The sequence below is a fragment of the Phacochoerus africanus genome, chromosome X (assembly GCF_016906955.1).
Source record: "Phacochoerus africanus isolate WHEZ1 chromosome X, ROS_Pafr_v1, whole genome shotgun sequence".
Classification (NCBI taxonomy): domain Eukaryota; kingdom Metazoa; phylum Chordata; class Mammalia; order Artiodactyla; family Suidae; genus Phacochoerus; species Phacochoerus africanus.
In genome coordinates this window covers 1,540,638-1,612,461 of record NC_062560.1, presented here as the reverse complement: position 1 = coordinate 1,612,461, position 71,824 = coordinate 1,540,638, and the positions used below count along the sequence as shown (strand labels likewise).

The 71,824-nt window shown below is 46.4% G+C and overlaps 1 long non-coding RNA gene across 1 annotated transcript; it reads left to right on the top strand.

The window, feature by feature from the left end:
* The first annotated feature begins 22,080 nt into the window (after positions 1-22,080).
* LOC125118971 (uncharacterized) lies at positions 22,081-43,569 on the top strand. The gene is made up of 3 exons (XR_007132948.1): positions 22,081-22,138; positions 24,519-24,643; positions 43,292-43,569. It is a non-coding gene; the product is annotated as an uncharacterized LOC125118971 (long non-coding RNA).
* The last annotated feature ends 28,255 nt before the right edge of the window (positions 43,570-71,824 follow it).

Below are 71,824 nucleotides of genomic sequence, written 5' to 3'. Positions count from 1 at the left end.
TGGTTCAGAGTCTGATGCGTTTACGCCTCGCCAGATTGGGAACTCTTGTTGTTGTTGCTTTCTTTCAAAAACGGGAGGTTTTTGAAGTTCCTGTTGTGGTGCAGGGCAAACGAATCCGACTAGGAACCATGAGGTTGTGGGTTCCATCCCTGGCCTCGATCAATGGGTTAAGGATCCGTCGTTGTGGTGAGCTGTGGTGTGGGTCACAGATGTGGCTCGGATCTGGCATTGCTGTGGCCCTGGTGTAGGCTGGAAGCTATAGCTCCGATTAGACCCCTAGCCTGGGAACCTCCTTATGCTGCGGATGTGGCCCTAAAAAGACAAAAGACAAAGAACCCCCCCCCAAACAAACAAACAAAAAACAAAAAAAGGGAGGTTTTTTTGAGGGGAGTGGGGGTGGCCAGGTGTGGGGCAGGCTGCTCTTGGCATGAGGTGGTGAATATTCTGGAAAGTCCACTGCTCTGTTGGTGCTTCAGAGAATGGATTTTCCGGGCAGGTGCAGAGCAGGGAGACCCGCCCTAGGCTTCGGGAAAGCCTGGACCTGGGCTGGATGGGGACAGACGGGGTTCAAGAAAGAGAATCAGGAGTTGGTGAACGGGCGGCTGTGTTTGTTGAAGGGCTGGAGAAAAGGCGCTTTCAGCTGGTGGCCCGGGAGTCCCGGACCAGACGGGAAAGACGAGGGTAGAGAAGTTGGGGGGCATCTTGGTGTGCGACTTAAGTGCATTCAGCTGTGGACACTTCAAGGGCCATGCAGAGATTGCTGGCATCCCGTTGCCGAGATGGGCCCAGGCCATGGAAAAATGACCTCCCAATGACCCAGTCTCGGATCCCCCGCTCTTCCATCAGCTGCTCTTCCACGAGGCCGTTCAGGACGCACAGTGGGGCAGGGGCGGCTCCGCAGTCATGGGGGTTGGGAAGAGGCCATCTCCACAGGGCAGAGAATAAACTGGATCCCTAGCTCACACCATGCTCAACCATTACCTCAAAATGCAGTCAGGGCCTCAACCTCACATCTGAAACCCTAAAACACCTGGGGAAGAGTTGGTGACATAGGAGTCAGCAAAGATTCAGTGGCTCTGACAGCAAAAGCAAACAAACAAACAAAAAAACAAAACACAAAATCGATGGCACTGAAATAAAACGAAACTTCGGCACAGCAAATGAAACAATGGAGCAAAGAGACACTTTCTCCTTTCCTGCCCAATGGGAGAACATATCTGCAAACTATAGAGAATGAAAAAGCTGCTGTGTCTATCCAGGGTGTCTTGGGAGGTGGTACTTTATAACAGGAGTTCTGAATTGCCGGTTGATCCATATCAAACAATTTGTCTTAGTTATGCCAGTAAGTGAACTCACTGGTACTTCTTAGTGAAAGAGGCCAGCTGTCCTATGAAGGGATTTCTAGTTCCCTGTAGGATGAGGGCGGCACTAGGAAGTTTTCAGAGAGCTGGTGGGATTTCCCGAATTCCTTGGAGGACCCCTCTCGTCTGTGCACCTGTCTGGTAAACTCAGGTTCTGTGTTCCCTGCAGAATATGCTTGCGACCAGCCTCCTGGCTGCTCCGATTGCCCCCCTCCCCCCCCCAACAGCTTTGCAAATCGGATTGTGTTTCAGAGACTCATCTGAGGCTCCCAAGGCTGCTGCTTTTTTTTTTTTCTCCCAGCCCGCGGGTTTTTTTTTTCTTTTTTTATTGCTCAAATGAATTTAGCACATCTGTAGTTGTATAATGAACATAACAATCTGATTTAACAGGATTTCCATCCCACAGCCCAAGCACATCCCCCACCCCCCAAATGTCTCCTCTGGAGACCATAAGTTTTTCAATGTCTGTGAGTCAGCATCTGTTTTGCAAAGACGTGCATTCTGTCCTTTTTTCAGATTCCACATGTCAGTGAAAGCATTGAAAGTTGGTGTCTCATTGTATGGCTGACTTCACTCAGCATGATAGTTTCTAGGTCCATCCATCTTGCTAAGAATGCCGGTATTTCATTCTTTTTAATGGCTGAGTAATATTCCATTGTGTATAGGTACCACATCTTCTTGATCCACTCCTCTGTCGATGGACATTGAGGTTGTTTCCATGTCTTGGCTATTGCAAATAGTGCTGCAATGAACATTGGAGTACATGTGTCTTTGCGAGTCATGGTTTTCTCTGGAGAGATGCCCAGGAGTGGGATTGCTGGATCAAATGGGAGTTCTATGTTTAGTTTTCTGAGGCATCTCCATGCTGCTTTCCACAGTGGTTGCACCAGTGTACAGTCCCACCAGCAGTGTACTAGGGTTCTTTTTCTCCACACCCTCTCCAGCACTTATTGTTTGTAGACTTTTGGATGATGGCCATTCTGGCCAGTGTAAGGTGGTACCTCAGAGTGGTTTTGATTTCCATTTCTCTAATAATGAGTGATGTTGAACATTTTTTCATGTGTTTCTTGGCCATCCACATGTCTTCTTTGGAGAACTGTCTGTTTAGATCTTCTGCCCACTTTTTGATAGGCTTGTTTTTTTTTTTTTTTTTTTTTTTTTTTGGTATGGAGCTGCAGAAGTTGTTTATAAATTTTGGAGATTAATCCCTTGTCAGTCGATTCACTTGCAAAAATTTTCTCCCATTCTGTGGGTTGTCTTTTTGTGTTGTTTAGGGTTTCCTTTGCTGTGCAGAAACTTCTAAGTTTGATTAGGTCCCTGCCGGAGTCCAGCTTCAGCAGCCAGGGTATTCCCTCCGGGGATGGACAGTGTCGGCGAAGCACACGGAGACAGCCTCTTTGTCCCTTCTTTCAGGGCGCTGGACTGCTCAAATTTTATTAGCATAGGTAGCAGTTTATGTAGACAGCTTAATTGTAACTTACATCACAGTGCTTAGATCATATTCTCAAAGGTTAAATTTTAGACTACATGGTACAGCAGACATACAATGTGTTCTAAAAATTTTAATCAAAACGAACAGATACAATGCATCATGCAAAATTATAATGGCTACAAAATGTTATGTGGAAAAATCATTATATGAAAATAAGGCAATTTGGTATAAAAACGTCTTGTGGTTACTTTTAGCAAGCGCCGCCCGTTATTGTTTTAAGCTAAACTTTAACAGCTAGAAAGGTCACAAGCACAAGAATTTAACATTTACAAAAACTCATTTTTAGATTAAAGCTTGAGGTACTAACTTCAAAGCATTATGGTCAGGGGGACACTATGAGAAAATATTTTTTATATCAGAGCAACTTAATTTCATAACACTTAAAAGCTCCCTACAAAACTTATTAAAAGCAAGATTATATTTTTCCATCAAGAATGATGTATGTCTAACCTATTCTAACCTATTGTATACTCCACAATTACCTAACTCTAAAACCTATTTTTACTTGTAACAAAACCAATGAACACTTTGTTTTTGCTTGTATTAGATCTGAATAGGGGGAATTTCACCAAGGTGAAACTCTTATTATTTTATTACTGTTCCAATTTTTCTTGTTCCAATTTTATTGAATCACAAAACAATATAGAAAAATAACAAAGAATAACAAACAAATAACAGAAAAGGCTGAGTAATAGGTAAATAACAGGAAAGACTGAATTTTCCAAGAAGCAATTTTTATTCTTGCACTATTTTGCACAGCCTTCATTTTGTTATTGTTGCCATTGTTGTTGGGTTAGCAGGTGAGCCTCGTTATTTTTAGAACTTGCCCTCAGAACTGTGCCACCAGGTAAGCCCTTTTCCCTATTTCTAAACCTACCCTCAGAACTGTGCCAGCGGGTAGGTTTTTTTCCTTCGGTTAGGAACCTTGTCTTCGGAACTGTGCCATCAGGCTAGTTCCCTTCCTTGGCCTCCTGTATCTACTCGGCTCCCTGAAGGTCCCATTTGTTTATTTTTGTTTTTGTTGTCAATACTCTGAGAGGTGGATCTGAGAACATGTTGCTGTGGTTCATGTGAGAGAGTGTCTGGCCTATGTTTTCCTCTAGGAGTTTTATAGTGTCTGGTCTTCTATCTAGGTCTTTAATCCATTTTGAGTTTATTTTTGTGTATGGTGTAGGGAGTGTTCTAATTTCTTTCTTTTGCATGTGGCTGTCCAGTTTTCCCAGCACCACTTATTGAACAAGCTGTCCTCTCTCTACTGTATAGTCTTGCCTCCTTTGTCATAGATGAGTTGGCTGTAGGTGCATGGGTTTAATTCTGGGCTTTCTATCCTGTTCCACTGATCTATATTTCTGTCTTTGTGCCAGTACCATGCGGTTTTGATGACTGTTGCTTTGTAGTATAGTCTGAAGTCCAGGAGCCTGATTCCTCCTGGCTCATTTTTCTTTTTCAGGATGTCTTTGGCTATTCTGGGTCTGTTGTGCTTCCAAACTTTAAAATATTTTGTTGGAGTTCTGTGAAAAAATGTCCTTGGTAATTGGATAGGGATTTCATTGAATCTGTAGATTGCCTTGGGTAGTATAGTCATTTGGATAATATGGACTCTTCCAATCCACGAGCATGGTATGTCTTTCCATCTATTTGTGTCATCTTTGATTTCTTCCATCCGTGTCTTATAGTTTTCTGAGTACAGGTCTTTTGTCTCTCTGGGTAGGTTTACTCCTACGTATTTTATTCTTTTGGATGCAATGGTAAACAGGATTGCTTCCCTAATTTCTCTTTTTCCTCTTTCATTGTTAGTATATAGAAATGTGTTTGATTTCTCTGTATTAATTTTGTATCCTGCGACTTTACCAAATTCGTGGATGAGCTTTAACAGTTTTCTGGTAGAGTCCTTAGGGTTCTCTAGGTATAGTATCATGTCATCTGCAAATAGAGATAGTTTTACTTCTTCCTTTCCAATTTGGATTCCTTTTATCTCTTTTACTTCTCTGATTGCTGTGGCTAGGACTTCCCAAACTATGTTGTATAGTAGTGGCGAGAGTGGACATCCTTGTCTTGTTCCTAATCTCAGCAGGAATTCTTTCAGCTTTTCACCATTGAGAATGATGTTTGCTGTGGGTTTGTCATATATGGCCTTTATTACATTGAGTTATGTTCCCTCTATGACCACTTTCTGAAGGGTTTTGGTCAGAAATGGGTGTTGGATTTTGTCAAAGGCTTTTTCTGCATCTATTGAGAGGATCATATGGTTTTTATTCTTCAGTTTGTTAATGTGGTGTATTCCACTAACTGATTTGTGGATATTGAAGAACGCTTGCATCCCTGGGATAAATCCTACTTGATCATGACGTACAATCCTTTTCAGGTATTGTTGGATTTGGTTTCGAAGTATATTGTTGAGGATTTTTGCATCGATGTTCATCAGTGAAATTGGCCTGTAGTTTTCTTTTTTTGTGGTATCTTTCTCTGGTTTTGGTATCAGGGTGACAGTGGCCTGATAACAAATGAATTTGGGAGTATCCATTCCTCTGCAGTTTTTTTGAAATAGTTTCAGAAGGAGAGGTGTTAGCTCTTCTCTAAATTCTTGATAGAATTCACCTGTGAAACCATCTGTCCTGGACTTTTGTTTGTTGGAAGTTTGTTACTCACAGTTTCAATTTCAGTTCTTGCGATTGGCCCGATCTTCTTTTCTATTTCATCTTGATTTAGTCTTGGAAGATTGTACTATTCAAAGAATTTGTCCATTTATTCTAGGTTTTCTGTCTTATTCACGAATAGTTGCATATAGTAGTCTCTTATGATCCTTTGCATTTCTGGGATGTCTGTTGTAACTTATCCTTTTTCATTTCTAATTTTATTGATTTGAGTCCTCTCTCTTTTTTTCTTGATAAGTCTGGCTAGGGGTTTATCAATTTTGTTGATTTCTTCATAGAACCAGCTTTTTGTTTTATTGATCTTTTCTGTGATTTTCTTTGCTTCTATTTCATTGATTTCTGCTCCCATCTTTATGATTTCTTTCCTTCTACTAACATTAGGGCTTGTCTCTCAAGCTGCTTTAGCTGTAAAGTTAGCTTGTTTCTTTGAGCTTTTTCTTGTTTCCTGAGGTGGGCTTGTATTGCTATAAACTTTCCGCTTAGAACAGCTTTTGCTGCATCCCATAGATTATGGAGTGTTGTATCTTTGTTGTTATTTGCTTCTAGGTATTTTTAAATTTCCTCTTTGATTTCTTCAGTGATCCATTGGTTGTTGAGTAGCATGTTGTTTAGTCTCCATGTGTTTGTGTTTTTTGCAGATTTTTTCTTGTTGATTTCCAGTCATATAGCGTATAGCGTTGTGGTTGGAAAAGATGCTTGATATGATTTCAATTTTCTTTTTTTTTTCATTTCTTCCTTTTATTCTTGTGTTGTTTGTCAATTTTTTTTTTTAATTTTCCCACTGTACAGCAAGGGGGTCAGGTTATCCTTACATGTATACATTACAATTACATTTTCCCCCACCCTTTCTTCTGTTGCAACATGAGTATCTAGACAAAGTTCTCAATGCTATTCAGCAGGATCTCCTTGTAAATCTATTCTAAGTTGTGTCTGATAAGCCCAAGCTCCCGATCCCTCCCACTCCCTCCCCCTCCCATCAGGCAGCCACAAGTCTCTTCTCCAAGTCCATGATTTTCTTTTCTGAGGAGATGTTCATTTGTGCTGGATATTAGATTCCAGTTATGAGTGATATCATATGGTATTTGTCTTTCTGGCTCATTTCACTCAGTATGAGGTTCTCTAGCTCCATCCATGTTGCTGCAAATGGCATTATGTCATTCTTTTTTATGGCTGAGTAGTATTCCATTGTGTATATATACCACTTCTTCCGAATCCAATCCTCTGTGGATGGACATTTGGGTTGTTTCCATGTCCTGGCTATTGTGAATAGTGCTGCAATGAACATGCGGGTGCACGTGTCTCTTTTAAGTAGAGTTTTGTCCGGATAGATGCCCAAGAGTGGGATTGCGGGGTCATATGGAAGTTCTATGTATAGATTTCTAAGGTATGTCCAAACTGTTCTCCATAGTGGCTGTACCAGTTTCCATTCCCACCAACAGTGTAAGAGGGTTCCCTTTTCTCCAGCCCCTCCAGCACTTGTTATTTGTGGATTTATTAATGATGGCCATTCTGACTGGTGTGAGGTGGTATCTCATGGTAGTTTTGATTTGCATTTCTCTTATAATCAGCGATGTTGAGCATTTTTTCATGTGTTTTCTGGCCATCTGTATATCTTCTTTGGAGAAATGTCTATTCAGGTCTTTTGCCCATTTTTCCATTGATTGATTGGCTTTTTTGCTGCTGGGTTGTATAAGTTGTTTATATATTCTAGAGATTAAGCCCTTGTCGGTTGCATCATTTGAAAGTATTTTCTCCCATTCTGTAAGTGGTCTTTTTGTTTTCTTTTTGGTTTCCTTTGCTGTGCAAAAGCTTTTCAGTTTGATGAGGTCCCACTGGTTTATTTTTGCTCTAATTTCGATTGCTTTGGGAGACTGACCTGAGAAAATATTCATGGTGTTGATGTCAGAGAGTGTTTTGCCTATGTTTTCTTCTAGGAGTTGGATGGTGTCCTGTCGTATATTTAAGTCTTTCAGCCATTTGGAGTTTATTTTTGTGCATGGTGTGAGGGTGTGTTCTAGTTTCATTGCTTTGCATGCAGCTGTCCAGGTTTCCCAGCAATGCTTGCTGAATAGACTTTCTTTTTCCCATTTGATGTTCTTGCCTCCCTTGTCAAAGATTAATTGACCATAGGTGTCAGGGTTTATTTCCGGGTTCTCTATTCTGTTCCATTGGTCTGTCTGTCTGTTTTGATACCAGTACCACACTGTTTTGATGACTGTGGCTTTGTAGTATTTCTTGAAGTCTGGGAGAGTTATGCCTCCTGCTTGGTTTTTGTTTCTCAGGATTGCTTTGGTGATTCTGGGTCTTTTGTGGTTCCATATAAATGTTTGGATTGTTTGTTCTAGTTCTGTGAAAAATGTCCTGGGTCATTTGATAGGGATTGCATTGAATCTGTAGATTGCTTTGGGTAGTATGGCCATTTTTACAATATTGATTTTCCCAATCCAGGAACATGGAATATCTTTCCATTTCTTTACATCTTCTTTGATTTCTTTGATGAAAGTTTTATAGTTCTCGGCATATAGGTCCTTTACCTCCTTGGTCAGGTGTATTCCGAGGTATTTGATTTTGTGAGGTGCAATTTTAAAAGGTATCATATTTTTGTATTCCTTTTCTAATATTTCATTGCTGGTATACAGAAATGCAACTGACTTCTGAATGTTAATCTTATATCCTGCTACTTTGCTGAATTTATTAATCAGTTCAAGTAGTTTTGGGGTTGAGTCCTTAGGGTTTTCTATGTATAGTATCATGTCATCTGCATACAGTGACAGTTTTATCTCTTCTCCTCCTATATGGATGCCTTTTATTTCTTTTGTTTGTCTAATTGCTGTGGCTAGGACTTCCAAAACTATGTTGAAGAGCAGTGGTGAGAGTGGGCATCCCTGTCTTGTTCCCGATTTGAGTGAGAAGGCTTTCAGTTTTTCCCCATTGAGTATTATATTTGCTGTGGGTTTATGATAAATGGCTTTGATTATATTCAGGAATGTTCCCTCTATACCCACTTTGGCGAGGGTCTTGATCATGAATGGATGTTGGACTTTGTCAAATGCTTTTTCTGCGTCTATTGAGAGGATCCTATGATTTTTGACTTTTTTTTGTTAATGTGGTGTATGATGCTGATTGATTTGCGTATGTTGAACCATCCTTGTGAACCTGGGATGAACCCAGCCTGGTCATGGTGTCTAATTTTTTTGATATGTTGTTGGATTCGGTTGGCTAAGATTTTGTTGAGAATTTTTGCATCTATATTCATCAAAGATATTGGGCGATAGATTTCTTTTTTGGTGGTATCTCTGTGTGGTTTTAGAATGAGGGTGATGGTGGCATCATAGAATGTCTTTGGGAGTATTCCTTCTTCTTCCACCTTTTGAAAGAGTTTAAGGAGGATGGGCACCAATTCCTCTTTATATGTTTGATAAAATTCACCTGTGAAGCCATCTGGTCCTGGACTTTTATTTGTAGGGAGTGATTTTATGACCTCTTCAATTTCATTTCTGGTGATCGGTCTGTTCCATTGTTCTGTGTCTTCCTGATTCAGTTTTGGCAGGCTGTAAGATTCTAGAAAGTTGTCCATTTCTTCCAGATTGTCAAACTTGTTGCCATATAGTTGTTCATAGTATTCTTATGGTTTTTTGTATTTCTGCTGTATCCGTTGTGATTTCTCCTTTTTCATTTCTAATTTTGGTTATTTGGGTTCTTTCTCTCCTCTTTTTAGTGGTTTGTCAATTTTGTTTACCTTTTCAAAGAACCAGCTCTTGGTTTTATTAATTTTCTCTATTGTTTTTTGAGTCTCTATTTTATTGATTTCTTCTGTGATCTTTATAATTTCCTTCCTTCTGCTGACTTTAGGACTTTTTTGTTCTTCTTTTTCTAATTCATTTAGGTGGAGGGTTAAGTTGTCAATTTGGGATCTTTCTTCTTTTTTTGAGAAAGGCGTGTATTGCTATAAATTTCCCTCTGAGCACTGCTTTCGCAGCACCCCATGGATTTTGAGCGGTTGTATCTTCATTATCATTTGTTTCAAGGTAGCTTTTAATTTCCTTCTTGATTTCCTCATTGACCCATTGGTTTTTTAGTAGCATGTTGTTTAGTCTCCATGCAGTAGGTTTTTTCTCTTTCCTTTTCCCATGGTTGGTTTCTAATTTCATGGCATTGTGGTCAGAGAAGATACTTGAGGTAATTTCTATGCTCTTAAATTTCTTGAGGTTAGCTTTGTGTCCCAATATGTGGTTGATTCTTGAGAATGTTCCATGAGCATTTGAGAAGAATGTGCATTCTGATTTTTTTGGATGTAGTGTCCTGAAGATATCAATGAAGTCTAACTTTTCTATTGTTTCCTTTAGGCTCTCTGTTGCTTTATTGGTTTTCTGTCTAGAGGATCTGTCCATTGATGTGAGGGGGGTATTAAGGTTTCCTACTATGATTGTATTCTCATCAATATCTGCCTTTATGTCTGTTAATATTTGTTGTATGTATCTGGGTGCTCCTGTATTTGGGGCATATATGTTGACAATAGTAACATCCTCTCCTTGGATGTATCCCTTAATCATTAAGTAGTGTCCTTCGTTGTCTTTGTTTATGCCTTTTGTTTTAAAGTCTATTTTGTCTGATATGAGCGTTGCGACTCCTGCTTTTCTGTCATGTCTATTGGCGTGAAATATTTTTCCCCACCCTTTCACTTTCAATCTATATGTATCTTTTGTCCTAAGGTGAGTTTCTTGTAGGCAGCATATTGAAGGTTTTTGCCTTTTTATCCTCTCAGCCACTCTGTGTCTTTTGATTGGGGCATTCAGTCCATTGACATTTAAGGTGATAATTGATAGATGATTATTTATTGCCATTTGAACCTTGTGTTCCAGTTGATTCTCTGGTTCTCCATTCTTCCTTTCTTTTCTTTTTCTTTTTTTTTTTTGGTTGGATGGTGTCCTGTTATTATCTGCTTGAGTGTATTTTTTTTTCATTTTTTGCAAATGCAATATTTGGTTTTGGCTTGTAGTTGTCCTGTTTTTTAAGTATGCTAACCCCTTCCCATAATTGTGTGTTTTAGCCTGATGGTCCTGTAAGTTCAAACACTTCATTACTATATTACAATTAAGAAGAGAAACATACAAACAAATAGTTCTATTTATTTCCTAACATCCCTTGCCCACATTTTATGATTTTGATGACTCTTTTTTATTTTTTTCTTTTTAATTTTATTTTATTTGAAGCACGTTCATGATTAAATCTGTATGCTGGCTTATTTGAGTGACTGCTCTCTGATTGTGGTTTGCTCAGTCCTAGTTCTTCCTCTTCTTCTTTTTTCTCTTTTTTTCTTTTTCCTCCCTTTCTTTCCTTCCTTTCTTTTTGGTTTAGAGAAGCCCTTTCAATATTTCCTTTAACCTGGGTTTTGTGTTGCAGTATTCTTTAAGTTTTTGTTTGTTGGAAAAAATTTTCACTTCCCCTTCTCTTTTAAATGATATTTTTGCTGGATAGAGTATTCTAGGTGGCATATTTTTTCCTTTTAGCACTTTAAATATCTCTTGCCATTCCCTCCTGGCCTGTAGTGTTTCTGTAGAGAAGTCAGCTGATATTCTTATGGGGGTTCCCTTGTAGGTAACATTCTGTTTTTCTCTTGTTGCCTTTAGGATCCTCTCTTTATCACTAACTTCTGCCATTTTTATTATGATGTGTCTTGCTGTGGGTCTATTTGGGTTCAGTTTGTTTGGGGCCCTCTGTGCTTCTTGTATCTTGAACCCCGCATCCTTTAGATTTGGGACGTTTCCAGCGATAATTTCTTCAAATATATTTTCCATCCCCTTATCTTTTTCTCCTCCTTCTGGAATTCCTATTATGCGTAGATTGGCCCGCTTTATATTATCCCATAGGTCTCTTATATTGCTTTCCAGTTTTTTGATTCGGTTTTCTGTCTGTTGACCGGATTGAGTGATTTCCATTATTCTATCTTCCATATCACTGATTCGTTCTTCTGCATTATTCATTCTGGTTTTTACTGCCCTTAGTTCCGTTTGCATCTCTGCAAATGAATGTTCTAGTTTTTCTTGGCTCCTCCTTATATGTTCTAGTTCCATTCTGAGGGTATCTGCATTACTGTTCATATCTTGTCTTAATTCCTTCAGTATTTTCACTATTTCTCTTTTGAACTCCAGGTCTGTCAGACTGCAGAGATCTGTTTCATTGTTGACTGTTTTAGGTGAGTTCTCCTGTTGGTTTGACTGGGGGTGGTTTCTCAGCTTCTTCATCTTGCTTGTTGTTTTCTTTCTCCTGAGGGAGTTGTACTCTCCGTTATCGGGCAGTGTTTGCCTTGTCACTGCCGTGGAATATTTCCTGAGGGCTGGCGTTGTTGGTCAATCTTTTTTGAGGCAGTGTGGCTTTTCTGGAGTGTTGATGGGGCTAAGAGTGTTTCTTTGAAGCAAAGGAGGACTTCCTGAGGGCAGACAGGACTGGGAGGTCCACACCACGATGGTAGCAGATTTCACTTGGTCATGCAGCGCTTGCTCTGGTGTTCTTAGGCTGTGGGGTTCTTGCAGGGCGTTGGCGGTGTTGGGCAGCTGTTCCTCAGGAGTGCGGCACCCCCTGGGGGCTGGAGCAGCTGTCTGGGTCACTGAGAACCTAAGAGGCTCTTCCCTAGGGCAGCCCAACTCAGAAGGATGGCCTGCGAATGTAGGCAGATGTTTTCACAGTCTGGCCGAGCTTGTTGCAGCTTTTCTGGGCTGCAGGGGCTCTTCTAGGGGGCTGGTGGTGCTGAGCAGCTATTCCATGGGAGTGGGGCACCCCCTGGGGGCTTGGGCGGGTAGCAGGGCCGTTGGAAACCGAAGAGGCTCCTCCCCGGGGCAGTCTGACTCAGAAAGACCGTCTGAGATCTTTTCCTGACTCGGCCAGGCTTGTTGCAGCTTTTCTGGGCTGTAGGGGGTCCTGCCTGGAGCTGGCAGTCCTATGCAGCTGGTCCACTAGGTCTTGGCACCCCCTGCGGGCTTGGGCAGGTAGCAGGGCGGTTGGAAACCGAAGAGGCTCCTCTCTGGGGCAGCCCGACTCAGAAAAACCGCCTGAGATCTTTTCCCGGCTTGGCCAACCTTGTTGCAGCTTTTCTGGGCTGCAGGGGGTCCTGCCTGGAGCTGGCAGTCCTATGCAGCTGGTCCACTAGGGCACCCCCTGGAGGCTAGGGCGGGTAGCAGGGCCGTTGGAAATCGAAGAGGCTCCTCCCCAGGGCAGCCCGACTCAGAAAAACCGTCCGGGAATTAGGCAGATCTATTCACTGCCTGGCTAGGCTTGTTCTAGCTTTTCTGGGCTGCAGGCCTTTTCTCAGGGGCTTGTGGTGTTTGGTGCTACTCTGCGGAAGTGTAGCCCCTCCAAAGGGCAAGCAGGCCTGTGCAGGGACAGCCCCCGCGGTGGTAGGCTTCAGGCAGTTGTTGAGGCCAGCCCTCCTGGATGGCAGGCAGCCCCAGGTTAGGCGAGAGCGTAGGGGGTGGCGGGGGTGGGGGGAGGGGATGCACTGGGAAGCACAGCTTTCAGCTAGCTAGGGGGCCTGTAAGCTTGCTGTGGTGTGGGGGGTATTCTATGGGGACCCACCCCTTCTTCTCTCCCCTCCCCAGCACGGGTGCAGACCAGGCTCTTCTCCCAGGTTCCCTCTGATGCGGCTTTCCACTTCCCCGCCCCTAGAGTATTGCTCCCTTCCTCTGCTTTGTTTTCTAGTCTCCCAGGCAGTCTCTGCCCCGTCAAATGGTTTCTAGACCTCCCAAGCAGTTTCCACACTGCCCTGCCCCCCCCAGCTCAGGGACTAACCTCTGGAGCCGAGGTCTCGGTGCCCAGCCCCCACCCAGGCGTCCCCCGGCCCTTTCCCAGGGACTAACCTCTGGAGCCGAGGTCTCGGTGCCCAGCCCCCACCCAGGCGTCTCAATTTTTGGTGACTGTGCCCGTAGTTCAGATGGTCCGTTCTGTTCTTGATCGGCTTTTCCGTACTCCAACTTACTGCTACACTCTTCTCTGCATCTGGAGATTCCTCCGGTTCGTTTGATCTTTCCCCCGTGTAGGTGACTTTCCAGGGTGCGGGATCCCTTTCTCCTCCGCAGTTCCCTTTCGGGATCGCCCGTCCTGCTCGGATTCACCTTCTCTCACTCTCCTCTTTTCTCCCGTTCTGCCCCGTAATGTCACGAACTTCTTGCCGTTATTGGAGTTTAGGTTCTTCTGCCAGCGATTGGTTGCTGTTCTGTGCGAGTCATTTATTCTGTAGATGTGCTTTTTTTTTTGTTGTGTTTGTGGGAGAGGGCGAGCGTGTCCCCCTACTCCTCCGCCATCTTGTCCTCTCTTCCTTGTCCTGATTTCAATTTTCTTAAAGTTACTGAGGTTGGATTTGTAGCCCAGGATGTGATCCATCTTAGAGAGTGTTCCATGTGCACTTGAGAAGAGTGTGTATTCTGTTGCTTTTGGATGAAATGTCCTATAAATATCTATTAAGTCCATCTGGTTTAATGCTTCATTCAGGGCCTGTGTTTCTTTATTCATTTTCTGTCTGGTTGATCTGTCCATTGTTGTAAGTGGGGTGTTAAAGCCCCCCACTATGATTGTGTTATTGTCAATTTGTCCTTTAAAGTTGTTAGCAGTCGTCTTATATATTGTGCTGAACCCATGTTGGGTGCGTAAATATTTGAAATTGTTATATCTTCTTCTCCGATTGATCCTTTGATCATTATGTAATGACCTTCCTTGGCCCTTAAACTATTCTTCATTTTAAAGTCTATTTGGTCTGATATGAGTATTGCTACTCCAGCTTTCTTTTGATCCCTGTTTGCATGGAATATTTTTTTCCATCCTCTCACTTTCACTTTGTATGTGTCCCTAGAAGTGAAGTGGGTCTCTTGAAGACAGCATATGTATGGGTCTTGTTTTTGTATCCATTCAGCCAGTCTGGGTCTTTTGGTTGGGGCGTTTAGTCCATTCACATTGAAGGTAATTATTGATATGTATGTTTTTATTGCCATTTTATTAATTGCTTCAGATTTGTTTTTGTTGCTCTTTTTTCCTTCCTCCTTCTCTTGTTCTTTTTTGCCTAGAGAAGTTCCTTTAGTATTTGTTGTAAGGCTGGTTTAGTGTTGCTGAATTCTCTCAGCTTTTGCTTATCTGAGAAGGTTTTGATTTCTCCTTCAAATCTGAATGAGAGCCTTGCTGGGTAGAGTAATCTTGGAGGTTTTTTCCCTTTCATCACATTGCCACTCCCTTCTGGCCTGCAGAGTTTCTGCTGAAAAATCTGCTGATAACCATATTGGGGTTCCCTTGTATGTTATTTGTTTCTTTTCCCTAGCTGCTTTCAAGATTTTCTCTTTGTCTTTAATTTTGGTCAGTTTGATTAATATGTGTCTTGTGGTATTCCTCCTTGGGTTTATTTTATATGGTACTCGTTGTGCTTCCTGGATTTGAGTGGGTGGTTCCTTCCCCATGTGAGGGGAGATTTTGGCTATTATCTCTTGGAATATTTTTTGTCTCCTTCTCTCTCTCTTCTCCTTCTGGCACCCCTATAATACAGATGTTGGTGCGTTTCACATTGTCCCAGAGTTCTCTGAGACTCTCTTCATTTGTTTTCAATCTTTTTTCTCTTTTCTGTTCTGCATCCGTAATTTCCACTCATCTGTCCTCCACCTCACTTATTCGTTCTTCTGCCTCCTGTTTTCTGCTGTTAGCTGCTTCTAGTGAATTTTTTATTTCAATTATTGTATTTTGCATCTCTTCTTGTTTAAGTTTTATATCTTGTATCTCTTTGGTCAGTGTTTCCTGTAAGTTATCCACCTTTGCCTCCAGTTTATTTCCAATGTCTTGCATCATCTTCAGCATCAACAATCTAAAGTCTTTTTCCTGGGGTCTGAGAATCTCCTCCTCGCTTAGCTGATTTTCTGGTGTTTTTCCTTTCTCCCTCATCTGAGTTATATAGTTCTCTGTCTTTTAATTTTTATAGGTTTTTTGGTGTGGTGACCTTTTTATGGATAATAGAGTTGTAGCCTCTCTGACTTCTGATTTCTGCCCCCCATGTGCCTGAAGTTGGTATGGGGGCTTGCTGTAGGCTTCCTGATGGAAGGGGCTGATGCCTGCCCCCTGGTAGGTGGAGCTAATTCTAATCCCTCTGGTGGGTGGGGCTTAGTCTCTGGATGGGATTAGAGGCAGCTGTGTGCCTGAGGGGTCTGTAGGCAGCCTGGTTATTGAGAGGTGGGGTTGTGATCCCACCTGGATTGTTGTTTGTACTGGGGCTTCTCAGTGCTGACTGACAGGTGGGGCCAGATTTTCCCAAAATGGCCCCCTCCAGAGAAAGGCAGCTACTGAATATTCAGAGAGCTTTGCTTTCAATGCCCTTCCCTCACAACAAGCCACGTTCACCCCTGTTTCCCCAGGATGTCCTCCAAGAACTGCAGTCAGGTTTGACCCAGATTCCCATGGAGACTTTGCTTTGCCCTGGGACACAGTGCACGTGAAAGTCTGTGTGTGCCTTTTAAGAATGGGGTCTCTGTTTCCCCCAGTCCCATAGAGCTCCTGCACACTAGCCCCACTGGCCTTCAATGCCAGATGCTCCAGGGGCTCTTTCTCCCAGGGCCAGGTCCCCACACGTGAGAGTTTGATGTGGGGCTCAGAGCTCTCACTCCTGTAGGTAAGTCTCTGTGAACCAGTTAGTTTCCAGTCTGTGAGGCTTCCCACCCAGGAGGTATGGGGTTGTTTATATCACAAAATCATCCCTCCTACCTCTTGATGTGGCCTCCTCTTTGTCTTCTGGAGCAGGATATATTTTTTAAGGTTTCCGGTCCATTTGGGTGAAGATTGCTCAGCCTTTAGTTGTGAATTTTGTTGTTTTTAGGAGAGAGGTTGAGCTCCAGTCCTTCTATTCCGCCACCTTAATCCCATCTCTCTCCCAAGGCTTCTTGCATTGATTTCCTGTACATTCTCTGGACAAGTTTATACCCAGGCTGACGGCTGACTGGGGGGATCTTCCTGGAGGCAAAGTGTGCCCTGGTCCTGCTTGGACCTGAGCCTGTCAGAAGGACATCCACGCCCCCAGCTGCGTGGCTTCTGGCCTGGGTGTGCCCACCCCTGGGACAGACTGGGAGAGCTGGGAGTGGACTCCTCCTGGTTCCTGGGGGAGAGGAGGTCCCTGCCCAGGGCCACCGTTAGTCTGAACTCAGAGGCAAACAGGGAGATTGGGCCTTGGTTAATTTCCTGCCTGGATCTCATTGAGGCTGGAAGCCCCATGTTGGGGGTTTCTCCTCACCAGCCAGCCAGCCAGCCTGGCCTCTTCTGTCAGCTGGGCCTATGGAGGCAAAACTTCTCAGAATGTTCTATTGGTGGTATATTGCTTGGCAAGTAAAAATTGATTCTTTTTTTTTTTTGCTATTTCTTGGGCCGCTCCCCTCAGCATATGGAGGTTCCCAGGCTAGGGGTCCAATTGGCGCCGCAGCTGCTGGCCTGCACCACAGACACAGCAATGCCGGATCCAAGCCACATCTGTGACCTATTCCACAGCTTACGGCAATGCCAGATCCTTAACCCACTGAGCGTGGCCAGGGATTGAACCTGCAACCTCATGGTTCCAAATCAGATTCATTTCCCCTGTGCCAGATGGGAACTCCCACAAGTGATTCTTTCAAAAATTTTATTTAGGTTTAGTTGAAGTACAGTTGGTTGCATTAGTTTCATGTGGAAACAGTGATGCAATTTCTAATAGATTATATACTCCATTGAAAGTTTTTATGAAGTATTAGCTACATTTCCCTGTGTTGTACCTATATTCTTGTATTTATCTATTTATACTTAGGAGTTTATATCTCTTCCTCCCCTCCCCCATCTTGCCCCTCCCCCTTCCCTCTCCCCACTGGTCACCACTAGTTTGTTCTCTGTATCTGTGGGTCTGCATCTTTTTTGGTTATACCCACTAGTTTGATTTTTTATATTCCTCATGTAAGTGATATCCTAGGGTGTTTGTCTTTCACTTTCTGACTTCACTTAGTATGAGAATCGCTAGCTGCATCCATGTTGGTGCAAATGTATTTCATTCTTTTTCATGGCTGAGTAATATTCCACTGTGTATATGTACCACATCTTAATCCATTCATCTGTTGATGGACATTTAGGTTGTTTCCATGTCTTGGCTATTGTGAATAGTGCTGCAAGGGACACACGGGTGCATGTGTCTTTTTCAAGGAAAGTTTTGTCTGGATATGAGCCCATGGGTGGGATTTCTGGGTCATATGGTAGTTCTATATTTAGTTTTCTGAGGAACCTCCATACTGTTTTCCATAGTGGTTGTACCAATTGACATTCCCACCAACAGAGTAGGAGGGTTCCCTTTTCTCCACACCCTCTCCAGCACGTGTTATTTGTGGACTTACTAACGATGGCCACTCTGACTGGTGTGAGGTGGTCCCTCATATTAATGGTTTATTGTTGATGTTTTCACTTTTCTATTTTTTAATGTTTAATTGAGGATAGTTGATTTACCGTGTTGCGTTGGCTTAAAGTGTACAGCAGAGTGATCAGTGTATATATGTTATGTGTGTGTGTATGCACACACACAAACACACACACTTTTTCAGATTCTTTTCCCTTTTAGGTTATTGCAAGATATTCAGTATAGTTCCCTGTGCTACAGAGTAGGCACTTGTTGTTTATCTATATATAGCAGTGTGCATCTCTTAATCCAACACTTGTAACTTCTCCCCCTCCCTTTGGTAACCATAAGTCTGTTCTCTATGTCTGTGAGTCTGTTTCTGTTCTGTCGATAGGTTCATTTATGGCGTATTTTAAATTCCACATAGAAGTGATATCATATGGTGTTTGACTTCCTCTGTCTGACTTTGCTTAGTATGAGAACCTCGAGGTCCATCCATGTCGATGCAAATGGCATGATTTCATTCTTCCTTATGACTGAGTAATATTCCATGGTGCACCCCCCCCCTCCCCATATCTGAAAGAAGGTGAATTCTGCTAACAGCAAGAACAGACTTGGAAGAGAAGCTCAGCCTCCAGGGGAGAACACACCCATGGCTGATTCTCTGATTGCATCTTTTGGATCACACATGCCTGCAGCCCTGACCCACAGCCACCATGAAGTAAGGCATCTGTGTTGTTTTATGTTGCTAAGTTAGAGGAAATTGTTACCCAGCACGTGCTCACTGATAGGCAGCTAAGGACTGGCAGAGCCGAGTGGAGAAAGATGAAGGGTTGACCAAAAGCCCCTTTCATGGGTCCACCTTGGAGGGTGAAGCAGCTGGGAAGTGGATCCTCAGGCTGTACTTTTAACATACTCATTTCTTGGCAATTAGAAGGTAGAAATTAATGAGTAAAACAGCCGCTGAGCTGTTGAAAAGGCCCTGCTTCCATGCAGGAAAGCATGAGAGAAGGAAATACAGCCATGTCTGATTGTGGCTTTTACTCTGACTCACTCAGAATGTCGCTGCCATCTCTGAGCCCAGCCAGAGTGCCACCTGCCAGGTCCTTCAGGAGTGACCCACCAGGAGCCACGGCTTGTGGTTCACAGACACTCCTTCAACTCAGAACACATCGTCTCAGCGGGAAGTTAGAGCCCAGAAGAGAATCTGCAGGACTCTCTGCTCAGCCTGAGGGGAAATGGGAAGCGGTTTTCCCTCCGCCTGGAGAAGGAAACCCCAGTGTGTGCTTGTGAGCGTTTCTTCCTGCTGCCCAGTCCAGAGTCTGGGTGATGGACGCTGGATGATGGAGAAAGAACGGAGCAGGGAGAAAAGGGCAGACGTCTCGGCTGAGAGCATGACACTGGGTTGGAGGCGTTCAGGTCCGCGTAGAACCCAGAATGTGACCTGTGGGTCTTCGCTGATGCCACCGTTAAGGGGTCGTGGGGGAGGGGTAGCCAGTGTGTCTGGTGTCCTTGGAGGAAGGTCGCTTGGAGATGCAGAGGAGAAGACTGTGGGGACAGATGCAGACAGCGGGTCGTGCATCCGTGTGGCAGGGAATGCCAGGGATTGCTCAGATACCCCCAGAAACTCATAGAGAGGTTGGAAACATCCCTCTGCAGAGCTTCCAGAGGGAACCCGCCGTAATGACACCTTGACCCTGGGTCTCTAGTCTCCAGAAACTAGAGTCAGTTCCTGTCCTCGAAAGCCCCCCGGTTTGGTATATTGTTACAGCAGCCCTGAGGAAGTGAATCCAGTCCTTGACAACTGTTGAAAATATTGGGGGTGATCACCTCTGCTCAAGGGGGTTCCACCCCAGTGGCCAGGAGGTGAGACATCTGATATGCTCGCGTGGAGATCTGAGAACCCCCGGCATGCATGAGGATGAGTTGCCGATATAACAAGCTGGCAGGTGAGCACAGAAGAATAATTATTTCGCCCCCACCGTGTGGTGTACAGACCTCACGGGGCTGGAGCAAAGGGTGCATGGTTATGCCCCTCTGAGATCATGGGTCTGTCTCAGGGCAGGAGTATTTCACAGTGGAGGAATATTGAAGTTTCACACCATAGCCTGTCCACAAAGCAGGTGTTGCCCTTTTGGGTGAGGGAGAGTGGCCTCCTGAGTGGGTCCTGATGGTTGACTCGTATGTTGAAATATGGAAATTCAGGGAGCTCCCGTTGTGGCTTAGCGAGAACGAACCTGACTGGTATCCATGAGGACGCGTGTTTGATCCCTGACCCTGCTCAGTGGGTCGCAGGATCTGGCATTGCTGTGAGATGTGATGTAGGTTGCAGATGTGACTTGAGGACCTGGCATTGCTGTGACTGTGGTGTCCCCGCAGCGGTGGCTCTGATTCAGCTCCTGGGTTGGGAGATTCCATATGCTGCAGGTGCTTTTTTTGCTAAAAAAAAAAAAGCAAAAAGCCAAAAGCAGTATCGCAATTCAGATGCAGGTGGGTCCCACGGTGATCGCAGGTGCAGTTAGGCATCTTCAGCAATCTCCCGCCTTCCCACCTGGTGGGGTCTGCTGGCGATGAACCATTGTCCTGTCCCTTGACCTCTGTGACTGGCCATCGTCCTTACTTGTTTTCTGGGCATAAGAGGAGCATCAGCCCCCAAGGGTCCTACCAACACATGGTGTGACTTTTTAAAAATAGACTTAGACAGACTTACCTGGCACAGATGGTCCCAACCCCATGGGCCGATCAAAAGATGGTGAGAAGCCACGCATTGTTAACTATAAATCATCCGGGACTCCCCTTATCCATGGTGGAAGAACCCTTTGCAGGGAGACAAATAGGGTAGCTCCCCAGCAGAAAAGTAGCGGCTCTGCCTTTCGAAAAGGCAAAAACAACAAAAGTCCGCCACACTGTGTCTTAATCAGTTCAAAATGCCACAAGCAAATGCTGGAGGGTGGGGCCTTATACAGCAGGAATGTCTTCAGCCGCAGTTCTGGAAGCTGGAATCTGAGATCTTGCTGGGGCAGGCTCAGGTCCTGGTGAGGCTTCTTTCCTGGCTCACAGAGGGCTGCCTTCTCGCCGTGTCCTCACAGGCTGGAGAGAAAGAGATCTGGGGTCTCTTCCTCTTCTTGAAAAGGACCTAATCCCATCACGGGGCCCACCGGCAAGACCTCCTCTGACCCTAATCCCCTCCCCAAGCCGCCCCCTCCAAACACCGCCCCACGAGGGGTCAGGGCTTCAACCTGCGGATTTGGGGTGAGGACAGAACCCACTCCACACAACTCAGTCTCCCGGTCCTTGTAAATAGCATCATTCCGTTGCTCAAACCAAAACGGAAGCTTGACTTCCTCGTCCTGCACATTCACTGCCTTTTCCTGCTGTGCCCGGTCCCTCCAGGGCACGTAGTCCCATCTGTCCCGTTACCCCATGATGGCGGCCCCCCACCCAGATGCCGCCACCATCCCTGGCCTGGAGCACGTCCCCGTCTAAGCCCTGCCCTCTCTTTCCTTTCTCCAGCTCACTCTCCAAGGAGCATCCCCAACTGCACGGCCTCAGCTCCAGGCCACGGCCTCTGGGCAACTCCCCCTCCCCCACCGTCTCCCCCAAGAGACGCAGGCTCTGATCTCCCCCACGCTCCCCTCCCCACTCAGCTCAGGCACAGCAAGCTTCTCTGTCCCTTGACCCCACAGGTCTCATTGGCTTCTTTCCTTGAGGGGCTCGTTCTTTCTCGGAAGCCTCGAGATGCGCATCCCCTCCCCAGAGAGACGATCCGCGAGGGTTCCGCGTACAGGGACCTCTGTCGCCCTCGGTTTGCCTCCGCAAGACGCATCTCACGTGATTCGACCCTTCATTCCTTTTTTATTCACCGTTTATCCCTCCTCTTGCGACAGTGGTTCCGTGGGGGCAGCAGGCGTCTCCACTGGGAGACTCTCCACGCCGCTGGGACCTGCCTCCCAAGTGAGCAGATGCGCTCGATGGGGAGAGAGGATGGCTGTTCTCACTTGCCTCCCATCCCTAGAGCAGAATCTCCTCCCCGCACGATGGCTTCTGCCCTCTTCTCCACCCATGAGAACTTCCCATCCCCCAAGGCTGATCCCTAGGGCAGATTCTCCTTTAAATTTGGGGGAGTAGAGTTGACGTACAGAGTTGTGTGAGTTTCAGGTGTACAGCAAAGCGACTCCGTGATGCATAGACATCTACCCCTTCTTTTTCAGATTCTTCTCCCACGTAGGTGGTGACGCAGTCTCAGCGGATTTCCCTACGCCAGACGGTAGGGCCTTCTTACCCCTGCGTTTCGTGTGTAGTAACATGTATATGTCAGTCCTCCCACTGCAGCCACTGTGCAGAGCAGCGAATTCTCGTCAGGACAGTGACTTCTTCCGTCATGTCAAAACGCCAGTCAAGGGAGTTCCTGTCGTGGCTCAGTGGTTAATGAAGCCAACTGGCATCCATGAGGATGCGGGTTCGATCCCTGGCCTTGCTCAGTGGGTTAAGGATCTGGTGTTGCCATGAGCTGTGGTGTAGGTCACAGACATGGCTTGGATCCTGTGTTGCTGTGGCTGTGGTGTAGACCAGCAGCTGCAGCTCTGATTTGACCCCTATCCTGGGAACCTCCATATGCTGTGGGTGCGGCCCTAAAAAAGACAAAAGGAAAAAAAAACCTCTCCAATTAAGGAGTTCCCATTGTGGCTCAGGAGTAATGAGCCAGAATAGTATCCATGAGGATGCGGGTTCAATCCTTGGCCTCACTCCGTGGTTTAAAGGGTTGCTGTGAGCTGCAGTGTAGGTCACAGATGCAGCTCGGATCCTGCATTGCTGTGGCTGTGGCCAGTGGCTACAGCTCGGATTTGACCCCTAGCCTGGGGGGTGGGGGCTGTACTGAGGGTGTGGCCCTAAAAAAACAAAACCAAACAAAACCCTGATAGAGGGGTGCTAAGAGGGAGAAATCAGTGGCCTGCCTGCAAGACAGATCAGGTGGCACTCGTATACCACAAACACAGAAGGCGATTAGCTGGGCAAGTTGCTTATGATGAAACCACACACAACACAAACGAGAGTAATTGAAAAAGACAGAAAAGATTTTCTTTAGAAAAACATGATTTGAAAGATGTACAAGATTCAGAGGACGTTGGGGTGTTTGATCTGAAGAAATAAACAAGAGAAATGGTCTGTAAGAAATAGAAAAACATAACTGCTGACAGTCAAGTCCTGATGCAGTTCCTTGGCACTAGGAGAAATCACATTTGGGGAAAGTAGAACACTGACAAGGAAAAAATGTTCCCAGCATGCAGAGGAAAGTTTAAAATGCTTATGGGGCAAAACAAATCAGTTTAGAGACGTTGAGAAGAGTCACCAAAGCCAACTTGTGACAAATAGGATTTTCTGCAAAGGAGGGTGGGATCATGGGTCAGAAGCACTAGTTACAGGAAGGGCAGAGAGAGGTGTCAGCCAAGGGACTAGAAAAATGTCTGCATGCTGAGCTCTCAGTGAAGCTTTGGAAGAGAACCAGCTCCAGACATGTTCCAGTAGCATTGTCATACAAGACACTCAAAACTCAATGCATGCTCATGGAAAGAGAAAAATCACAGAAGGGCCAGTTCTGGTTTGGCTTCATCTCATCTCAGCCACAAGAAAGGATGCCATGGTATCAAACCGCCAAGCACTGGTGAGGGAAAAAAGAAATCATTATGAAAAATTCCGCAATTGGGAGTTCCTGTTGTGGCGCAGCGGAAACGAGTCTGACTAGCATCCATGGGGATGCAGGTTCGATCCCTGGCCTTGCTCAGTGGGTTGAGGCTCTGGTGTTGCTCTCAGCTGTGGTGTAGGTTGCAGATGCAGATCAGATATGGTGTTGCCGTGGCTGTGGTGTAGGCTGGCGGCTACAGCTGCGATTTGACCCCTAGCCTGGGAACCTCCATATGCTGCAGGAGTGGCCCCCCCCCCCAAAAAAAATTCCACAATTAAGCCATTGTAAAATTCTCTTCCCCCCAACACAGCGCTAAAGTAATTATCGATATCATTAATACAGTTGACTACATTCCACTCCGGACCCTGTGGGGGAGAGAAACTCCATTCTAAGGAAGCAAAGGAATCCTGCAGCCAAGTGGATTTGCCCCCTAAATGGCACATTTTTTGCGTCATGCAGATTATTTGCATCAGAGCAGTCAGGAAGTGTAAAGAGGGTTTGAGACTTAATCCACAGTTCAGAAAGACATCAAAAACCAGAGAGCAAAACAGATGATGGCTTTGGAAAGTTCTGCGAAAATTAGGGCACAGCCGGGTCATCCTTGTCTGCAAACCTATCAATCTGTGGAGCAGGGACAAAAGGTCTTTAGTAGGATTTTCTAACTATGACTAAATAATTTGCATATTCTTCTGTGAGGGAGGAAACCAAAATGAGCTGATGGTAATGTGTTTGATATTTTCCTCTGTAGATTAGCGCTCCTTAAAAAGGGGGATAAATCTTCCCATGTGAAAATTTGGAATTGAAAACCTTTTAAAGGATTAAAGTACTTGCTAAAATCGCCTCGACTGGCATGAGCTTTGAAGAAAAAAATTGCAATTGTTTGGGAAAGAGATCTACCCAATACAGGATATTTTTAGAGCCAGGCATCCATGAGCCTGCTGAAATGTCTTTTTCCTAATTGCAGAAATTCCAGCGAGTCCCTTGACTTTACGGAGCACCCTATTTAATATGTGGAAAACGGAAGTGGCTGGTCCGGGTCCCCAGGATCTAATTCCCTTGCCGTTTGTAGAATCGATGAATCCGTTCCTGGTGAGTGTACTTGTGTGTGTGTGCCTTCCATGAGATGCTTAGTAGAACGTAGTTCTTAACACTGACCTTGCCCTACACGTGTTGGGGGGATTAGGTAGGTATCTTCTGCCACATTGATTGTGTTGACTGCTGTCTGCAGTGGGTCTTCAGAGATGGAGATTCAGCTTAGGATTTCCATTAAGGCATGTGCTTGGGTCCGCCTGGGACAAGGAGGGAGCGGACGAGACAGCACGGCCACCTGTGGTCCCTTTGGCTCTGAGCCATAGCCGAGTTGAGAGCAGTTCATCCGGTCCATGGCATGGCACCTTTGCTGGGCGTGAATTACAAGGGAAAGTCAGACACAAAAGGAGAAGAGGATACAAGCAAATCGTGGACCAGAGTGTGTAGGATTTAAGCCCCGCTCCTAGCACAGCACACATCTCCACTCTCTCCATCTCCACAACAGCCTGCGAAGGAAGGTATGGACTCTTCTGGCCGATTCTCCTAAATGAGAAGTTTGAGGCAGGATGTTTGAGAATGCACCTCAAGATCCCACAATTAGCAAATGTGGAAGGTCTGGATGCAGGGCGTTGGGGAGGGAAATGACTTGTATTTAAGTGCTAGGGGGCTGATGATTAACTTCAAAATATGGTCACAACCTTTGGAAAACTCGTAAGGTCTAGAATTTTTTTTTTAAATTATTTATTATTATTTTTTTCCCACTGTACAGCAAGGGGGTCAGGTTATCCTTACATGTATACATTACAATTACATTTTTCCCCCAGCCTTTCTTGTGTTGCAACATGAGTATCCAGACATAGTTCTCAATGCTACTCAGTAGGATCTCCTTGTAAATCTATTCTAAGTTGTGTCTGATAAGCCCAAGCTCCCGATCCCTCCCACTCCCTCCCCCTCCCATCAGGCAGCCACAAGTCTCTTCTCCAAGTCCATGATTTTCTTTTCTGAGGAGATATTCATTTGTGCTGGATATTAGATTCCAGTTATAAGTGATATGTCCATCGACAGATGATTGGATTCGAAAGGTCTAGAATTTTTGAGGTGGAAGGGCAGCAGTTCCTTCTAGGACAGAAGTGCCCAGATCCTTGCTGGGGAGTCATCGGCTTCTCCTGTGTAGCCGCTGCCTTCTCACCTCCCTGATGGTGACTCTTGGGTCTTCCACTGAGTAGCCATTCCTGTGATGGCAGCAGAAGTTAGAGAAGGAGTAGGTGTAGTCTCACAGACTGTCTCCTCAACCAGCCTCCCCTAAATGCTTCTTCAGTGACCTCTGGTTTTTGGACTTCCAGGTTCATTTCTGCTTGGTCCACTTTTAGGAAGAACCCTGTTCAGATGAACCAGGGCCCCCAGCCCTCCATATACGCTCACCTCTGAATGTGGTCACCTCTGTATCTAATCACTTCCGTGCCTGTTCACCTCCACATCTGGTCACCTCTGAATCTGATCACTTGCATGTCTGATGACCTCCTTGTGTGGTCACCTCCATGTGTGGTCACCTCCATGTCTGATCACCTCCACATCTGGTCACCTCTGAATCTGATCACTTGCGTGTCTGATGACCTCCATGTGTGGTCACCTCCATGTCTGGTCATCTTCATGTCTAATCACCTTCAATTCTGGTCACCTCCACATCTATTCTTTCCCATGTCTGGTTGCCTCCATATCTGATCACTTCCATGTCTTATCATCTCCTTATCTGGTCAGCTCCATGTGTGATCACCTTCACATCTAATCCCCTCTAAATCTGATCACCTCCATGTCTGATCATCTCGTTATCCAGTCCCCTCCCTGTGTGATCACCTCCACAGCTGGTCACCTCCATGTCTAATCACTTTCATGTCTAGTCATCTCCATATGTGATCACCTCCATGTCTGGTCACCTCCTGTGTGATCACCTCCCCATCTGATCACCATCCTTTCTGGTCACCTCCATATCTGATCACTTCCACATCCACTCACCTCCATATCCGATTGGGTCCTCATTCTCCACCACCCGCAGGTGATGTCTCCTTGCTCTGCCTTCAGCAGGAGCTGGTAGGTCAGTTTAGCGGGAATCCTCTCACCCCTGATGTTCCTCTTAGTCGTCTTCTGTGCACAGATCCCACCTACTCCTTGGCAATAAACCCCCTCTTGGTCACCTCTTTGGAGTTGAGTCTGGCCCTGTATACGGGTTGCTTTTCCCATATTGCAATAGTCCCAAATGAAATCTGCTTTTACCACTTTAACTTTTTCCATACTCCTTTTTTTCTTTAACAGCAGTAGTAATAGTAGCAGTTGTTGTAGCAATAATTGGAATAGGCATAGTCAGGGGAGTAGCCGTAGTAACAACAGTGGAAATCGTTGTTGTGTAGCCGTTGCTCTGGCAGTCATTGTGGTACCAACGGTATTTATTACAGTACTAGTTGTAGACGTTGCAGTCAGAATACTTGTAAAACCAGTTGTGGTGGTAGTTGAAGTAGTACCAGCGGTTTTGGTAGGAGCAGTAGCCATCATCATGGTAGCCGTTTAGCAGCGGTAATAGCAGCAGGTGAGGTGACAGTCATTGCAGTAGAACTGGTTATAGTCATGGCAGTTGTACCATGGCAGAAGCTGCGATGGGGGTGCCCGTGCTGGTGGTCGTGATTATAACTGTAGTAAACGTGGTGGTGGTGTGATGGTGACAGTGGGACTAATCACTGGACTCAGTGTAGCACTAGCGATACTTGTAGGATACTAGTGATACTTTGTAGCAGATGTTGTGTAAGTGAGAGCTGTAGTGTTAACTGTAAGAGCTGTGGTGGTAGGAGTACTAATTGGTGTAATAACTGTAGTTGTGGCACTAGAGTAGACACAGTAGTGTTTGTCTTAGTAGCAGACTAAGTGCTGTAAGCGTCGAGTTAAGTAGTTCTTGTGGTGGGTCTAGTAGTTCTAATTATAATAATTGCAGTCGTAGCGCTAGTAGTCATTGTTGCAGTGTTTGTAGTAAGAGGAGTTGTGAGATAACTGCAGCACCACATGGAAAGGTTGTGGTGGGGGTGGCAGTAGAACTCATTGTAGTCGTAGCACTGGTATAATTGTAGAAGTTTGCGGTAGTCGTGGTTGCAGTTTTTGTAGCAGTGGCAGTTGTACTAGTTATGGCAGTCAAAGAAGTTGGGATAATGGGAGTTCCCATCGTGGCTCAGTGGAAACAAACCCGACTAGTAACCATGAGGATGCGGGTTCGATCCCTGGCCTCAGTCAGTGCGCTGAGGATCCAGCATTGCCGTGAGCTGTGGTGTAGGTCACAGATGCACCCTGGATCCCGTGTTGCTGTGGCTGTGGTGTAGGCCTGCAGATGCAGCTCCATTCAGCTCTTAGCCTGGAAACTTCCATATGATATGCCTCAGGCCTAAAAAAAAAAAAAAAAAAAAAGTTGTGATAGAAATAGTTGTAGCATAATGGTATTACAGCATAGCAATAATTGTAGCAGTCAGGATAGTAACAGTAGTTGGTGTAGTCGGAATGATCACAGTGGTACTAGTTATAGTAATAGTAGCTGTAGCAGTAATTGTAGTAGGAGTCACAGTGATTGCTGTGCTTATCAGGGTAATAGTAAGTGGCCATAGTACTAATTTCTGGAGTCAGTGGAGCAGAGTCACAACTGGAGCAGCAGCAGTGGTCGTGGTAGTGGCTGTGCATGCTACACTGTTGCAGTTGTGAGACCACTGTGGTGGTAAGAATCGTAATTATGGTAATTACACTAATACTCCCCAGCGTAGTCCTCGTGCTTGTGCAGTAGCTGCAGACCAGCACCTCTCCCAGCAGCCCGGCGTGGACACCGTGCCGAGGGCCATGATGCTGTTGGAACACCTCCATCCTCCCCCTGACTTGGGTGCAGCCTGTCACTTCCTCTGGGCAGCTGTCTCTGTCTGCCCACATACCCACCTCCTTACCTGCCTATACACCTGTCATCTCTTTATGTGTATCTCTCAGTCTCTCTACTTGTCTATTATATCTGTCCATAATATCTATCATCTACCTACTTGGCTCTCATCTACTCATTGTATCTGTCTACTTACCTCCTTATCTAACCATACATCTATCTGTCATCTCTTTATATGTATCTCTCATGTGTCAATAATTTATGTGTCATCCATCATTGAAGCATCTGTCTACTTAGCTATCATCTGTCATATCTCTATCCATCCATCCATCACATTTGTTCTGTCATTTATCCATCATTGATCCATCCATTATATGCATTCTATCTTTTATCCATCTATCCATCCATCCTGTCCGTCTGTCATTTACCCATCCGTCCATCCATCCATCCATCTGTCCATCTGTCCATCCATCATATATGTTCTGTCACTTATCGTCTATCCACCCACCCATCATATCCGTTATACATTTATCCATCCATCTGTCCATTGTATCTATCATTTATCCATCCATCCATATCTGTTGTATCATTTGTCCATCTACCCATCCATCATATCTGTTCTGTCATTTATCTATCCATCCATCCACCCACCCACCCACCCATCATGTCTATTCTGTCATCATCTATCCATCCATCCATCATATATCTGTACTTTCACTGATCCATTCATCTATCCATCCGTCGTATCTATTCTGTCACTGATCCATCCATCCATCCATCCATCCATCCATCCATCCATCCATCCATCCATCTCTCCATCCTCCCCTTGAGTTAATATGTGACCTGTCATGTCCTCTTCAAGGCTGAATGACCTCTCCACGCTCTCACAGCTCATACCCGGCAGAGTCTCAGCCCTGCATCTTCTCCTCTCTGCCAGGCTTGGGAGAGAGAATGAATAACAAGGCACTTTTTAAAAACTGAGACAAACCCCCCAAACAACCCCTAAGGGGGCTTTCTTCCTGTCCTCAAAGAACTCTCCAAGTGAGGGCATGCATGCTGGGGGGCGATGGGGCGGGAGCTGGCTTCTAGATTACAGGTGACAGGAGGGTCTCTGTCCTTGGGGTTTCTGCAGGAGTGAAGTCTGGAGGGTTTTTCACTGGGACAGACCTGTTTGAATCCAAGGATTAGGATGAACCACTGAGAAAATGGTGAAACTAAACGCTGTTCCCCTCCCCGTCTCCAGAGGCAGGAGACCCCACAAGAAAGCTGTGCCCTGTCTGGAATGGACTCTGCCCCAGATGGGGTCTTGGTGCACCTTTGCATGTCTGGCCAGGTCTGGTGGCCACTGTGGCCACAGTCAGGGAGCCCCAGAGAGCTTTGCAGCATGAGGCTGCGCTACAGCAACAGGGCTGTTCCCCGAGTCTCTGGGATCAGAGCTTGTCTTTTAAACTGATGGGACACAGCTTTGCATCACAAAGTGGTACCCAGCTGTGCAAGCAGCCTGGTCATGGGTGACCCTCCCCCTACCATGGCACCTGCTGAGAGGTGTCTGATCTTGGCGTAGCCCTGCCTTGCGTGCTCTGCGAGCCGCCTCCTAAGTGAGACGTCTTCCTGATGCAGGATGATTAGGACTTAAATCAGGTCTCGGGTTCCCAGCTGGATGACAGGTGGTCTGACCTGGGAGAGACTTTGGGGGGCTCCACTTTCATATGGAAAAGCCATAGCCCACGCTGGCTCCGTGCTGTATGTGGTGACGATATCTGAACCCTTTCAATGCTGAGAACATCTCAGTGACGCCTCCGCTTGGATTTGGCCCGTACATGATGCCCAGAACCCTTAGTTCTATGTGCATTTATAACAAACACAGACATATGCAACCACACACGTTCCCACACATACATACACCCAGCACATACACACACATGGGCTTACACAGATACAGATACTCACACACTTTGTCGCTGATACCTTATTAAGAGCATAAATAGGAGTTCCCATTGTGGCTCGGTGGAAAGGAATCCGACTAGTATCCATGAGGATGCGGGTTCGAGCCCTGGCCTCACTCAGTGGGTTAAGGATCCGGCATTGCCATGAGCTGTGGTGTAGGTCACAGATGCAGCTCAGAGCTGGTGTGGCTGTGGTGTAGGTTGGCAGCTGCAGCTCCAATTCCACCCCAGCCTGGGGACTGCCATGTGCTGCAGGTGTGGCCCTAAAAAGGGAAAAAAAAAAAGTATACTTTCCATCTACTCACTGTACAGCCTGTCCCAGTGTATTTCGAAATATTTATCATGCACATTTTTCCCAGACAATATCAGAAAGCCTGCTCTTCTTTTTGTTCCCACATAGTAGAAGCGGGGCTGTTCAGCAGGCAGCAGTGAACTGTCGCACGTCCCCTAAAGGGCCAGACTCTTGCCTTAGGAAGCACTTCCAGGGCGATGCCATCCTCTCTCTACCCTGGTTCCTGCCCGCAGCCCCCAGGATGTGAGCAACACGCCTTTCGGCCTCACCCCCAGAGGGACCTCTCACCCCGTCTCCAGGCAGCCTATGCCTTGTCACATTGAGACGTGAAATTAGGCACCATGGATCTTCTCTGCAGTTTCCTCTCTAATTGCTGAGAAAAGTGAATCCTGGAGAAAGTGAGACGGAGAAGCACATGCAGGCCTCATGTTGAGAGCTTTCAATTCCCGTCCCGCACAGGCTGCTGGGCCCGGATGGATTCATTTGCTTCTCTCTTTTGGTGTGTTTGCCTTAAAATTTCAGGAAAGTGACCTGTCAGTAGACGGACTCTTCAGCTTAAACTACGGTCCAGGTGGCCTCAGGTACAGTCCCCTGTGCTCAGGGCCGAGGGAAGGCTCTCCAGAGACGGCCGACCCCCGAAGGAGCCGCCACCAGGTGTAGGGCGGCAGGGGGGTCCAGGGAGAAAGAATCTGGATTTCAGGCTGCGTCCCGGCAGGTTCAGGGCAGGGAGGTGGGGGCACCCTGGGGCATGGAGGAGGACAGCTGGCAGGACGGGAGGTGGCATTGGAGAAGAAGGCACGGCACCCTCACCCCGTGGCTGAGCGCCTGTGGGAAATAGTCCTTTCGTCTTAACCCGTCGAGTGACAGTTGTCGAGTTTCTGGCAGCACCTGGGAGGTTCTCTGGCCTGGAGTCCTGACAGCTGGGTCACCTGTCACCTTCTTCGTCTCACATCAGCTCTAAGTGGACTCAGGTCTTGTGCTAGGAGGGTCTCCAAGGAGACAGGATCAATACGAGCTCTCTCTGTCTGTCTGTCATCCATTCATTCATTTATCTGTAATCTGTGTGTCTGTCTACCAGTTATCTGTCTGTCTCTACCCACCTACTTATCTAACCATCCCTCCATCCGTCATCTGTTTATCTGTGTGTAACTCTCATCTATGCGCCCATCATATCGAACCACGTTATAGATATACTCCCCATTCAGGGAGAGAGAGAAGCAGCCATGACACACTGACTAAAGACCTGGCTGGAGGCAGGAGCCAGGGACGGGCTCCAGAACCTCTTGAACAGAAACACCATGGAGTTCCCGCTGGGGCTCAGCAAGTTAAGAATTCGACTAGTCGCCATGAGAACACAGGTTTGATCCCTGGCCTCACTCAGTAGATTAAGGATCCAGTATTGCCTGAGCCATGGTGTAGACCGGCAGCTGCAGCTCCAATTCCATCCCTAGGCTGGGAACGTCCATGGGCCACAGGTGCAGCTGTAAAAAGACAGAAAAAGATAAAGAAAGAAACAAAACATCATCACTGAGATTCCACACCTGACCCGGGAGGCCTCATTGACGACAAATTCTTGGCCAAGCCAAGTGCCTGATTTGGTAAAATTCTCACGTCTTCTGCCTCATTGGCCTGGAGTTTTATTAAAGATACAAACATCACCACCTGTTCTTTATCCTAAGGTCCGACCTTCCTCAAAGTCTGAAAAATACGATGGCACCCTCACGCATGGTGTGGCAAAAACATTTCTTTCCTCCACAGCTCATTTTTGCATAAACAAGGCAAAAGAGGTCAGAGACCACCTCAGGAGTCTCAAACTTTACCGTGAACACGATCCCCAGGGGATCTTGTGTAGAATCCAGATTCTGATCCAGCAAATCCAGGGCAGGGTCTTTTATTTAAATTTTTTTAGTGCAAAGTAGAGTTGATTAATGGTGGTGTGTCAATTTCTGCTGTACAGCAACGTGACCCATTCGTGTGTGTGTGTGTATACACATACATACATTTTTCTCATATTATCTTCCTTCATGTTCTTTTTCTTAAATTTTTAAATTATAGTTTATTTACAGTGTTGTGTCAATTTCTGCTGTACAGCAAAGTGACCCAGTCTCTCATATATATATACACACACACACACTTTTTTCTTAATGAATTTTACTACATTTGTAGGTGTGCAACAATCATCACAACCAAATTTTTACTGCATGTCCATCCCAAACACTCAGTGCATCCACCCACCCCCCAACCTGTCTCGTTTGGAAACTGTAAGTTTTTCAAAGTCTGTGAGTCCGCATCTGTTTTGCAAAGAAGTTCATTGTGTCCTTTTTTTAGATTCCATGTGTAAGTGAAAGCATTTGATGTTGGTGTCTCATTATCTGACTGACTTCACTTAGCATGATAATTTCTAGGTCCATCCATGTGGCTACAATTGCCATTATTTCTTTCCTTTTAATGTCTGAGTCATATTCCATTGTGTGTATGAACCACATGTTCTTTATCTACTCCTCTGTCGATGGACATTTAGGTTGTTTCCATGTCTTGACAATTGTATAGAGTTGCTGCAGTGAACATTGGCGTACATGTGTCTTTTCGAGAGTTTTGCCTGGAGAGATGCCCAGGAGTGGGATTCCTGGATCAAATGGTAGTTCTATGTTTAGTTTTCTGAGGCATCTCCATACTCCTTTCCACAGTGGTTGCACCAATTTATAATCCCACCAACAGTGTACTAGGGTTCCTTTTTCTCCACACCCTCTCCAGCACTTATTGTTTGTAGACCTTTGGATGGTGGCCATTCTGGCCAGTGTAAGGTGGTACCTCATAGTGCTTTTGATTTCCATTTCTCTAATAATGAGTGATGTTGAACCTTTTTTCATGTGTTTTTTGGCCATCCATATGTCTTCTTTGGAGAACTGTTTGTTATAGATCTTCTGCCTATTTTTCGATGGGGTCGTTTGGTTTTTTGGTATTGAGCATAGCAGGTGTTTATAAATTTCAGAGATGAATCCCTTGTCAGTCATTTCATTTGCAAATATTTTCTCCCATTCTGTGAGTTGTCTTTTCACTTTGTTGAGGGTTCCCTTTGCTGTGCAGCAACTTTTAAGTTTAATTAAGTCCCGTTTGTTTATTATTGTTTTTATTGTCATTATTCTAGAAGGTGGATCTGAGAAGATGTTGCTATGGTTTATGTCAGAGAGTGTTTAGCATATGTTTTCCTCTAAGAGTTTTAGAGTATGTGGTCTTATATCTAGGCCTTTAATCCATTTTGAGTTTATTCGTGTATAGTGCTTGGAAGGGTTCTAATTTCATTCTGTGACAGTGGCTGTCCAGTTTTCCCAGCACCACTTATGGAAGGGACTGTCTTTTCTCCCTTGTATACTCTTGCCTCCTTTGTCAGAGATGAGTTGCCTGTAGGCACGTGGGTTTTATTCTGGGCTTTCTGTCTTGTTCCCCTGATCTCCATTTCTGTCTTGGGACCAGTACCATGCGGTTTTGATGACCGTAGCTTTGTAGTATAGTCTGAAGTCAGGGAGCCTGATTCCTCCAGCTCCACTTTTCTTTTTCAGGATGGCTTTGCCTATTCTGGGTCTTTTGTTCTTCCAAATAAACTTTTAAGATATTTTTTTCTAGTTCTGTGAAAAATGTCCTTGGTACTTTGATAGAGATTGCATTGACTCTGTCAATTGCCTTGGGTAGTAGAGTCGTTTTGATAACACTGACTCTTCAAATCCAAGGGTGTGGTATGTCTTTCCATCTCTTTGTGTCATCTTTGATTTCTTTCATCAGCGTCTTATACTTTTCAGAGTACAGATCTTTTGTCTCTCTAGGTAGGTTTATTCCTAAGTCTTTGATTATTTTGGATGCTTCCGATGGTAAACAGGGTTGCTTCCCTGATTTGTCTTTCTGATTTTCATTGTTAGTATATGCAAATGCAGTCAATTTCTGTGTATTGATTTTGTATCCTGTGACTTTGCCAAAATCATTGATGAGCTCTGACAGTTTTCTGGTAGCCTCTTTAGGGTTTTCTAGGTATAGTATCATGTCATCTGCAAATAGGGATATTTTTACTTCCTTTCCTTTCCAACTTGGATTCCTTGTTTCCTTTTTATGAAAAGCTGTATGAGATATTTGTATATTTTGGAGATTATTCCCTTGTTGGTTTCTTTGTTTCCAAAGATTTTCTCCCATTCTATGGGCTGCCTTTTCATTTTCTTAAAAAAGATTTCCTTTGCTGTGTAAAAGCTTTGAAGTTTAATTAGGTCCCATTTGTTTATTTTTGTTTTCATTTTTATCACTCTAGGAGGTGGATCCAAAAAGATATTGCTATATGATTTATGTCAAAGTGTGTTCTGCCTGTGTTTTCCTCTAAGAATTTTGTAATATCCAGCCTTTTGTTTAGGTCTTTAATCCTTTTTCAGTTTATTTTTTGTGTATGGTCTCAGAGAATGTTCTTTTTTTTTTCTTTGCTCTTTTTTTTCCCCCACTGTACAGCAAGGGGATCAAGTTATCCTTACACGTATACATTACAATTACATTTTTTCCCCACCCTTTGTTCTGTTGCAACATGAGTATCTAGACATAGTTCTCAATGCTATTCAGCAGGATCTCCTTGTAAATCTATTCTAAGTTGTGTCTGATAAGCCCAAGCTCCCGATCCCTCCCACTCCCTCCCCCTCCCATCAGTCTTTTCCAAGTCCATGATTTTCTTTTCTGAGGAGATATTCATTTGTGCTGGATATTAGATTCCAGTTATAAGTGATGTCACATGGTATTTATCTTCGTCTTTCTGGCTCATTTCACTCAGTATGAGATTCTCTAGCTCCATCCATGTTGCTGCAAATGGCATTATGTCATTCTTTTTTATGGCTGAGTAGTATTCCATTGTGTATATATACCACCTCTTCCGAATCCAATCATCTGTCGATGGACGTTTGGGTTGTTTCCATGTCCTGGCTATTGTGAATAGTGCTGCAATGAACATGCGGGTGCACGTGTCTCTTTTAAGGAGAGTTTTGTTCGGATAGATGCCCAAGAGTGGGATTGCGGGGTCATATGGAAGTTCTATGTATAGATTTCTAAGGTATGTCCAAACTGTTCTCCATAGTGGCTGTACTAGTTTACATTCCCACCAACAGTGCAGGAGGGTTCCCTTTTCTCCACACGCCCTCCAGCACTTGTTATTTGTGGATTTATTAATGATGGCCATTCTGACTGGTGTGAGGTGATACCTCATGGTAGTTTTGATTTGGATTTCTCTTATGATCAGCGATGTTGAGCGTTTTTTCATGTGTTTGCTGGTCATCTGTATATCTTTGGAGAAATGTCTATTCAGGTCTTTTGCCCATTTTTCCATTGATTGATTGGCTTTTTTGCTGTTGGGTTGTATAAGTTGCTTATATATTCTAGAGATTAAGCCCTTGTCGGGTGCATCATTTGAAACTATTTTCTCCCATTCTGTAAGTTGTCTTTTTTAGAGAATGTTCTAATTTCATTCTTTTGCATGGAGCTGTCCAGTTTTCCCAGCACCACTTATTGGAGAGTCTGTTCTTTCTCCATTGTATATTTTTGCCTCCCTGTTGTAGATGAATTGACAGTAGGTGCCTGGGTTTATTTCTAACCTTTCTATCCTGTTCCATTGATCTGTATTTCTGGTTTGGGTACCAGTACCATACTGTTTTGATGCCTGAAGCTTTGTAGTATAGTCTGAAGTCAGGGGTCCTGATTCCTCCAGCTCCATTTTTCTTTTTTCTTCTTTTTTAAATGGCCACACCTGCAGCATATGGAAGTTCCCAGGCTAGGCATCGAATTGCAGCTGCAGCTGCCCACCGACACCATAGCAACACTGGATGCGAGCCACCTCTGTGACCTACACTGCATCTTGCAGCAATGCTAGATTCTTAACCCACTGAACTAGGCCAGGGATCAAACCCGTATCGTCACAGAGACAACGTTGGGTCTGTGACCCTCTGAGCCACGACAGGAACTCCCCTCCAGCAACATTTTTTGTTCTAGTTCTGTGAAATATGCCGTTGGTAATTTGACAAGGACTGTATTGAATCTGTAGTTTGCCTTAGGTAGTCTAGTCTTTCGACAGTATTGATTCTTCCAACCCAAGAGCGTGGTATAGCTTCCATTTGTGTCATCTTTGATTTCTTTCTCCAGCATCTTAGTGTTTTCAGAGTTCAGTCTTTTTCCTCTTTAGGTAGGCTTCTTCCCAGGCATTTGATTCTCTTGGAGGTGATGGTAAGTGGGATGGTTTCCTTCCTTCCTTTTTCTGATCTCTTATTGTTAGTGGACCGGAATGCAGGAGGTTTCTATTGTAACTTCATATCCTTCAACTTTACCAAATTCATTGATGAGCTTTAGTAGTTTTAGTAGCATCTTTAGGATTTTCTATGCATAGTATCATGTCATCTGCAAACAGTGACACTTTTACGTCTTTTCCAATTTGGATCCTTTTATTTCTTTTTCTTCTTTCACTGATGTAGCTAGGACTTCCAAAACTATGTTGAATAATAAGTGGTAAGAACGGACATCCTTGTCTTGTTCCGATCTTAGTGGAAATGCTTTCAGCTTTTCACCATTGAGAGTGATGATAGCTATGGGTTTGTCATATATGGCCTTTGTTATGTTGAGGTAGGTTCCCTCTGTGCCCACTCTCTGGAGAGTTTTTATCATAAATGTTGAGTTTTGTCAGAAGCTTTTTCTGCATCTCTCACGGTGACTATATGGTTTTGATTCTTCAGTGTGTTGATGTGATTCTTCACTGATTGATTTGTGGATATTGATGAATCTTTGCATCCCTGGGATAAATCCCATTTGATCATGGGGTATGACCCTTTTAATATATTGTCAGATTCGGTTTGCTGATATTTTCTTGAGGGTTTTGTATCTGTGTTCATCACTGATATGGGCCTGTAATTTTCCTTTTTTTTTTTTTGTAGTATCTTTGTCTGGTTTCAGTATCAGGGCGATGGTGGCCTTGTAGAATGTGCATGGGAATGTTCCTTCCTCTGCATTTTTTGAAGAGTTTCAGAAGGACAGATGTTAACTCTCCTCTAAGGTTTTGATAGCATTTGTGTGTGAAGCCATCTGGTCCTGGACTTTTGTTTTTTCCAAGTTTTAAAGTCACAGTTTAAATTTCAGTACTTGTAATTGGTCTCTTTTACTTTGTATTTCTTCTTGGAAGATTGTACCTTTCTAAGAATTGGTCTATTTTCTTCGGGTTGTCCATTTTATTGGCCTATTGTTACACGTAGCAGTCTCTTATGATCATTTGTATTTTTGTAATGTCCACTGTGATTTATTTATTTTATTCTTTTATTGTTATTTCCCCCAACAGCATTTTTTTTCCCACTGTGCAGCATGGGGACCCAGTTACACATACATGTATACGTACTTTTTTCTCCCATGTCCTGCTCCAAAGTAAGTATCTGGACATAGTTCTCAGTGCTACACAGCAGGATCTCATTCTAAATCCATTCCAAAAGCAATAGTTTGCATCCGTTAACCCCAAGCTCCCAATCCCTCCCACTCCCTTCCTCTTTCCCCAGGCAGCCACAAGTCTATTCTCCAAGTCTATGATTTTCTTTTCTGTGGAAAGGTTCATGTGTGCTCTATATTAGATTCCAGATATAAGTGATATCACATGGTATTTGTCTCTCTCTTTCTGACTTACTTCACTCAGTGTGAGAGTCTCTAGTTCTATCCATGTTGCTGCAAGTGGCATTATTTTGTTCTTTTTATGGCTGAGTAGTATTCCCTTGTGTATATATACCACATCTTCCTAATCCAGTCGTCTGTCGATGGACATTTGGGTTGTTTCCATGTCTTGGCTACTGTGACTAGTGCTGCAGTGACCATGCGGGGGCATGTGTCTTTTTCAAGGAAAGTTTTTTCTGGACATATGCCCAAGAGTGGGACTGCTAGGTCAAATGGTAGTTCTATGTATAGATTTCTGAGGTGCCTCCATACTGTTGTTCTCCATAGTGGTTGTACCAGCTTCCCTTCCCAGCAGCAGTGCAGGAGGGTTCCCTTTTCTCCACACCCCCTCCAGCGCTTGTTCCTTGTGGACTTATTAATGATGGTCATTCTGATTGGTGCAAGGTGGCACCTCATAGTAGCTTTGATTTGCATTTATCTTATAATCAGCGATGTGGAGCATTTTTTTCATGTGCTTGTTGGCCATCTGTATATCTTCTTTGGAGAAATGTCTATTCAGGTCTTTTGCTCATGTTTCCACTGGGTTGTTGGTTTTTTTGCTGTTGAGTTGAATAAGTCGTTTGTATATTTTAGAGATTAAGCCCTTGTCAGTTGCATCATTTGAAACTATTTTCTCCCATTCTATAAGTGGTCTTTTTGGTTTCTTTTGGGTTTCCTTTGCTGTGCAAAAGCTTGTCCGTTTGATGAGGTCCCATTGGTTTATTGTTTCGCTTATTTCTGTTGCCTTGGGAGCCCGACCTGAGAAAATATTTGAAAGGCTGAAGTCCGAGAATGTTTTGCTTATGTTCTCTTCCAGGAGTTTGATGGTGTCTTCTCCTATATTTAGGCCTTTTGGCCATTTTGAGTTTATTTGTGCTCATGGTATGAGGGTGTGTTATTTCCTTTTCATTTCTAATTTTATCGATGTGAGCCGTCTCCCTTGTTTTCTTGATGAGTTGGCTAAGGGTTTATCAAAGGTGTTCGTCTTTCCAAAGAACCAGCTTTTGGTTTCATTGATCTTTTCTATTTTTTTTTTTGTCTCTTATCTCATTTATTTCTGCTCTGATCTTTATGTTTTCTTTCCTTCTGCAAACTTGTATGCTCTTCTTTCTCTAGCTGCTCTAGGATGATCTCTCTCTCTCTCTGTCTCTCTCTCTCTCTCTCTCTCTATATATATATATATATGCAGAATTGTTTTAAGTGCTGGTCTCTTAATTGCAAACGCATTTTCAAAATTCTGCATTCTTCTCTCCTCGAGATTGCTGGTTTTGATATCACATTTGTCTGAGGATGATTTTCCACTTTTATGTTTGGCTTTCCTGGTGAGCTTTTTACACGTTTAATTTTGTTGTTTCTAGCTGTGGCCTTTTCTTTTCAACCTGCATAAGCTCCTTTAGCGTTTGTTGGAAAGCTGGTTTGGTGCCACTGAATCCTCTTAGCTTTTGCTGGGCTGTGAGGCTTTTGGTTTCTCTGTCAATTCTGAGTGAGAGGCTTGCTGGGTAGGGTGTTCTGGGTTGAAGGCTTCCCCCTTTCATCACTTGATCTATGTGCCACTCTCTTCTAGCTGGCAGAGCTTCTGCTAAAATATCATCTGCCAGCCTTAGGGGGGTTCCCTCGTATGTTATGTGCTGCTTTCCTCTTGTTGCTTTTAATGTCTTTCTTTGTATTTAATTTTGGTCAGTTTGAGTAGTATGTGTCTCTGTGTGTTTCTTCTTGGTTTATCCTGTATGGGACTTTCTGCACTTCCTCCACCTGAGGGAGTGTTTCCTTTCCCATCTTAGGGAACATTTTTGGCTGTAGGTCTCTTCAGATATTTTCTCAGGCCCTTTCTGTCTCTGTTCTGGAACTGTTGGTACTTTCGCTGTTGTCCCAGGGGGTCTCTTAGATTGTCCTCACTTGGTTTCATTCTTTCCTTCCTTATTCTTTTCTGTGGCAGTGACTTCTACTGCTCTGTCTTCCACCTCCCCGATTTGGTCTTCTGCCTCCGTTTTCCAGCTGTTGATTCCTTCAGCGTTCTCTTCATTTCAGATGCTGTTTTGTCGACCTTCCTTTGCTTGCTCTTTGAGCCTTCCAGCTCGTTGTTAAACATTTCTTGTAACTTCTCGACCTGGGCATTCATTTTTTCCTGAGAGCATGGCTCATCCTTACTGTGAATTCTTTTTTGGGTTGGTTGCCTCACCTCTTCGTTTAGCTGTTTTCATGACTTTTTATCTCATTCCTTCATTGGAAACCTCTTTCTCCGTCACCTCCTTGTGTCTCTCTTTCTATGTTTTTTCATCTCTTTTCTGCAGGATGTAGGGTTGTGGTTCGTCTTGCTTCTGGTGTCTGCCCTCTGCTGGGTCATGTTGCTTAAGGGCTTGTGAGGGTTTCCTGGTGGGAGGGAGTGGTGTCTGCCCACTGGTGGGTGCAGCTGGTGGTCAGGGCCTTGTCAAGGGGTGTGTGTAGAGGTGGCCGTGGGCTCCATGTGACTTCAGGCAGCCTGTGTGGGTCTGGTATTTTTTTGGTCTGAAGGCTGTTTTTTTCTTGTTGCTGTTTTTTGGTTTTTTTTTTTTTTGGCTTTTTAGGGCTGCACCCTCAGCATAAGGAACTTCCCAGGCTATGGGTTGAATCAGAGCTATAGCTGCTGGCCTACGCCACGGCCACTACAATGCGGGATCCAAGCCACGTCTGCAACCTGCACCACCACTGACAACAATGCTGGATCCTTAACCCACTGGGTGAGGCCAGGGGGTTGAACCCATATCCTCATGGATACTAGTGGGATTCATTTCCGTTGCACCACAAGGGGAACTCCCAAGGCTGTTTTTAGTTTTGAGGTCTGCTGGCTCTTTCCTCTGTGCGTGCTGGTTGTTATCCTGGGATAGGAGATGGGACATGATGTAGTGACCAGAGCCCACACTGGCTGTTGAGCGGGGCCTCCTCTTTGCTCTGTGGTTGTCACTGCCCAGGGCAGGGTTTTCTCCCTAGTTGTTGGGGTAGGAACCCCCAGATCTGTTTCTGAGCTGTGTTTCTGCTTTTTTTTTTTTTTCGGTCTTTTTAGGGCTGCTCCTGAAGCATATGGCAGTTCCCAGGCTAGGGGTCGAATTGGATCTACAGCTGCCAGCCTACACCACAGCCACAGCAATGCAGGATCCGAGCTACCTCTGTGACCCACAGCACAGCTCATGGCAGCATTGGATCCTCAGCCCACTGAGCAAGGCCAGGGATCTAACCCACATCCTCCTGGATGCTAGTTGAGTTCATTACTGCATGAGTTCCCACAACAGGAACTCCTGACTGTGTTTCCGGCCTGTGGTGCAAGGAAGCAGCATTCCTAGTAAGAGAGGAGCTGTGCACCTGTCAGTGTGCTCTGCCAGTCACCTTTCACCTGTTGTGCAGGCTCACGGGGCACACGGTTGTTGGCACCGACCTCGGCCCCACCTTCAGCATGAACATGTTGGTAACTGGCCCTGGTGTCTCTCGGGCGTTGTTTTCACCAGTGCAGATGCACCGAGGTCAGGACCCAAGGCTGCACCAGTCACACATCTCAACCGACTGTGGGTATTACGGAGTCAGCTCAGATTCTGGCCAAGTCTAGTCCCCCCGCCTCCATGTACGTGCCCACAAAGCCCACAGCTGCTCAAGCCAGACCCCTCTCAGCTGCGGGAGCACCCCTTGTCCGTTCAGATGTTCCACCAGCACTGAATGTGTTGGGCTCGTGGTGGAGGTGTCAGTTCACAGTTTGTGCAGCCGGGGCGAGGTTTCGGCTCTTCCTTCTTAGTCACGGGGACCCCCAGGGCTCAGCTGTGGTTTCATCCCCATCTCTATATGTGAGCAACCCAGCAAACACTGCTCCTGGGACAGCAGGTGTGTGGGGCGGGTGAGTGCTTTGGAGCTGCAGGTGCAGAGGGGGTGGGGTGGGGTGCTTTGGAGCTGCAAGTGCAGAGGGGGTGGGGCATTGAGTGCTTTGGAGCTGCAGGTGCAGAGGGGTGGGGGTGAGGTGAGTGCTTTGGAACAGCAGGTGGGTGGGGGTGGGGTGAGTGCTTTGGAGCAGCAAATGCATAGAGGGTGGGGGTGGGGTGAGTGCTTTGGAGGTGCAGGTGCACAGAAGGTGGGGTTGTGATCAGAGCACATGAGGTCTAGGATGGGGGCACAAGGGCCCTTTCCAGTGTGAGGGGTCTGGGCGGCCCTCAGGGATGCACTGGCCTGTTCTGGGTGGGAGGGGCTGGGGCTGTGACAGGGGCACAGTCCAGCTCAGCCAGGAACCTCTCCCAGACCTCACTGAGTCAGGGACCTGTGCGGGGCAGAGGCTGCCATGGTGGCCCCACCCCTCACACCCCCTGAACAAGGCTGCTTCGCCTCCATGGTGGCTGAATATTTCTTAGCCTCCTGCTCCCCCAGGCTGTCTGCACAGTCAGCAGCCATCTAATCCCCAGGCCCGTTCCCCAAGCCCCTCGCTCCAGCACTCGGCCCCTACCTGTATAGGCAGTTGTGTGCCTCAGGCTGCGGCGCACAGGGGCTTCCACGTCCCTCTGTGCCTGTCTCGCCCTGTCCTTCCTGCCACACACCAGTTTTTGTGCCTTCCTCCGAGCCTCTGCAGCTCCCTTCCTGTCCCGTGTCCCCACAGTGAGGGGTCCTCCCCAGGCGCAGCCCCCTCTCCTCTCCCTCAGCTCCCACGTGGGGAGCAGGTCCCAACCCCTTCTGCCTCTTCCCGCTCTTTTGTCCTGCGCAGTTGCGTGGAGACTCCTCCTGTCCTTGCCGTGGTGAGTCCTGCAGCCGGGGTTCAGCCTATGACCTGTGAGGACTGTCCATTTGCAGATGGATCCTGATGGGTTTGTGGGAGGAGGTGGCCTCCTCTTCCGACATCTCCCTCTCTCCCTACATTGTGCTTTTTTTTTCAGGTCCTCAGCCGATGGCGCAGGACCGTGACTGCCCTCAAAGGAGGAGAAGTGATGAGATCAGAATTTGGTGGACTGTGTGGAAATCGATCTTGGTTTAAGTGTACCAGGCTGTGGCTGATGCCCAGAGCGCTGAGCCCATGGATCTGGCACAGATGAATCAACCCTAAAGTTTATCCTGATTGCTCTTCCTCTAGATTTCATAAGACACATGAAAATTAATGCTGAGTTCCATGGCTCAGCGGTAACAAACCCAACTAGTATCCATGAGGATGCGAGTTCGATCCCAGGTCCCGCTCAGTGGATTAAGGATCCAGCATTGCCATGAGCGCTGGTGTGGGTCACAGACACAGCTCTAATCTGGCGTTCCTGTGGCTGTGGTGTAGACTGGAGCATGCAGCTCTGATTCAACCCCTAGCCTGGGAACTTCCAAATGCTCTGGTTGCGGCCCTAAAAAGATAAAAAGAAAATTAATGTAGGAGTTCCCTGTCATGGCTCAGTGGTTAGCAAATCCAACTAGGAACCATGAGTTTGCGGGTTCGATCCCTGGCCTTGCTCCGTGGGTTAAGGATCCGGTGTTGCAGTGAGTTGTGGTGTAGGTCACAGATGCAGCTCAGATCTGGCCTTGCTGTGACTTGGCTGTGGTGTAGGCTGGCGGTTACAGCTCCGATTAGACCCCTAGCTTGGGACTCTCCATATGCTGCCGGAGCGGCCCTAGAAAAGGCAAAAGGAGAAAAAAACATTAATGTGTATTAGCTATTACTATAACTAAATTATACTAGCTACTATTTTATGGGCACTGTGTATATATATTGATATACTTATGAATATATTTAATATAATATATATATATGACTTCTAAAACTAAGATTAAATATATGTGACTGCAGTATATCTGTATGACTCCAGACCTTTCTCCAAAGCTGAGGTAGAATAAATCCTTCACCCAGTTTGGAGTATCCTATTACGGCAGACCCAGGAAACAAATACCCAACCTGTCTTAGCAGAAGGCAATATCCTGTACATATGAGGGTATGTACCTGCCTGATAGAATGTAAAAGAATTGATTTTAAAGTATACATATTGTAATAACTTTAAGGAGAAACCAGTTATATGTATTACAGGTATATATAGTACTAAATTAGACACAAAATAATCCTTAGAATTCTTTAGAGGGTCTGTAAGTACCTTGCTACTAACAGTCAAATAATTATTTAAAAGTTTTTATTAAATTTACCTAGATACGCAGAGAGATAAATACGTACACTTTTATTATAGGAATTATAACAAAGGATATAGTATGCTCACTTGTGTCTGTAAAGATGTGTTATAATCCAGCTTTATTACAGATGATAGAATGTACGTGGCGATTAAAACGCTTGTGGTGAGAAATATGAAAAAAAGTCCAGATACAGATGTATCAGTGTTCACGGGAAGTCGTTTCAGCGGGAGGCTTAGGAGGCTGGGCGTGTTGGGGCAGGTGAGCGTTGGCGGCGTTTCTGGTGGGGTCGGCCAGCCGGGATCTCATGGCTGGTGGGAAATCGTGCCCGGATTTCTGATGGCTCCGGAGCTGTTGCTGCTGCCGTGTGCCTTAACCACTGAGGGGCTGAGGAAAGGAGGGCGGGACCCCTGCCTGGATCCAGCTGACTCATACCCAGAAGTCGGCGGCGTGATGCTGGGCGCCCAAAGCCAGCAGAGAAGCCGCCGTCCCCCGCAGCGGGCACGCTCCCTGCTGGCTCTGTGGGTTGCGTGGACAGTCGCCAGAGTCCCTCTTAGAAAGCAGCGTGAGAGCACCCCTCCCCCAGCCCCCTTCCAGCCCTGAGTCGCCGGGCAAGGCGGGAATGACCAGGGTCGCGATAGGGATGAAACCCCGTGTGGGTGAAGTGTCCCCCGCGCACCAGCGGACGCGTCCAACCCTCGAAGCCCTGCGGCGGAAGGCACTTGGATTCGGTAAGTCATCAGGTCAAGGTCCCACCACGGGTCTGGGCATCTTCGCTTCACCTGAAAGACGCCAGATGTCTTCTGTGATCACCTGGAGAGCAGGGTTCCGGGAACCAAGGGTCCACACCCACCTGCCACCAAGTCCAAGCCGCCGCTGGGCGGAATCCGCTTCCTTAGTCCTGAGGACCCGCGGGCCTTCTTCCTGCTGTTCCCGAAGGGGCGGTTCTTGTGGAGGAGGAATTCAGAAATGGGAGGGAAACTGAGAAAGAAGAGTGAAGATTGACCGAAGTGAGAGAGACGCCTCTTAGAGAGAGGCGGGCATAGGGCCAGCAGCGCCCTGCCTTGCTGGTTACAGCGGGCTTCCTCCTGCCTGGGTGGAATATTCACCAGGAAGGGAGCGACCCTTAATTTTCACCCAGGCTCCACCTTCCCGAAGGGGGGAGGGATTTCTGCCCTTATTTAGCTGGGAGGGGAAGTGTCGTGGCCTCGGTGCATGATGGGCATTTCTTACCTGCATAGCTACTTGTGTGACCTTTTTATTGTAACGGGGGCGTCATGAGCAGCGGGTCACCTTCAGACACTGGATGTCCCTTCTCTCCTCTGCCTCCAGGGCACCTGTCACACCAGCATGTGCGGATTCTGGTCAGTCTGGAGGTTCCGGCTTTTCTTTCTCTGCCCGCAGACCCTGCTGTTGGCGAGATGTGTGGTTTCCCGCCATCTGCTCTGGGGACCCCCTTTCTCTGATCATCCCTAACGACCTGCCTGCTGGAACACAGTCTTTCTCGGTTCCACTGCTTCATGTATTCATTGGACAACGACTTATCGATCAGAGGGTCCTCGGAGACAGTCACCACGCTGCTTCCGCCAACGAGCCAGGTCAGCTGCCAGCTCACTGTCCATCCGGGGGGAGCAGGACATGCTGAGGGATGATGCCTAGGTGAAAGGCACGGCGTGGTTTCACACCCCAGCAGAGCATGATCTGAGCAAGAGTGAGGACAAGACAGGGTGACCAGAGGGGCCCGTGTGGCATCGTGGCCGGAGCGAGCTTCACTGGGGGGTGGTGTCTGTCACCGACCTGGAGGAGGTGGCAGGAGGACAGGACAGCTGTGCCCCACCCGGGAGCAGACTGTGTGGACAGTGGAAGAGGGAGGGTCCAGCCTGGCTGGATGCGGCTAAGCGGCCATGCGTGCAGGAGGACGAGGGCAGAGACGCAGGGACGGGGCCCGTGTCACCTTATTTCGACTGTGGGGTTTCTCACAGGTGAAATGGGGGCTGATGGGGATTTTTCTCACGTGGTCCTGATGCTGGCGGTGGTCCAGCCACGACCCTAGCAGTCCCCTGTCATTTCTGTGAGCAGCGACCTGCCTTGCAGTGCAAGCCCTGTGTCTTTGTTGAAGGGCTACTCGGATCGGTGGACACACATTGCCCACTGGGGCCACAAGCTGGGAATTCGGGAACGTCACCTAACCCGCCAGTTACTAATGGACAGGGCGCATAAATACTCCAGCTGCCACACCGCTGAGCCAGGACATTCCCAGAGAGGGCTTCAGGCTGTTGCCCAGAGCGTCACCATGATATTCTATCCAGAACTGTGATGTAGCTGCTCCATAATTCTTACTAAGATCAGTCCCGGCAATGTAGCCGGCTCAGCAATTCCCCTCCCCCCTTGACCAGTTCTCTCTTTGTGTCACTTCCCCGTCCCCCTCCTGGAGCCCCTGGTCCTCCCTGCATCCAACCCTCAACCCAGGCTCTGCTTGGGGAGGTGGCTGGGTGAGCCCATGACCTGAGCATGAGCAGAATCCCTCCCGTGGCTGCACTGAGGACAGACTGTGATGAGAGAGTGGGGCAGCTGGTCCAGGATGCTGTGATTGTCCATCGGGGGAAGAGGGTGGCATCAAGGCCCAGCCTGGAGACAGAGGTGGGAGGTGACAGGCAGGCTTACGGGGATGTGCTGACCAGCTGATGGAATCCGTGTGGCTGTGGATGCAGTTCCATTCCTCACTGTTCTTCCTTCTCACTCCCTCACCTTGTGTCTCCAGCTGTCCCCACACCCGGCACCTCGACCTGGCTCATGTACAGAATGGAATACTACTCAGCCATAAAAAATGAGTGAGCCAGTGCCATTTGCAGCGGGATGGGTGGCCATGGAGATGATCCTGCTACGTGAAATTAGACGAAGACAAATACAACATGACCTCACTTCTGTGTGGAATCTAAAATAGGGCAGGGCTTGTCTACAGAACAGAAACAGACTCACAGACACAGAGAACACACTTGGTGGTTGCCAAGGGGGAGGGAGTGGGATGGACGGAGAGTTTGGGGTTCGTAGATGCAAACCCTGACACTGAGAATGGATCAGCCATGAGGTTGTGCTGTGCAGCACAGGGAACCCTATCCAGTCTCTTGGGATAGACCATGATGGAAGATAATGTAAGAAAAATATGTATGTGTATGTATGACAGGGTTACCTTGCTGTGCAGCAGAATTTGGCACAGTATTGTAAGTCGACTGTACTTTAATAAAAAGAGAAACGGAACAGGGGGATTGAATGCGGCTCGAGGCTTTTGTGGAGCACCTGCAGGTGTGTGGCTCGCGGCCAGGTGCCACGGAGGCAGAATGAGGACTCCCCGCCGCAGGTGTGGTGGACACGTGGAGCAGATCCTCTGGATACCGTGTAAAACTGCAGCAAGGCTGTCTGAGGGGGAGACAGCTTTGGGGCAAGAAGACTTGCTGGTCTTTCCTGAGCTGTGGGTTTTTTCACTGAAGTAGAGTTGATGGACAATATTGTGGCAATGTCAGGTGTATGTCAAAGTGATTCGGTCATACACATATTTATGTTCTCTTTCGGATTTTTTCCATCCTGGGCTATTACAGGATACTGAGTAGAGTTCCCTGCGCTGTACAGTAGGCCCTCGTGCTTTATCTATTTTATGTAGAGTCGTGTGTCCATGTTATTCCTGAACTCCTAATTTTTCTCTCTCCCCCTCGGCAACCAGAGTCTGTTCTCCATGTCTGTGAGTCTGTTTCTGTTTCGTAGAAAAGTTCATTTTGCCACGGTTTAGATTCCACATACAAGGGTTATGTATCTATTTTATACGCAGTGCTGTGTGTCTGTTCATCGCAAACAGCCAGTGTATCCCTCCCTTGCTTTCCCCTTTAGGAACCTCAAGTCTCTCTTCTGTGGGTCTGTTTCTGTTTTGTAAATAAGCTCATCTGTGTTATATTTTAAACTCTACCTGCGGGTGATATCATACGATATGTGTCTTTCTGTGTTTGACTTCATTTAGTAAGATAGCTCTAGGTCCGTCCATGTTGGCATTATTTTGTTCTTTTTTATGGCTAATAGTCCATTGGGTACTTGTACCACCTCTTTATCTGTTCATGTATCAATGGACATTTAGGTTGTTTCCAGGTCTTGGCTGTTGTGCATAGAGCTGCTATAAACATAAGGGTGCGTGGATCTTTTCAAACTGTAGTTTTCTCTGGATATACCCCCTGGAGGGGGATTTCTGGATCATAGGGCGGTTCTAGTTTTAGGTTGTTAAAGAGCCTCCACACGTTCCTCCATCGTGGCTGCACCAATTTACATTCCCCCCAACAGTGCAGGAGGGTTCCCTTTTCTCCACACCCCCTCCAGCAGTTGTTACCTGTGGACTCAGTAACGATGGCCGTTCTGACTGGTGTGAGGTGGTACCTCACTGTAGTTTTGACCCGCATTTTTCTAATAATTACTAATGTCCAGCATCATTTCACGGGCCTGTTGACTGTCTTTCATCTTTGGAGCAATGTCTGTTTCAGTCTTCTCATTTTCTGATTGGGTTATTTGGGTTTTTTAATATAAAGCTGTACAAGATGTTTGCATGTTTTGGAGATTAATCCCTTGCTGGTCGGTTTGTTTGCACGTATTTTCTCCCATTTTGTAAGTTGTCTTTTCATTTAGTGTATGGCTTCCTTTGCTATAAAAAATAACTTACAGGTTTGATTGGGTCCCATTTCTTGTTTTTTGCTTTTATTTCTTTTGCCTTGGGAGACTGGCCTAAGAAAACTTGGCTACAGTTTATGTCAGAATATGTCTTGCTTAGGTTCTCTTCTATGGCTTTATGGTGTCATGTCTTATATTTGAGGTTTTAAGCCGTCTTGAGTTTATTTTTGTGGTGTGAGGGGGTGTTCTGACTTCATTAATGTTCATGCTGAGTAGAGCTGTGGACTGTCTGTCTTTATGTGAAATCAGTGTGTATATACTTTATCTCTCTCCATATACATTATATATGTATATATACACATATATACATATACACATGTGTACACATGTCTGTATATACACACACACATATGTATGAACATAAACACATAAATAATGAGTAGTTCCATGGTAATTCACTGAAGTAGCGTGTTTTGCAATGTGAGCCTCCAAGAAAATAAAGACATCCATCAGAAGTGGATCACCCATACAATTGCCATGTGTACAACATAGTATAATTTTCAAGGGACTATTTAATTTAGCTCAGGTGTCCCTTGTGACAGTCCTAAGGCAGGTCACATCGTCACCGTCAACACTCTTCGGGAGTTCCCGTTGTGGCTCAGCAGTAATGAACCCGACTAGTGTCCATGCGGACTCAGGTTCGACCCCTGGCCTCATTCAGTGGGTTAAGGATCTGGCGTTGCCATGAGCTGTGATGTAGGTCATAGACACAGCTCAGATCTGGCGTTGCTGTGGCTGTGGTGGAGGCCGGAAGCTGCAGCTCCAATTCGCCCTCTAGCCTGGGAACTTCCATGTGTTGCACATGAGTGCCCTAAAAGGACAATGAAAACCAACAAAAAACCCAAAAACATAATCTTCGCCTTCACCTTCATCACTGTCATCCTCACCACAAACCACCATCATCATGACGTCTTCATCCCCATCGTCCTCAACATCATTGTCACCATCACGTCCTCCCCCACTGTCGTCATCACGTCCTCCTCCACTGCAACCATCACGTCCTCCCCCATTGTCACCATCACGTCCCCCCATTGTCATCATCACATCCCCCACTGTCACCATCACGTCCTCCCCCACTGTCACCATCACGTCCTCCCCCACTGTCACCATCACGTCCTCCCCCACTGTCACCATCACGTCCTCCCCACTGTCACCATCACGTCCTCCCCCACTGTCATCATCACGTCCTCCCCCATTGTCAGCATCACTGTCGTCATCATCATCAGTCTCTTTCACCACCGTCATCGTCCCACCATCACCATCACCACGGCCGTCACCATCAGTATTGTCATCTTCCATCACCCCCGTCATCCTTCCACCGTCATTACTTTCCCCACCGTCGTCACCACCGTAAACATGGTCGTCTTCACTGTCATCACCACCATCACCGACATGTCACTGTCGTCCTCATCCGCTTCCTGACCACCATCGTTATCACCACCATCACCACTGCCATTATCGCATCACCATCACCACCATCAGCATGGTCACCGTCATCCTCATCCCCTTCCTCATCACCATCAGCATCATCTTCATCACCATCATCACCACCACTACCACCACCATCATCACCGCCGTCACCGCCATCACCGTCATCTCCCATCACAGCGTCATGATCAGGCCCCTCAGCACCATCTTTACCACCTGCTCCCATCACCATAGTCTCCGAAATCACCATCACCATCATCGCTGTCTTAAAGCTGAGCCTCAGCCAAGGTCACAGAGCTAAGAATGAATGACACAGTCACTCAAACCCAGTACCTCCCGAGACAAAGCTTTTCCCCTCTCTGCCCACGACCTTCCCATGTGCCAGAAACGTTCCTTCAAAGGCAGACACGCTCTGCCCTCTGCTCCCGTCCTCTTCTCCTCTTTCTGCTTGCCCCCTGATGCGGGGAGCCATCCTCCTGGTCCATGAGGATGGGTCTCATAACTGGGGGTGGGAGATGCAGGGTCCTGGTTCTTAGGATTGACACCAGCGTCAGACTGCATCCCTCGGGGTCCCCTTTCATGAGAGACGCTGGCATGTGCATCGCTCTTGATCAGGATTGTTTTAGGGTTTCTGTTCCTGCCAGCCCTGATCCTGATGCCGCTTGCAAGCTGCACAGACCCAGCCCACGGCCCCCTTCTCCCCATCCCTGTACACATGCCAGACCCTGCATCCTAACTGCCCTGAAGGTGGCTCGGCCATTTCCACAATCTGATTTGCTTTTAATCTAGGTTGGAAGGGATCAAAGCAGTGGCCTTGAAGGGCAGACCTGGACCGTGGCCATACAAACCCCCAGGTGGAAGACCTGGGGATTAAGCATCTGAATTGAAGGTGCTGGCTTATTGTGAGGGATGCCTGAGAATGCTTTTAAACAGTATTTTAAAAATCCAATTAATGCTAAAGTGCCCATTTTCCAGCGCTGGCCCCGCATCGAGCCAGCAAACAAAGGAGGTCTTTGGCCGCTGGCCATCTTTATCCCTCACCCCATGTTGACCATCACGATACATGAGAGAAAAGCTTCCAGCCTGCCTCCCGTAAAGCCCCCTGGGACAGTGACTGTGAAGCCATTGTCAGAGTCTAGCTGGACGTGGGAGGGGTCAGCCCAGTGCCACCAGGCTTCACTGCCCCTCTGAGATGGTGTGGTCCTTGTAGGGGCCTGCCGGATGCAGATCTGGGAGAACCCCTGATCCTGGAAGACGTTCACCTCAGGGTGTTTTGCTGGCACCGTGAGATGCCAGTGGTTAGAGGCAGTAAGTTTTGCGGCTAGGTGGCCCCTCGTGTCACAGGGAGGGCATCTTTTTTCCTTTCTTTTTCCTTTTCAGGACTGCACCTGAGGCTCATGGAAGTTCACAGGCTAGGGGTCGAAGCAGAGCTGCAGCTGCAGCAAGGCTGGATCCTTAACCAGGGATGGACCCTGCATCCTCACAGACACTATGTCAGGTTCCTAACCTGCTGAGCCACAGCATGAACGCCGAGGGGGTCCTTTTTCTTGAACTAGAGTTGACTTACAGAATTGCCTTAGCTTCAGGTGTGCAGAGCAGTGGCTCTGTTAATTTTTGCAGATTATTTTCCATCATAGTTTATTAACAGAGTAATGAAATAGTTCCCGTTATTATACAGTACAGTAATTCAGATATATACATCTGTATTCTTTTGCAGATTATGTTCCATGGTAGGTTATTCTGAAATATCGAATAGAGTCTCCTGTGCTCTGCAGGAAATCCTTGTTGCATGTCTGTCTGTGGATAGTGGTGAGTATCCATTAATCCTGTCTTATCCCTCCCCGCCTCGGTAACTCCAGGTCTGTTCTCTCTGTCTGTGAGTCGGTTTGTTTACTGTATAGACTCCTTTGTCTTATTTTTGAGATTCCACACATAAGTGATATCATGTATTTGTCCTTATCCGACTGGATTTAGTTGAATAATCCCTCGATCCACCCATGTCTTGCAAATGGCATTGTTTCATTCCTTTTTACGGCTAAGCAGTAATCCATCGTGTGTGTCTGTCTATCTATACCACATTCTTTAAAATTTGTTATTATAGTTGACTTAGAGTGTTGTGTCCACTTCTGCTGTACAGCAAAGCAACCAACTCATACATGTATATACACATTCCCTTTCTCATATTCTCTTCCATCCTGGTCTGTCCCAAGAGACTGGCTAGAGTTCCCTGTGCTGCACAGCAGGACCGCATGGCTCATCCATTCTCAATGTCCTAGTTTGCATCTACAAACCCCAAACTCCCCTTCCAGCCCACTCCCGCCCTCTCCCCCTTGGCAGCCATAAGTCTGGTCTCTGTGTCTGGGCATCTGTTTCTGTTCTGTAGGCAGGTTCATTTGTGCCATATTTCAGATTCCACCTAGAACTGATCTCATGTGGTATTTGTCATCTTCTGTCTGACTGACTTTTCTTAGAGTCTCTAGGTCCGTCCACGTTGCTGCAAATGGCATGATTTCCTTCTTTTTACGGCAGAGTAGTATTCCATTGTGTGTATGGACCACATCTTCGTAATCCGTTCCTCCATCGCTGGACATCTAGGTTGCTTCCATGTCTTGGTTTTTATAAACGGGGCTGCTGCGAACATCAGGGTACATGGATCTTTTCTCATTAAGGTTTTCATTTTTTCAGGATAGATGTCCAGGAGTGGGCTTGCTGGGTCATAGGATAGCTCAAGTTTACATTAGTAAAGGACCCTCCATACTGTTCTCCATACTGGCTGCACAACTGACCGCCACCCCGCCCCAGCAGTGTAGGAGGCCCCCCTTTCCCCGCACTGAGAGAGGGGCCTTCTCCATCACCACTGAGCCTTTCTGCAGGCTGCTGGGGCCCACAGTGCCTCTCTGAAAAGCTGAGGAAGAGCAGTGAGACTCTCCGTGGTCCAGTGGTTATGCAGAAGCCGTGGGAGGTGTAGGAAGACAGTTCTGCAAGTGACATTCTCGGGGGGCCAGGAGGGCACGTCGGAAAGCGTGGGGAGCTGCTGGGGGCTGGGGTGTGACAGTGCTGTGAGCAGGCCAGGCTCAGGATTTAGCAGAAAGACACATCTGGGATTTTCATGCCACACATCCACATGAGCCTTGCAAAGAGCAAGGATTTCGTCTGGTCCAAAGACAATGGGATTAAGGATTAAAGGAAGAGCTTTGCAGAAAATGCTAGTGAGCAAAATCCCAGAATGCGGAGCACAGTCCTTTTAAAAAGCAGTTTTACTGGCGCGTAATGAGGGGAGTGTGTGTGTGTCCACGTGTGAGGGGTTTATGGTGGGACGAGAGACAGAGGCAGAGAAATCACGGGGCTGGATGGGGCGTGATCTGCTTGAAGGACACAGGTGCTTTCATTCTAAGTGAAACGTATACAGTTCATAAAATAGCATCTTATTAGTATCTCTGTGCTCTGTCATCAATCCGTATGATTCTCCTTTGGGTCCAGGGATCTCAGCTTATTACAATAAGCTTTATAATCATTTTTATTTATTTACTTTTTTGCTCGCACCTGAGGCATGTGGAAGTTCCCCCGCCAGGCATGGAATCCTCGTCCCAGCAGTGACCTGAGCTGCTGCAGTGACAATGCCAGATCTGTAACCTCTAGGCTGCCAGGGGACTCCAGCTTTTATGATACGAGAACACGCAGACATGGGTGTTGGTGAGCGGAGGCAGCTGAAACAGAACCCCCAAGCCTGGGTGGCTCCAACTGTGGAAATTTCTATCCCACTGTCCTGGAGGCTGGGAGTCCATGTTCACAGTGGGGGGAGATTGAGTTCCTGGTGAGGCTCCCTTGTTGGCATGCAGCTGCCCCTTCTCCCTGTGTCCAGGGCGGGGTCAGGGGAGAGAGAGGTGGTGTTTCCTCTTCCTAATTGCATCAGATCAGAGCTTCTTGCTTATAACCTCATTGCACACTAATTGCTTCTCAGCCACCAAAACAGTGCCTCAGGGGGTTAGGGCTTCAGCATATGAATTGAGGGGACAGATCCCTGGGGAAAGGCCTTGAGATAAACCCTCAGGAATGTCGGGGCCCAGCGGGGTGCCTCTGCTCCCTCTTCTCATTGTAGTTTCAAAGGGGAACTGTGAACCTGAGAGGGGCACATGCCACCTGCCTCTGCAGGGACTGAGCCCTGAGCCACTGCAGCTGCGGACCCCCAATACTCCTGAAAGGGGCTCAGGGTGGAGACCAGGAGTGAGGACTCTGAGCTCTGGGAAAACTGGAAGAGGAGGCTTCAGAGAGTCAGATATTACTAGGAGTGTTACGGCAGATACCCAGCAGCCCTGCACTGCAGCGGATCAGCTCTGGTGACAGCCGCGTGGCTGTAGTGTACCAGCTCCAGCAGCTTTGTGGCCATAGTGGATCAGCTCTTTCACCCGGCAAGAAACCAAGCGAGCACTCGGAGAGGTGGAGAACTCAGGCTTATGACGCCGGCGGGCTCAGAGGAGATCGCTCTCCAGAGTCTGAGCCGGGAAGAAGGGTTTCACAAGGCTTTTATGGGCTACATCTTCCGGGTCCAAGCTTGGCTAGTTGGACTGGAGTGACGTCAGGCAAGGTAGCAGATGCGGAAACAAATTTACAGAAGCAGATGCATGGGGGAGGACTGCTTGGGGCAGTTGGCTAGACTTTGTTTAGTCATCATGGCTGGGGTCTCTCCTTTCTACATTTTATTGGGACATTTTCTCCTACAGGAGAAGACTTTATGCGCCCCATTCTTGCATCTCTTCCTATCTGGAAAAACACTAAACTCCTTCGTGGTGATGTCTGCTCCTTAGGACTGGTCATGACCTTCAGGAGACCAGCCACAAACTTCTGTGGAATGTGTGTGTGCCTGGCTGCAGGCCCCTCCCCCTCAGCTTGATCACATCCTGCTGTTCCCCCTTTTCCTCCCTGGGTGGTATTTCCGCAGGTCTGTAGCTAAGGATGAAGAATGTCAGGGTCATCTGGGAATCAGTCACCTCCAGGGGTGAGAGCAGGTGAGTCCTGCAGGCTGTGCACACTCAGGATCCTGCCCTGAGAGCGGAGGTGCCTGTCAAAGGAAGGAAGCTGAGGGTGGGTTCAGTTAAAAAATACTGGGAAATATATACCCCACCAGTGGAGACACTGGGGCTCGATTACAAGCTGTTGCTTTTGGCTCAGTTGAAAGAGACAGGGGTCTGGACTGAGTGTTCAGGTAAGAGGCTGACCTGATGCTTTTCCTCAGTTCAGCTGCCTTCATGGACGTTGTCAGGATAAAGGTGAAGGCTTACATGAGAGCCTTTGCTCCCAAGAAAAGGGACAAGACTCCCTGGGCTGGCTCTGGTTTTCTCAGGTGCTTGAGAAATTTAACGGGGTGGTGGAAGTGTCCTCAGGCCCTGCAGTGGCCCCACAGGGAAAGCGACTCCTTCATTCAAACCTGCTCAGCGGGGAACTGAATGAGAACTGGCCTTGTGGCCCATCTGAGCACCCGTGGGGGTGTCCTAGGTGCCACTGGGAGACCTGAGACAGATAAGAGGGGCCTAAAACAACCCTGGGCAAAACCTAGAGGAGTTAGGCTCTCAAGCAGCCCTGGCCCACCACACAAGGGCCCCAGTAGATTTTATCCCTGACAGATTCAAATTCAAACAAAACAACGAGGGGAAGGTGTCAGAAAACCAGCCTCCAAGAAACACCTCAGCCAGGTTTACAAGTACATAGTTTATTGGGTAGTAAAGAAAAAAAACAATGCCCTGAAAATAGCTAAAATCAGCTCTTTTATTAGCTATGCAGGTATTGAAATACATTTTTAAAAAATCCTTTCAAAATTTTGCCCTGGGGGAACAAATCTCACTAGGAGAAGGTGCTTCCTCTCCCGGAGCCTTGAGACCAGGCTCCCAGGACGCTTATCTCACCCAGACCTTCTCTAACTATTGAGGCGGAAGGGACAACGTGGGAAAGAAAGGTGTTTAAAACTTATTCCGACTGTTATTTTAAATTAGTGAGTTTTTACTTGTGGCATCTAACTCGTGAATCAGCTGAGAAAATGAATTTATGAGATCTCTGGTTGTGTCTCTCTGTATGTGCATTTATATGTCTTTATTTAATGGTATTATCGAAAATAATTTGTAAGGGAGCTCTACTTAATTGGCTTAAAGGAAATTGAGCACTTATGGAAATGCCCAAATATAAAAGGTAACGGGCCAGGATTAATTTTAGATTATTGGGAACTGGGAAGCATTCCATGTTGAGTTCATATCTGATATGAACATTAAAGTCCATTGATACAAGTAATAGACATGTCTTCAGAGTCATCGACATTAAGTGGAACACCTTTATTGTACCTGGGATAAGAGACGTCTAATAAGATCTTGTTACATCTGTTGCAAAATTATTTGCAAGAAAAAATAACTTGGTATGATGTGTTTATAAGGCAATTAAATGCAAGCGAGATAAGAGCTTTTGGATAAATGTTCAGAAATAGTTATCTTACAAATGTCTACTTAAGAATGCACTCTCCATATATTGGTACTGTGCAAATTAGAATTGTGCTCAATTGTTACATGATCAGTTTTTGAGTAGCTAGGTCTTTCCCAAATAACTAAGAAACTCAGACATGAATTACTGCACAGAAAACTAAAGGCACGAAGGGCGGCTCTGAGCCACCCTGAGGTGTTCTCCCCCAACACAAGCAAAGAAACAAAACGCATGGTTTTTAGAAATTATGAAAGACTTGTTCATGGTTACTTTAGAAAAGTGGGATATGTGTTTTCAGGAAAGAAGGAATGAGGAATGGAATTCTCGTTCCTCAAGGGAAAAGAAGAGGAAGTCTGTTGCTTGTTGTTTGGAATGGAAACTAGGGGACAAACCAATGGATACAGAAAGTGCTGGGAGGTTTGTGGGAAGTGGACCCGGAGGGAAGGGTTGCAGTGTCAGAACCACGTTAGAGGGAGCTGAACTGAGTGAATCGATTTTATAATAAGCGGGTGCAAAACTTGACCTTGGCTTTTCTTTGCTAAGAGAACAAAGTTTCCTTGAATGCTACTTTGATAACAGATTATATAACAGAACGTTCTTTTAAGTGATCTGCTGTGTTTGCTTTTGCGATCGCTTGTAACGTTGGTTAAGGAAAAAGGATTCTCCACAGCAACCTATGATTCTATCTAACCAAATTAAAAAAAAAAAAGCTGATTTTTGATAAACTTCCAGTCCAATTCTAATTAAAGTTCTTTTAAACTCAGCTAACTTTGGAATGCTTCACAGGACCCCTGAGGCATCCCAAAAGGAAAACAATGTTAAATTAACTAGAATTATTTGGTATGTTAAAATACAAGGGGAGCCTTATCAAATGGGTGATAAACCTCAGGTTATACAGATGAATTGATGTTTTTGAGATAAATATTCTAGAACTGACACAGTTTCTGAAACTTGGCTATGTACTGGTTCTGTGTTATAATAATCTTTTTCTAGTTATTTCAAAACGTTCTATGCCACAACAGTAACCACATTTCTAGTTCATTTGCACTGTAATCAGATTTAAATGTGCCTTAGGTCTTTTGTCATTGTAACAGTTAATGACCTTGATGCCTCTGCCAAAAATGCTTCCTCTTCCAGAAGAGCTATAGGAAGGACTTTTTATTAAAGAAATACAAGTTTCTGACGTCCAGACCTTAATGATGAGCGGGTAAGAAGTGAAAGAATTCTACAAGGAAAGGTGATGGTTTCGTAAACAGTTAAACAAAAAGGATTGGTTACATTGGGCTGTGTGAACTGGGGCATATGGTTATAATTTTATGGTTTCTCTTTGAAACAGGACTGTCTTTTAATCTGTGCTTTCCAGGTATAAAGATTCTCCCCATCAAGCGGTTTGGTAAATTATCCCTTTTGGAAGCAGGATTGAAACATTTCTCTCCTCTCTGTGCCTGATCCCTTCGGAGAAGTAGAAACTCTCAGGTTCCCAGCAGCTTTATCAGATCAGTTAGGAGGGCCTCCTGGTGTGTAGCCTGCAGAACCTCAAGGTATTTGGGTTTTGAAAAGCGAGGAATTGACCTAGATCTTGAAGAGAAAATGTCTGACAAGCCCTTGGCATGACGTTCCTAGCCCTGAGCTGCCTTGTAATCCCTTAGCCTGAGATTCCTTGTAAAAGTTCTAGCAAAGCCAATTTTTCAAAAACCCTCCTTATGATCGATTATATTTCCATAAATAAATCATCCGGCCGAGGTTGTGGACACCAGACTTGATCGGCAGATGAATCAGTCTTGGTTTGGCTATATTTGACAAAATGAGAGTAATTGTAGAGAGAAAAAGATGTTTCAATGGACATGTGCTAAATCTGTTCATCGAATTCTTTTCATTGCAGTTGGCATCACGAAGACTTAATTCCTAGATCGTTCTTTGCTGTCTGTTCTATTGCTGTAAAGCTGAACTGAGCTTCTGCAGGAACATTCTTAAGCTTGTTTCCAAAGTGTATCTCAGTGACCTGTTCTTGGATGAAGATCAGACGGCCCTGGAACCTGCGACAAGGGGACCATGCAAACTGAAAGGACTGGAAAATCAAGGATTATTTCCAAGCCGAAAGGAAGGCCCTCACCAGGTACACGGAACGACCTCACGGGCAGCAAGCAAATAAAGGGAATGGACTCTTGGATTCCTGTTTCCCCCCTTACGACAAAGGCCCCTGCCCTGGACTGGACTGCTGGACCTCAAAATCACCCCTGGACTGGACTGGACTCCCTGGACCTCAAAATCATCTTAAAACAATATTCACATGGAGGAGAATACACACAGGGATGAGAAAGACGCCAACCTCGGAGGTAGACAGCTGACCCCAGATGCTGGACCTGATGCCTTTCGTGATGTAGTGACTCCTTAAACGTTTCCACATGGATCCAGTGTTCTTCCCTCAGAAGAATGACCCTGTGGTCATTTTAAAAATGGGTGCACGTGTTGGGTGTGTGACCAGTGACCGTGTTCAGGATTTCTGGGTTACCTGGTGGGCTTTCTCCCTTCCAGGGTTTCCGATGGGATAGCCCTTTAGGAAGTTTATTTTAGAAGAAAGAGTTCCGTCCTGTAGGCCACGATGATATTACTGGATAGATTTTTCTCACTTGGCCAACTATTGTTCACCTGCTCTGACTCTGAACATAAATAGGAATTTTCCTTCGGGGTCACTCAAACGCACTAGAATGAGCTAAGTCTCCATCAAAACTGTAACTCCTGCTTATTACAAGGGACCTTCCCACAATTATGGGATGGACTTATATAGTTAGCACCAGGCTATGGCTATTTCAGTTTAAAGTCCCCTATGTTGGGAATCATTAAATTACACTAAACGTGATCCGCATAACCTCCTCACATTAGGAAATACGGCTGGGCGCCTTACAAACAAGCTATGTATTATTCCCTTTATAAACTAAACAGTGGCTGGTATGGAACAGACTGGGTCAGGTGACCAGAGAGTCACCGGCTCGCACCTAGTGGAACTCAGTGGATTCGTGGTACCCATCTATGTCTTTGGGGTTCCAGCAGGATGGAGAGGAAGATGTACTCTAGGATTCCCTAGGACTTAAGTCCACATTCGTAACAATCAAAAGATGACGCCAACCAGTCCATCACTGATGCAAGCCTAATGGGTGGAGAGAGGTGCATTCAGCTAGTATGATAATCTACCAGCCATTTTTGTACTTTCAATAGGATTAGAATGTATATCAGTCATATGGAAGCCTTCACAAAATGTACCCACAGATTTAAGAGGTAGTAACCAGACGATTAGGGTACCAAATTCTGAGGTCTCTATGCTGCTTGGAGGGGCCCACTCCCTAGTCTTGATGCCATCTTTAGGAACTGGTTTGCTGTGAGATGCGCTTGGCTTAAGGATTTACTTACAGCCTAATGGTATCAGCTACATTGTTTGTATTTTGCCTGTTTTGCAAGGTGATGGTTTCTTGTATTGTGAAATGTGTAACTGAGCCTCCAACAAAGTAATGACGACTGGGAGATTTGAAACAGTTATTCTTTACCAGACGAGCGACTGTGAGAGAGTAACACTGGCTATGGGAAGATGCAACAAGAGGGAGTATTTTCCTGGACCGTGACAGACTAGGAAGACAGACGGTTCAGAGACTTTGAGCTACTGTTAATAACGCCTAGTCCACTAAAAGCACGTTGAGTGGCCTGTCTGTGAAATCGTTGCCGGACCTGGGAGTGAGCATTCCTAGCACCTTGGGGACGAAATGGTCATGAAATGCCTCTCAGAGCTCTGGTCGAATTTATGACCCCGGGGGAGCCCTGTGAGCTGAAGTTTGGCACCTGCCGTCAGCCTCTTACATGGAGTAAAACATGAGCCACTGCAGCTGCAGACCTGTAGCTCCCCCTGAGCAGAGCTCCAGGTGGGACCAGGAGTGGGGAATCTGAGCTCTGGGAAAAGTAGAAGAACAGGCCTTCAGAGATATTATTAGGAGATGATTTTATGTGCCCCATTCTTGCATTTCCTCCTATCTGGAAAAACACTAAACTCCTTCATGGTGATGTCTGCTCCTTGGGACTGGCAGTGACCTTCAGGAGACCAGCCACAAACTTCTGTGGAATGTGTGTGCCTGGCTTCAGGCACCTCCCCCTCCGCTTGATCACATCCTGCTGTTCCCCCTTTTCCTCCCTGGGTGGTATTTCCGCAGGTCTGTAGCTAAGGATGAAGAATGTCAGGGTCATCTGGGAATCAGTCACCTCCAGGGGTGAGAGCAGGTGAGTCCTGCAGGCTGTGCACACTCAGGATCCTGCCCTGAGAGCGGAGGTGCCTGTCAAAGGAAGGGTTTCGGGGAGCCCAGGCCTCTTTTTGTCCTGCTCCCTGCCCCTTGTTGCAAACCCTCCTCTATTACCCAGCTCCCCCCTCACTGCCTGCAAGCGGTTTCTCAGGCTGCCTGTGATGCTGTCTCCAGGGCTTCAGTCCTAATTTCACCCCAAAGAAAACTTAACTCTCAGGTTGTGGATTTTTTTTCAGTCGACAAGCCCACGTCTTGCACCTCCTCTGTTGGTGTTAGGATGGCACTCGCATCCTTCATGGTGACGTCTGCTCCCTGTGACCAGCAGGGATCTGCCCCACAATGTGTGCTGGGTGGCAGGGCCCTCCCCCTTCACTGAGATCACAGACACACTGCCCTCCCCCTGCCTCTTAGCAGGGGCTTCTCAGCGCTCCTGAGATGCTGCCTCCAGGGCTCCAGTCCTCATTTTGCCCCCAAACTGAACCCTCGTCTTCTAAATTGTGCATATTAAAAAAGTCATCAGGACCTTGACCAGCAAGGCGGACCCACCTGCAAGAGGCAGAGCCCCCACCCCCAAGTTTCCAGAGCTCTGCATTTCTGGAAGGTCCGGGTGACTGCGCTGTGCCCCTGATAAGCCCTGGTCTTGGGTGTCTTGGCCTAAACCCCACCTGCCTCTGGGGAGGGAGGCGCCCCTGGGCCTGAGCAAAGGAGGTGCTGCTGGCCTGATTCAGACCCTGCGCCCCCCTCCTCTTTCCTGATGACCCTGGTACCCGGCATTCACACCTCAGGGTCAGCTTCCCCAGAAGCCCCGTCTAGACTGTCCCCAGAGCTCCTGGGAGGAGAAAACCCTCTGGAGGTGGTGACCCCAGAGGAGCACACGAAGGGGACACACGCCCCTCTGCCCACTCAGCACCTGAGAAAAGTCAGCTTTTTTAAGAAAGGGGTTCACGGTCCCCTGGGAGGGAATTAGCCTGGTCCTGGCCCTTCTCAATTCTTAAGGTGTGTAGACACCCCTGGAATTAGCCTGTTAGTCTGGATTTGGGGGAGGGGTGCTCTTCCTGTGGGGTTTTCTCTGCAGGTGCTTCATTCTTATGTAAATGCCACCTGTCAGCACCAACCTGAAGTCAGGATGTGACATGTGACTTAATCCTTTAAAAACCCATCCTACCCACCATTTTTCTGTCGTTTTTATCACTTTTCATCCTTTTCATCCTTTTTGTCCTTTGAAATCACTGGTTATCATTTAAAAATCATGTTATTGTCTGAGTTTTAGGCATTTTAAATCATTTTTAATCATTTTTCCCACTTTTGGTATTTTAAATCATTATCATTTTAAAACATTTTAGCATCTTTTGTCATTTTTAATCATTTTTATCACTGACATTATCATTTAAATATTTTAACGGCTGTCATTTTTATCATTTTTAATCACTTTTCTCATTTTAAGTCATTTAAAAATCATTTAACCATCATTTTTATCATTTAAAAGTCATTTTACCATCACTTTCCTCATTTTAAATCATTATCATTTAAGTCATTTTAACATCTTTTCCATTTTTATCACTTTTAATCATTTTTCTCACTTTTGTCATTTTATAATTTTAAAACATTTTCGCATCATTTTGTGATTTTTATTTTTGTCATTAAATATTGTCTCATTTTTATAATTTTTAATTTTCTCATTTTAAGTCATTTAAAAATCATTTTACCATCATTTTTATTTTTAATCATTTTTATTTTAAATAATCATTTAAGTCATTTTACTGTCATTTTCCTCATTTTAAATCATTATCATTTGTCATTTTAACATCTTTTCCATTTTTATCACTTTTTTCTCACTTTTGTCATTTTAAATCAGTTTATCATTTAAAAATCATCTCTGTGAATCATTTCACATTTTTAATCATTTTTCTCACTTTTGTCATTTTATATCAGTTTATAATTTTAAAACATTTTCGCATCATTTTGTGATTTTTTTATTTTTGTCATGAATTAAATATTGTCTCATTTTTATAATTTTTAGTTTTCTCATTTTAAATCATTTAAATCATTTTACTGTCATTTTAAATCATTTAAAAATCACTTTCCTGTCATGTTTAATCATTTTTGTAATCATGTAAAAGTCATTTTACCATCTATCACTTTTCTCATTTTAAGTCATTTTTCTCACTTTAAATCACTATCTTTAAAAATCATTGTAACATTTCTTCCATTTTTATCCTTTTCAATCATGTCACTTATTTTTGTCTTTTGTCTTTTTAGGGCCGCACCGAGGGCATATGGAGGTCCCCAGGCTCGGGGTCCAGTCGGAGCTGTGGCTGCCCGCCTACATCACAGGCACAGCAACATCGGATCCTTAACCAACTGAGCAAGGCCAGGGATCGAACCCACAACCTCCTGGTTCCTAATTGGATTCGTTTCCACTGTGTCACGATGGGAACGCCCATGTTAGTCATTTAAAATCATTATTTAAAAATCATTTTACTGTCATTTTTATTATTTATAATCATTTCTATCATTTTTAACCATTTTTAATCAGTTTATCCTTTTAAATCCTTATCACTTAATTTATCTTGTTGCCATCTTTATTTTTGTATTCTCATTTAAAAATTGATCATGTTTGTATTTTATCCTTTTAAATCATTAAATATTTTAAAATAAGTTTAATTTTAAATATTTAATAATTTAAAATATTTTAAAATAATTTTAAAACAATTACTTTTCCCCGTGTCTGTCATTTTTAGGAGAGTGGGGCACAGGTGGGGGTGACCACGGACCACCGCCTGGGAGCCGGTGCGGAGGAAGAGCCCAGCCAGGCGGTCCTCCAGCCTCAGCCTCCTGCCGGGCACATGACCAGTTAAGCTCCTCCTGCTCTGCCAGCAGCTTGTCCACTGCGAGAAGATGCTCCTTCTGCTGGAAGGGGGTGGAGCCCAGCAGGAAGGCATCTGGTGGGGAGCCGCAAGGAGCCTGGACAGGTCACATCCATCCTGGTCAAGGCTGCGGACCCCCAGCCCCCAGGGACACGTGCCGAGGCTCCCCGCGGCCGGCGCTGCTCATCCCCAGGGTCTGAAGGAAGCGGGGATGCAACAGCAGCCCAGGGCCTGGCCGGAGGGGCCGGGGTGGCCTTGCCTTCACCTCCACCCCGTTGGATCGCTCCCTTCCCACAGGGCATCTCACCCGTGTCCACCAGGTGGCCCGTGGGGAGCGCGGTGCCATGGAGAGTCTCAGGGAGGGGAGGGCGTGGGAGGACGACAGCTCCCGGCCCAGTGTCCTCCTCCTCCCTGACCTGGAAAATGGGATCCTGCTGATATCCATACTGTGCAATCCACTCAGCTTCCGGTAGGCATCTCTTAATCACTTAACTGAAATAGTTGATCTGCAGTGTTGTGCTAGTTTCTGGTGTACAGCAAAGTGATATATATATATATGCACACACAGAGATTCAGTATCTTGTGATCACCTGTAATGAAAAGAATCTGATGCCTTAAAGGTTATTACAAGATACTGAATGTGTGTGTGTATATGTATTCTTTTTTCTGATTCTTTTCCATTATGGGTGATGACAAGATATTGAATACAGTTCCAGGTGCTGTACTGTAGGCTCTTGTTGGTTATCTTTTTTATGTACGGTAGTTTACTAATCTCAAACTCCTAATTCATCCCTTCCTTCCTTTCCCCTTTGGAGACCATAGGTCTGTTTTTCTGAGACTGCTCATTTCTGTCATTAGATTCTACATATGTGATGTCATATATTTGTCTTTCACTTAGTATGAGAATCTCTAGGTCCATCCACGTTGCTGCACATGGCATGATTTCATTCCTTTTTTATGGCTGAGTAGTATTCCATTGTGTATGTGTGCCACAGCTTCCACATGCATTCCTGTCAATAGACATTCAGGTTGTTTCCAGGTCTTGGCTGTAGTGAATAGTGCTGCTGTGAACACTGGGGTGCATGTATTTTTTGAATGGTTTTTTCTGGGTATATGCCCAGGAGTGGGATTGCTGGATCATATGGCAACTCTTTTTAGCTTTTTGAGAAACCTCCACACTGGTCTCCATAGTGGTCGTACCAATTTACACCCCAACAGGGTGGGGGAGGCCCCCTTTTCTCCACACCCCCTCCAGCATTTGTCATAGGTTAATGATGGCTATTCTGACAGGTGGGAGGGGGTACCTTACTGCCGTTTGGATTTGCATTTCTCTGATAATTAGGGATGTTGAGCATCTTTTCGTGTGCCTGTTGGGCACCTGTATGTTTTTGGAGAAATGTCTGCTTCGGTCTTTGGCCCGTTTTTTGATTGGGTTGTTTGGGATATTGAGCTGCAGGAGCTATTGGTCTATTTTGGAGGTTAATCCCATGTCTCGTTGTTCACAACTCTTTTCTCCCAAACCATAGGTTGTCTTTTTGTTTTGTTGACGGTTCCCTTCGCTATGCAAAAGCCTGTCCGTTTGATTGGGGCCCATTGGTTTGTTTACTTTTATTACCTTGGGAGACTGACCTAAGAAAACACGTGGTATGATTTACATCAGAAAATGTTGTGCCTGGGATCTCAGAGATATATGGCACTGTGTCTTTAACCCATTTTGCATTTATTTTTGTGCATGGTGTGAGGGCGTGTTCTAGTTTCATTGATTTATGTGCAGCTGTCCAGGTTTCCCAGCCCTGGTTGGAAAGACACTTTTACGTTCTTGCCTCCTTTGTGGAAGATTAAGGGGCCATAGGTGTGTGCGTTTATTTCTGGGCTGTTGTTTAAAGATACAGCAAGACAGCATTAGAAGTGAAGGAGCTCAGTGTGTGTGTGGGGGGGACAGAACCACATCCCCAAAGACGTCCACATCCTGATCCCTGTGTGGGGGACAGAGCCCTGTCCCCAAGGACGTCCACACCCTGACCCCCAGACCTTGCGACTCTGTGACGTCCCACGGCAGAGGGGACTTGGCAGCTGTGGCCACGTGAAGGACCTTGGCTGGGGAGATGGCCGGGATTTTCCAGGTGGTCCAGCGTCATCACAGAGGTTCCCATAAGAGGCAGAGGACCATTTGATCGCGAGATGCTGGGCTTTAGGCTCTGGGGATGGAGGAGGGACCGCACGCTCAGGACTGCTGCCGCCTCCAGAAGCTGGGCGAGGCCACAGACAGATTCTCCGCTGGAGCTGCTCCAGGAGGAACCAGCTCTGCAGGCAGCCTGACTTGAGAGCTTTGGCCTTTAAAACACTAAGACAGCACATCTTCCTCCTTTGAAGCTGCCCGGTCCATGGTACTTCTTTAGAGGGACCACGAGAGGCTGCGGGATCCAGGGCTGCGAGGGAGCGGACACTGCAGGGAAGGTAACTCCTTGGGAAGCTCTGATGACCGGACAGATGAGCAGAAGCTGAAAGCTCAGGGAGAAAGATCTACTTTTCCACGAACTGATTTTCACGAGCGTCCCTAGGAGCCTGCGAACAATGTGAGGGCAGGACTTAAGGCTCTTTGGGTCCCCTTCCAAAGGGGAGCATGCCCAACCGGTCTACCTGGCTGGAGCCCCATGAGAAGCTGCCTGCTGGGGGCGCTGCAGTGTCAGAGGTCAGGTTGCACCCCCACCTCCCCATGCCCCAACATCCAGCACCCCGGTCCTGGAACACGTGTGTGGACTCAGATGCCCCGAGGCTGAATCTGCAGAAACAGAGTTTGGAGCTGGCTAGCAGGGACCATCTGAGTCCGAAGGTTCTGGAACCCACCTGCCTGCCCTCCAGAGCAGCCCAAAGCTGAACTGCTTCCTGCTGCTCTGCAGAGCAGGGGTTTGCCTTCATCTCCGTAGGTACAGACGATGCTGGCAGCTCCCCTTCTCCTCTCATCCCCCTGGACATCCTCTGTGGTCACCTGCAGGTCTCCTCCAGCCAGCCGGCTGGCTCGCAGTAAGAACCGCCAGGGCACTTGCGAATGTCCAGGCAGCGGCCTCGCCTTGCCAGGGGACTTCAGACGCCAGCCTCCAGCACCAGGAGGGATAAATGCCTCTTGTTGAAGCCGCCCCGTCTGGGGTATCTGCTTTTGGCAGCTGAGCGGACTCATACTGTGAGTTATAGCAACTGGTATCTATTGATCTGGTCGTCCATCTACCCCAGTGTGTGTGTGTGTGTACATATATTCATCTACCCCAAGCGCCTCTAGAATGTCCGTGTGTAAGTGGGGACAGCCGAGCATATGTAATATACACACATCCAACAGTGCTGAGACGCCTAGAAACATATGCATCTGAACTTGGGAACTGTTGGTTGTATTTTCAACTCAGAAAAATGAAAGGCCATAAATCTGTAGTTTTTGAACTTGGGTAAAGAGAAGGCAGGAGAGTGGTTTTTGGATTCTAGAGAACTCACTGTGTGCACAGGGGTGTCCGTGTGAGGGTGTGGTCTTGTATGTTATGTATCTGTGTGAGTCTTTGTGCATGTGTGTGTGTATCTATTTCTGCGTGTCTGCATGTCTGCCCATGTTGTATGTTTTGTGTATGCATGTGTCTACAAGTGTGTCTTTGCTTATGTGAGCGTGTGCGTACAGGTGTGTGTGTGTCATCTCTGTACATGTCTGTGTCTGCATGTGTGCATCTGCGCAGCGGGCATGTGCACCCAGGGTGGGAGGTTGCCTGCAAAGTCGTCAGTGACAGAGGTGGGAAGCAGACAGCCATCGCGCATCTGCTCCGAAAGTTAATCCCAACTGTAGTCACTGTCACCGAGACGGCGAGGTCCTTCCAGCTCCTATGACCTGACGTCCCAGGAGCAGAGCAGACGGCTTCACGGGGAAGTCTTAGCGCTGTGAGCACTGCGGCCATTCTGCTGCGGTCATTTGATGGAAGAGAGTGATTTCTCTCGGGGAATCTCTAAAAACTCTCAAAGCCGCTGCCACGTCGGAACCAACCACCGGTTTCCCAGTGAGACCTGGTAGACAGCTGACACTTAAAAGCCAGCCCAGCCCGGTCCTGTGCAACTCAAGGACATATGAGTTAATGGCAAAATAATGAACCTGTCCAATGTCATCCTTCTATTCTAGGGTCTAGACTCACAGTCTGTAACCTCTGGGAGGAGGTCCAGGAATGGAACCATCCGAGATGGATTCTCTGATATTTTCTGGGAGGAATCAAGGGACTCCAATGCTGGAAGCAAGGCCCCTGGAGGACCTCAGGGTGGTGCTGACAGCCCTTTGTTACTTCAGGGACTCACCGGTGTCCGCCCAAGCAGTTCCCCCTTTCCGTCGGCCTCAGGGAACTGCTCAGGAGATCTTCTCATGAGAGGTATGGGGACTCTCTTGGTTAAGGATCTGGCCTCTGTCGTGAGCTGTGGTGTAGGTCACAGAAGGGGCTTGGACCCCACATGGCTGTGGCTGTAGTGTAGACTGGCAGCGGCAGCTCCGATTCGACCCCTATAGTCTGGGAACTTCCATATGCTGCAGTCACGGCCCTAAAAAGAAAAAAAAGCTTTGATCCCAGATCATAGGCGGGGGATGACCCCAGAGGGGGAACAAAAAAACCCAGTGTGGTTATGCCGGCTCTGGGGGTCCAGCTAACTGAGCGATGGTGGATTCATAAATTCTAGACCAGGAAGAGACTGGAATTAACAGAATCGCCAGCACCCAGGGCTACGTGACGGACGGATTCGTCAGGACTGTTTCTGGGCCCAGAGTGAAGGGTCAGCAGGGGGCTGGCCCCGGAGGATGTAAGGTCTCCTTAGCCCTGGGCTGGGTTTCTCGAGGGGAGCAGACGTCTCATCAGCAGATGGGGAGTCGGGTAGCTACCGAGACCGTTACCTGGACCCCAGGCTGCAGGGACATCGGTACCTAAAACAATCGGAACCTGTTTCTCTTTTCCCCGAGGAATCCCGGCTGCTCCACAGACAGCTGCCAGCGTTCAGACCCTGAGGCTGCCTCCGGCTCCACAAGTGGGATGTGCCCAGGCAGGTCTCAGGACGGAGCCTCGAGCAGCAGGAGAGGCCGTGTGGATGGAGCCCCTGGGGACGGAGAGGAGGAGGAAGGTGAGTGTCCATGTGAGCAGCTCCCGTCTCTCTCCATACTTCATACCATCCCACGCAGGAGTCCTCATAGCATCCATTTCACACAAACGGTGTTGGAGATCCTGTGGTGATGATGTCTGATGTTCATGCTCCCCCTTGGAGGTGGACTGGGTGGAGCAGAGGTGTCATCTGATTCACCGTACAGGACAGCGTCCAGCCTTCATGCCGGGACGTCCTCCAGGGACGCTGTCTGGAGTCACAGGCTTCAGGAAGGTAGGTGCTTCGTCTGTAACGTCTTTAGCCTGAAAGGAAGCAGCCTTTAAGGAAATCTGGAATCTAAACATGAGCCTTTGCACAGAAGAGAAAGAAACTTGTGGACTTGGAGAACAGACTTGTGGTTGCAGAGGGGGGAGGGAGTGGGGTGGACGGGGAGTCTGGGGTTAACAGATGCAAACTATTGCCTTTGGAATAGAAAAGCAATGAGATCCTGCTGTACAGCACAGGGAACCATGTCCAGTCACTTGGGATAGACCACGATGGAGGATAATGTGAGAAAAAGAAATTATATATGGATGATTGAGTCACTTTGCTGTACAGTAGAAATGGACAGAATACTATAAATCTACTATGATAGAAAAAATAAAAATACTGAATTTAACAATTGAAAAAATAGTCATGTCTGCACTATCCTGTAGTATAGGCACATGTCTATATTTGGGTTTATCTTATTAACAACTGTTATAAAGTGTCAATATGAAAATATATACCATTTATGAGACAATATATTGTAAATTATGGTACATATGTAACATGTAGCATATGCAATTTTGAACTTGTAATGCATATAGTATATATTGTATGTTGTAAATTGTATATGCACATTAGAGTATATTAATTGCATAATTATATATTACATATTAATATATAATATGTAACATATAAACAAATATATAACGGTATATATAACATGCAATATATAATATAAAGTCTACTATGTACGTGAAATATCCAATGTCATACACAATATACAAGTTACTGTATATACTGTTAAAATCAAACACTCACGAATCCGGTGTATGTAAACAAATGACCACATAACGCACCCTGTTGTAGACACTAGCATAGTTACAGTATATGACAAACTGCTATGTATTCACGTTACATAATCTCTATTCATTCTGCACAATCTGTTACTCAGTCTACAGATTCTGCCTCACATCCTAATATTCCGTCTGCACAATCTCTCTCCTGTTGTCCACACATTCCTTCTGCGTCATCTCTATTATACACGCATCCTGGGTGTCCTCACTCTGCATGATTCTGTACTCATCTCTGTTACCTATTCATTCTGCATCATCTGTCACATACTCAGCACGTTCTGCGTCATCCCAGTTACACATTCGCTCTGCACGATCTCGACTCTATACTGCACATAACCTCATGGTTATTCTACACAGTCATCGTACATAGTATCACATCCTCATTGCACATGCTACAGACATAATTATTTAGCGTGTGTCTACCTTGCTTCTGGGATTGAAAGCGTCAGGGGAGGCGTGGACCCCTTTCCCGAACTGCGTGCTGAGAACTGCGTGACCGCGGGGAGGACCAGGCAGGCCTGTTCTTACTGCCTAGTTCCCACCGGGACTGAGGGTGCCCCGGGCCCCTGTCCCCTCTGAGGTGGACAGGGAACTCGCCCTCCACCTGCCCCATGTCCCCGCCCCGGGGCTCTGGGCACAGAAGCGCCCCCATCGCCCCGCTCCTCACACGGCAGAGCCCCCGCCCCCTGCACGTCCCCTCTCCACGCGGGTCGTCGCCCACGTCCCACCCCTGCCGCTGGTCCCCAGCCTCGAAAGGGCCGTTTCTCCTCCAACCACCCACCTCTCCCGCGATGTCCGCGGCTCCGTAGCCTCTTGACTTGCCTGTGAAAAGGTAATTTTTAAGAAACAAGCTCCCTCTGCCTCTCGATCCGGTTTCCTCCCCAACCCTGAATGACGCTGCTCCCCGGGGTCTGATCCTGGCGTTCTCCCAGATGCTCTTGACTGAGCCAGTGGATTCTGCAATCCGTCACCTTTATGGAAGATCCAAAATCTGTAGCTGCCCCCAAAGGGGAGTCAGTCAGATACAGAAAGACGAATACTGTAGGACATGACTCAGGTGTGGGATCTAAAAAAAAATGCAACACATTCGTGAACACAACACAGAGGCAGCAGACTCGCAGAGAACAGACAGAGGTTTCCAGGGCTAGAGGGCACCGGTAAGCGGGGGGAGGGGATTAAGACATACACAGAAGTCTGCAACAAATAAATAAGCCACGAGGATATATTGCAGAATTCAAAGAAGATCCTTCAAAGAAGATCCATGCATCCCTGTGTTCCCTGCAGCACTGTTCACAACAGTCAGGACAGGGGAACAACCTAAATGTCCATCGACAGAGGAATGGATTAAAAAGATGTGGTCCACAGAT